We start from the raw sequence: 60,948 nt of genomic DNA on the forward strand, positions 1-60,948 counted from the left end.
GGGTGTGGAGGCGCCGTCATGAACGTTACGCCCAGTGTTGTGTACAGGAAGTTGACAGATTTCGAGGCGGAAGTGTCATGGTGTGGGGTGCTTTCTGTGGCAATGCACGTTCCAGGCTTCTTGTCATCCGTGGCAACCTCAACGCTGCTGCTTACCGCGACCAGGTACTGGCACCAGAACTTCTGCCTTTTATGGCAGCACATGGACCCGGTTTGATCTTCCAACACGACAATGCCAGACCCCACACAGCAATTTTGACAAGGAATTTCCTTTAGGCATATGTGTACAATTGCTGTCGACGGGTGCGATTCACATGCATCATGTGTGTTCAGGGTGTCTAGCCGGGAGAGCCACATTTCAGAAATGGCTATTGCCGGTAGAGCCACATTTTCAGCTGAGTGCATTTCACCTATTCTAGCGGGTAATTAATTAATCCGATTACCGATACCTGTATATGAGTGTCCCACATTTTAATTATACTCCTAATTTAATACTCCCAGACTGAGGGAGGCGACCAGTTCCTACACCGTGTTAGTGACGACATCCTCATCTTCACTACAGACAAGAACATTGAACATCTGTGTACTGCAGACATTGTATTTTGTGATGGTATATTTTATGCCTGTCCCAAGTTGTTTGATCAGATTTATTGTTTACATGCTGAGGTGTTTGGCCATATGTTTCCATTAGTTTACTGTTTGTTGTCCAATCGAACAAAAGAGTGTTAGGTCAACATGTTTCAGTACCTATGCGATTTTGCTAGTAGAGGAGGTCTAGAGTTTGCCCCACTTACAATTCAGTTGGACTTTGAACGTGCAGCTCACAATGCCGTGACTGATGTATTTCCTGGGACATTAGTTAGAGGGTGTTTCTTTCACTTCACCCAATGTATCTGGAGGAGGGTGCAGAAAGAAGGTCTGGTGATGGACTATAAGGAAGATGAGGAGGTGAAGAAGCTGGTGAGAAGAGCTGCTGTCCTCCCTCTAGTACCTCGTGACAAAGTGGATGATATGTAGCTTGATGCCATTGCTGACTCTCCTGCTGGCCCTAAAGTGACTGCCTTCATGGACTACGTGACAACCAGTTGGGTTCGAGGAGGGGCCTTCATGCCAGAGATTTGGAACCATTTCGAAAACCAAGGCCATCGTACCAACAATCCCCTGGAAGGATGGCACAACAAGATAAAGAAACTTGCCAAGAAGTGCCACCCGAACATCTACGAGGTAGTGAAGCTATTTCAGCGAGAACAGTCACTCAAAGAGGTTGCAGTCCTGAGACTCTCTCACCAGCGTGAGAACCTTCACGAAGAAAGAAGTACAAGGCAATCGATGCACGTATTGCAGTAATGCAGTAATGACATTAAATCCATTATGATATTCATATGCTATTCATATTCATCAATGTAAAAGTTTGATGAATATGTTATCCTTGTTGAATAATAAATGAGAAAACAAGACTTGTTTTGTTATATACGGTAACCTGTTAGAATCACAAAGCATGTTTTGACAGCATAGCCGCGAGAGCCACATTATACAATCACGCAACCATAACCATTGCCGCGAGAGCCACATCAATTTGGGCTATCTATTTTCGAAATGTGGCTTTGCCGGCCTGTAACCTTCAGTGTTCAGTAGAGCTACGTGTACGGAGTACTTCATCAGGTAAAGAAAGTAGGAACACTCATATTAACGATACTTCTATTTCTAGGAATTTGAGGGGTTGTGTGGCAGTTGTCAACGCACATGGTGTCCATACACGCTACAAGGTTTCTCCTATATAAATATTTCTCCCCAATATAAATTACATCACAAAGTGAACAGAATAGTTAAAAAAAAATACTTAACAAAATAGAAATGTTACTCAATCAAGTGTCATATTGATAAATATATACATATACATAGACATCGCAAAGTTTTACAGGTAAATTATTATACAGCAATCTATAGATGTCTAACTAGTGTATCATTTGAACATCACTGGAGGTATATTCCAACGCTACCCATTTCATAAGATAAACGTTTCTGGTTTCTGGTCGTAGAATAATATCTTCTGTTAAATTTGTATTTCCATATAAAACCTTTTTAAGATCATACACATTCTAATAGAACTTACCGTTACATCTATTAATCGTCCCTTGAGGGCCAATGAAAAAATAATGTAAAGCATCTTCAATATCCCGAGTCATCTAAAACTCCAGCATATCTATGGCCTTTCAAATCACATTTTTTTTATAGATGCGATAGAGGCAAGCACGAAGAGCAACCTCCAGGTGGTGAGTGCTTGGTAACGCTAATCGCTCTTCCCCCGTGTGGACCGGGGGTAGAATGTGTCCTCAGCACCCTATTGCTTGTCGTAAGAGGCGACTAAATTGGACAGGCCGTTTGACGTTCCTGGAACCTGTGTTCCTTTGCCCAACACACTACTTCGACCCTTACTTCGCCTAGACGGGTGGAAGGATGGGCCCGATCCTATCAATCGGCTGGTCATGCCAAGCCGTGTGCGTAATATTGTATATGCACAAGTGTGTTATATTTTAATGTATATTTTGGTCTTGGTCATGCATAACGTGTATGAATTAACAAATTTGGATGGAATAAGTTGCCTTGAGTCTTATGCCAGGAGGCGGTGGCTCATGGGCCAATCTGGCGACCTCGGTGGGAGGGACCACTTCCCGACTATTCTTAAAACCGTTTACCCTACTGACGATCCACCATCAACTAGATGGCATTTTGGTCATTATATGAATTATTATGTGCTGAAAAAATAAAACCTGACATTTTTCAACATGTTCAAGATCCGATACAGTTATTTTCGGACCTGCTGAATGACATTGCTGATGAATTCCCAAGACCTCTGCAAATCCACATATTCGTAAACCATGGTTTAACAATGACTGCAAACAAGCACGAAAATGTACGAAGAAAGGGGGAAAATATTTAAGGTTAAAATTACAAATGCCAAGGCACGGCATGCTTTTTAACAACATAAGCGTCAGTCATGGAGGGACTATGTCTCCAAAATAAATTCCCGCAAACCCATATCCAAGGTGTGGAATATGGTACAAAAAATAAAAGGCAAGGGTTCAAAATCATCTGTTCACCATCTTAAGGAGGTGACACGTTATCAACGGATAAAACCTATATTGCAAATAAGCTTGGAGAAACGTTAGCAAATCATTCTTCAACGTCTAATTATGTCCCAGAGTTTAAAAAATAAGAAACAGAAAAAGATAAAAGTCAATTTCACTTCTGATAATGGTGAAGACTTTAATGAAGTCTTCTCATTACATGAGCTACATACCGCCCTTGGGCAAGCTCATGACACAGCAACGGGAGCTGACAACATTCACTACTAGCTTTTAAAACATTTACCTGAATCATATCTGGAGACACTTTTAGATATATTTGATCAAATATGGACATCGGGGAATTTTCCTCCTTCATGGCATACTGCCATTGTAGTCCAAATACCAAAGTCTGGCCGGGATCATACAGATCCCTCTAACTATCGACCTATATCCTTATCAAGTTGCGTGTGTAAAACCAATGGTGAATAACAGATTAATTTGGTATCTGAAAACTAATAATCTAATTGTAAATATCCAATGTAGTTGCCGAAAAAATCGATGTACCATCGACCCTTTAGTACGATTAGAATCCTTTGTGAAAAATGCTATTGTAAACAAACAACATATAGTGTCAGTCGTTTTCGATCTTGAGAAAGCCTGTGATACTATTTGGAAGTATGGCATTCTAAAGGATTTACATGATTTGGGTTTGAGAGGCCGTTTTTTTCATTTTGTATCACAGTTTTTGACAGACAGGCAGTTTCAAGTCTGAGTGGGCTCAACCCTGTCTGACAATTATAATCAGGATCAGGGTGTCCCACAAGGCAGTATTGTGTCTGTAACATTATTTAGTATCAAGATAATCAGTCTCTCAAAGGTTTTAAATGATTCAGTTGATGGATATTTATTTGTGGACGTTTTAACATTTCTTGTCGCGGGAAAAACATGCACACTATTGAGAGACAAGCGCAATTGTGTCTCAATAAAATCTACAAATGGTCGCTTGCTAACGGCTTCAAAAACTCTAAAACTAAAAATAATTGTATACACTTATGCATATTTTGCTTGACTGATAGACTTTTCTCTCACAAGGGATACCTATTATCATTCAACTTCTTTAAAGGATTTTTTTTATAAATATCAATGCTCGTTTAATTCTCAAATTTTAAAAAAAAATTGCAATTATTTGATAAATTTTGAATTTTGAATTGTTTTAGATTAGTGTGATGTTATTAACAACTGAGATTGTTGTAGACTGTGCCACTCAGGGGGTTAAGGTAGCGTAATATTACTGTCCCCCTGACAGTGGCACGTGAATCCATGTATGTGGAAGTGTATAATGTCAACTTGTGTTTTAATGTATTGATTGTGCTTCAATTAAGAATTGACCTTCACTTTGTGTGAGTTCATTGGAGTATGAACCTTCATATAGTGAGGGCCAAACTGTATGAACGTCGTCGCAAGCTCCGACGTTCATACAGTTTGGCCCTCACTCTATGAAGGTTCATACTCCAATGAACTCACACAAAGGGAAAGTCAATTCCTATATTTTTTTATTACAATTTCTTACCTCAAAGGATGTAGGCCAAGATCTAAACACAATTTTATTATTTAGGACGTGTGACTTCATGTTTACACTGACAGCCGTACAACAACCAGCTATATCGCGGAATAAAATAGTTCCCCCAAAAGAGAGGTGACATGAGCGTATGGATGCAGAACTTGCTCTTCAGAAACATCTTACGCAGCACATGCGTTCAAATCATATCCTTATTAGATGAGAAAGGTCTGTAAAGAACTACCTCAGTAAGTCAGTCACAATGACAGCGCGTCGTAATACATTTACATCAAGTACAAGACGTCAAAATGGCCGACACGATAAACGTGCACGTGACGGGAGGATTTCCGAAGTTGTTAATGAACCTGTGGCGGTTACATGTGTTAGTCATCATTGATCAACTGACCGATCATTGAAAGGTGATTAAAGATGCGTCAAACAGACACCAAGGTAAATTCGTAGATTGCTGGAGACAATCACTGTCAGCCTAGACACAGATCGAGTCGATACTGGCGATAGTTTAGATGTGCATTTTTTCGTTTGTTCATTAGGATGGGCCGTAGCGAGGAAATTCGTGAACAATCATGCAGTCAAGCTCTCTTACGTTTTTCAGTGTATACTCAAATGCTGAGACCAAGATTAAAGGTTCTAAATGATCAAAAGAAAATGTTTATGTATGTTTTCGTGCTAGGGAATTCCCAGGGGTTTCCAGAGGAATGTGGAAGTAGTCCGTCAGTGTTTACTTCATTTCAAGAACACGGTCTCGCGAAAACCGTATTAACGTTAAATTGTGTCGTTCATACACTTATGAACGTCAATTTCGCGGTCATGTGACCGACCTCTTGTCCAACGGAAAAGCCGTATATCGTGTAAACGTCAAATTAAAAAAATATTTTTATATATTTGTTAGTATTACACACAACCACTGGTGACCAAAATGATGGCATACATCCTGCCGGGAATCATGCAGGAAGCCAAAGCACTGTAAGTCCCCATTATCCCCAGTGAGGTGGTCTAGCTTTGGTTGCTGGTGGTCTATAGCCTGGATTTAATTTATAGGAACTAATCTACTGAAACATTCTTTGTTTCAGTATTTCTTAGGTTTGTTTTATATCTAAACTGTGATATTTATCTTACTGTTTTATTGTCCTTCGTCGACAGGTCTTTTCTAAAAATAAACTACCTTGTTGTCATCGCGATATGGCTGCAATATTGCCGATGCGATGCAAAATTTTAACTCGTTCAGTGATAGAGGTGACAGAGTGATTAAAATTAAAAGTCGCAAATGAACATGAACTGCATTATCAAATGATCCCTTTAAGTTCTCACGGTCGTGGCTTAATCACTGTTAAAGTTTATTTTTTTAATTTCAGATTCATGTACAAGCTCACATCTCATCGCTGCCTCCGATGCAGATGGTTTTCTCAACGACGCTTATAAAATGGCAGATGTTAGTGACGTCACGTCTTCACACCCAATGGAACAACCACATACCCCCAGGGATTGTTTTTACGTTTGATTGGATGTCATTGAAGGTCAAAGTCCCTTAGTATAAACAAGGCACGCAACAACGTGAACATTTGTTTGATCCGATGTTTAACTAGAATGTGGTCATGAATAATTACTTGGCTGTGATCAAGGTGGGAGCAGACATTGATTGATATTCGATCGAATGTTTTTTATTGTGAAACATGACGCTAAACTCACGAGCACTTCGTTTAGTTAATGAGAAGAAAACAACACCATTCAACGATAACACTTTTTTCAAGGTGAAGGTCAGGTCAAAGGTTATTCATACATTGAAATACACGTTACGAGTAGGATTCAGAAGCTGATTAAGTTACTGTATCCCCTCATCTTTTCATCGGTTATCAAAAGCTGTTCTATGTTACTCTCCTGGAGGCTACGTAGAAACCCGTTTGAGTGAGTGAGTGAGTTGGGTTTAAACAGTATTCCAGTTATATCACGGCGTGTCAGCTTAATGTGGGAGGAAAGCCCGAAAGTGATGCAAGTCTCAGACGTTTACCACTTCGATGAAACCCACGAGCACGGATATGGTGCTGACAAAACCTAGGAACATAATCTGGGCGAACCGGGATTCGAACCCACAATCATAGGTTTCTGGGTTACCCAAGGGACGCAACTCTGCAAAGCGATTCGCGGCGCCTTAGACGACTGGGCCACTCGTGCCCCTGACACCCGTCTGAAGAGTCTGCAATATGGGATTTACAGCATACATATAAATCACGGATTTGCCACAAAACATTAAATGTTTTTAAAAAGCTGTATGCCTATCTGTTACTTATTCACTTATAGTCAAATGCAAACATGGTTTCTCATTGAAAATGACCATTGAATAAGCATAGCGGATATCGGTTTCAAGGGGGCTCCTTTTTTTAAAATCAATTTCATAAATCTTGAAACAAATAGAATGTTATTATTGGTGGGAACAAGCCTACGTCTGCAAAGTTTCACCTTCATAAGTCAAGTGGTTAGCAGAAGCGACCTGTGAAGATCCGGGAAGAATAGGTCCTCAGGAACCCATGCTTGCCGTAAAAGGCGACAATACTTGTGGTATGAGGCTACTAATGGGATCGGGTGGTCAGGCTCGCTGACTTTGCTGATACATGTCATCGTATCCCAGTTGCGTGGATCTATGCTCATGATGTCAATCACTGAATTGTCTGAACCAAATTCGATTATTTACAGACCGCCTTCATATAGCTGGAATAGTGCGGCGTTAAACAACAAACAAACAAAAAGTTTGCACACGCCAACAAAGATGACGGACGCGGACCAACCAGACAATGTCATAAGCTCACCTAAGACACTACAATACATAACCATATACTGATAGTTGATATTTAAACATAAATAACTTAAAATAAGTGAGTGAGTATGGTTTTATGCAGCTTTTAGCAATATTCCAGCAATATCACGGCGGGGGACACCAGAAATGGGCTACACACATTGTACCCATATCGGGAATCGAACCCGGGTCTTCGGCGTGACGAGCGAACGCTTTAACTACTAGGCTACCCGACCGCCCCAACTTAAAATAAAATTGATTTGAACAAATTGTAGCAATACCCCAGCTGTATGACGGCAGTCTGTAAATAATCGAGTCTGGACCAGACAATCCAGTGATTGACACCTTCATAAGTACAGAATCATGTGCAAGCCAGCCAAAAGAGTGATTGACAGCATGAGCAATGGTGGAGCCAAAACCACGCACCGGCATGTCAAGCATTTCGACCTCCGGCCCGTTCGTCATTAATCACCCTATAAAGGAACTCTTCCACAAATCGGAGATAACATAAAACACATTGTATCTTTATGAAACAGTACACGATAATCAGAAATAAGCCAGAAAGTAAACTAAAATTTTACTTAATACGGTATAGTTATATTCATGTTGCCAAGTCACGTACCGATTCATCTGATGTTTTTTCGACATGAACTTTACCTTAGACCACGTGATTTGCGTTCTCGCCATTTACATAACGTGTTGACAAATCAATAGAATCATCATCCTGTCTTATAACCCCCCCCCCCCCCCCCCCCCCTTAAATTTCTGGCATCGACCCTGTCGTTACACAAGTCGCGTATTCCCCTACCTCGTTCCACTACCTGAGATTTATATTTAATGAATGTAAAATTAATTCCGCACTCTGCGCACACCGTTCTCATGGCGACGCTTGTCTCCGATACGCTACCATTGTTTCCGCTGTTCCGGATGCAATCGAAGTTGTGCGATCGGTGATGCAAAAGTGACAGAGAGAGTGTGTTGCGAACCACGTGTGTCTGTATGGTTATGTCGGTGTGCGGGACAACCAGGCAACACACAGTCCTGGGGAAAAAGAGCTCAGGTAAACATTTACCTCACTGTTATTGATGAGTGCTGCCGATTATTTCAGACTAGCGCCTTGATATTCATTACTGGTATCGGCTGCGGACAAGGTAAGGCTTCACTCTATATCTGATACACGATGAAACAGATTAGTCCAACTTGAGGTGATAATCACACCCGTCCTAGCACTCGTGGCGTCTTATGCTTTTCGTAAAAGGTCACTGAACTGGATCGGGTGGTTATACTCGGATGACACAAGCCTGGGTTATTTACAGGCTCCGTCATATAGTAGGAATAATGCAGACAGCTTTAAATACGCAAAGCTAAAACGTGTTTTTGTCATTTTATCCTTGAACCTGTTCTTTTAAAATATGTGACTGAGTTAACATGAAAAGATGAGATAATATTTCATTTTTAATAATACTTTATTTTTATATTTATTAACATGTAATTAACATCGGTATTATTTCAGCTACCAGCGTTCTTTTAAAATATTTATTACTGCTTGAATATTGCCTTTCATGATATTGACAAATTCTGCACATTCCTAACCTTTTGTTCCACACAGAATTCCGTACGTTTCTTTAATGCTATTGTTATAGTGCGCAAACTTGCTTAATAGTTCATATCAAAATATAAAAATAATAATCAAAATTTATAAAATTAACTCACGTATCTTTACAGTCAAATCTCACATAAATGGCAGTAATTCACTTACATGCCGCGAGACATAAATTAGACGATAGATGTCCGTTCGCATTACAGTCACCGGCTGCGTGTCAATTCTAGATTGACACGCTGACCAATAACGGTAATCCCCTTGACAGACAGACGGACAGACAATAGTTTATTAACGTCTCACTCCTGTACATACATAAAACAGCTTTATACAACTTGACATAGATAAAATGTACAGAACCATTCAATAGAATTATGAGAGACGAATTATCACAGAATTTATACATAAATGATATAAAGATGATATAGTAAAAAGTTATCCATATAAAAGATGTTTTCTACGATTAAGAATTAAAAAGCAACCTTCGGCAAGTATAAAACACACGCTGGAGTCACTGAAAATAAAACAAAGTTTGTCGACATCAGGCATATCTAAAACATTATAAGATTTAGCAATACATTCATTACAAAGAGTTGCCCTGATATCATCATATAATGCGCAGTGAAACAAAACATGGACCTCGTCTTCTACGCTGTCATTACAGTGAAAACATCTTCTATTATTGACAGGTACACCTTCGTATCGACCGGTTTCCACTCGAATAGGAGCCACACCACATCTAAACTTGGCTAGTGCCGATCTATAGTTTCTGGGCATCTTATTTGAAACATAGTATTCTGTCCCATATACTTGTTTGTAACATCGATATATTCTCAATTTATTAAGCCCATTTCGCCCCTCTTCCTTTCCTAACATATCGCTCCAACGGGTAACATATTCATTTTTACACCATTGTTCCACCTGTGTACAAACAGAAAATTTATCAAAAAAACCTGTAGCGTTTAATAGATGTCCTAAATCCATATTATTAAACTTCTTTCTTACCCTACCATTCCAATTTCTACAACCATTTATAGCGTATCTATCAGCCCAGTTAAACACATGTTTGTTTAACCTACTAGACATATTCTTAAGGCGACACCATTGTCTTGCTACACTTTTCCTCTGTCTGACAACAGGCGGTATCCATCCCATGTCCCCATTTACAGCGACGTTAGGGGCGTATTTGCCGAGTCCCAAATAAAATCTAATGGCTCTATGGTGTACAGCATTTATTGCTGACACATCATAATTACCCCAGATAGCCGCCCCGTAGTCAAGAACAGACCACACCATACTATCGTACAATTTGGAATAGGTTTGGAAATGCATACCGCCTATTGTCTTAACTTTGGATATCAACAGACCCAAAGCCCTATTAGCAGACTTCGCTGCTGCACGTGCCATTGCAGTAAAATCTAAGTGGTCTGTGAACAGTAGGCCAAGATAATTATACTTAGCAGCAATGTCTAAAATCATATTTCCGACATTAAAAACATGCTTCGTCTGTATGACAGACGGATTTCTAAAATGGACAATTTTAGACTTTTCCTTATTGATCTCGATCTTATTTGTGCAACACCAAGAATGTAAAACATCTAACAGTAGACTGAGATCAGCTTCATTCTCAGCTAGCAATGCTAAATCATCTGCATATGCTAATGCTGCAATATTAAAATTGTCTACAGTTACACCAATATTAAGACTGTTGAGAGTATATAATAAATCATTTATGAACAAGTTAAAAAGCAAGGGAGATAACAAACACCCCTGTTTTAAGCCACGGTTTACCGTGAACCAGGAAGTAAAGAAACCATTCACTCGAACACTGCATTTAACACCCTTGTATAATGATTGCAAGGCAGGCAACATTTTGCCTCCAATATCATGGTGAGAAAGTTTATCCCATAAAATGTTTCTATTAACACAGTCGTAAGCCTTCTTAAAATCTATGAATGCAACAAATGTAGATTTCTTTTTTACTTTTCTGTTTTCTATAATTGCTGTTAGCGTTTGGACGTGATCGATAGTAGATCTTTTTTTGTCTGAATCCGTTCTGTGAATCATGGAGTACATCGTTAGCTTCTGCCCACAGTTGTAGTCTTCTGTTAAGGATACTACAATACAGTTTATAAATGGACGTAGTCAGGGTGATACCCCTGTATGAGAGGGGATCTCTAGGGTCCAGGGTTGAGCACTTTGGAATAGGACTAATTATGCCTTTCGACCATATTTGAGGAATCTTTCCTGTATTAAAACAATTATTAAAAATATAGTGGAGCGTTTTAGCGATAGCATCAGACTTCAGCACCTCGACGGGGATTTCGTCAATACCCGTTGCTTTTCCTGTATTAGCCTTATGGATAGCAGTCTTTACTTCAAATAGACTTATGCTGTCGTTGAAAAGAACATGGTCATTGGCGCTCTCACCGTCTCTCCTAGAAGCTAACTTCGTGTCACTGTCTCCATTTAGTAAACCGCTAAAGACATTTTTCCACCTTTCCAACACTATGTCCTTGCCCACACCCACATTCCCATCCTCCATAACTACTGCCATCGGTATTGTCTTGTGCCTCTCCGACCCTACACCTACACGTCCTATCTGTCTCCAGAACTCACTATCACGAGCCGTACATAATTCATCTAGACTGTTCACGGTCTCTTTCACATATGCACGTTTAGCCTGTTGTACACTTTTATCAAACTTCTTACGTAAAGTCACAAAGCAGTGTTTCAGAAACTGTTTATCCGACTTAATCCTGCATTTACACCATTTCTTTTCGGCTTCACACATCTCGTTCCAAAAAGTCGTCAGTGAATCGGACCACCATGGCTTCTTGCTTCTCCGTCGTTTATTAGAAGTCTTGGAGTTCAGCACATAAGGCGGTCATCCTAAAATGCCGACGGCTCAACTAAACGCCAGCCTTTGGTTTTTTTATTACCTTTATCCACTATAGGTAGACATTAGTCAGGTAATCTATGAGAATATTGTATCAACCCGGAACAACACATGAAATAACAGAGGAAGTAATGGTGACAATAAATTAAAATAATGTTTTCAAACTAAACCAATCAGAGTTTGCTATGCATCCCTATAAGTAGGTGCAGTTTGACTACCAAGTCAAACTTTAAGCAACCCCTAACCCTAACCCCCCCCCCCCCCCCCCCCCCCCCTTTGGATTGCACCGACCACTTTCGCCCTTTCGGAAACACATTAAATTGCCTGGCCGGGCCCGTGTGCGAAATACGCATCAGTCGGAAAGCGCACGTTAAATCTCTAAAGTAAGTAAGTAAGACTACCAAATCACACTGCACCTTGATAAATCTTGGAACGCTAGCAGCTCTGATGTCATCATTTATTCTCAATTCTTCCATTCTATTTTAAGGTAAGACATTTTCATGCGTTGTTTCAATGGTTGTGTTCACTCATGTTGAATGTGTATTATGATTATTGTCTCAGATTGTTTTAATTGTTGTTTTCAAATATGTTGAATGTATTTCATGATTATTGTCTTAGATTTCTTGAATGTTGTATATTTTCAACCACATGCGTTGGTTCATTGTTAAGTTATTGTTTAATGTATTTTGAATCTTCAATAACGATTAGGAATGTTTTCAATGCGCACTATGCCACTATAGGTGTCACTTATGAAGGTTGTAATCACTTATGTAAGTTGTAGTAATTTCGATCAACAAAATATGAAATTAATTATTCCTGATCAACATCTTGATAACCGTTTGATAAATAAGAAATCTGGTTCAAGTATCAACAACGTCGTAAAGTAAAATATGTCATGTCGTCAATATGTGTAGATTCATTGCTAGCAGTAATGCTAGACTTAGTTAATAGTCAGTCAGCTTTGTTCTTGATAGGAAATGAAATACCTGTAACTTGATGTTAATAGTTGAATGCACAATGCTCGTATGCGAGCTCTGCATAAAGTAGCTAAATAACACTTGTATTAGAAGAACTACGGTAATGCGCGAAACTGCATTAGTGCTTACTTACTTACTTACTTACTTTGGAGATTTAACGTGCGCTTTCCGACTGATGCGTATTTCGCACACGGGCCCGGTCAGGCCATTTAATGTGTTTCCGAAAGGGGCGAAGGTGGCCTGTGCAACCCTAAGAGGGGGCTTTAGGGGTTGCTTATATAGAATTTGGGAATTTTGAGATTTGGAATAGATGCCGATGGGGTTGGGGAGGAGAACTAAGGGAGCTGGGTATGGTGGATGATTGTTTGTTTTTGTGATTTTGATTTGGTAGGTTATTATGGTTTTAGATGCGTTTTATTAGTTCCGTTTTTATTAAGAATACGCCTAAGGCCTTGAAGTTTTCTAGTTTATTTTGTGGGTTTAGTATTGCTTCTAGAGTGAGAGCCTTGTTTAGATTAGTGCTGAACAACATAGGTATATATACTTATTAACATCAATGTTTATACAGTAAATTGATTGATGGACACAGAGAGCTGATTAAGATGATTGGAAGCCAGTGAATGACTGATGGGACAGGGTAAACAACCACGGAAACTGATTGGGATGATTGGAAGCCAGTGAATTAGAAGCCAGTGAATAGTCTAATGAACACAGAGTCAGCAAGCAGACTAATAGAGATGAGTGGAAGCCAGTGGATTGAGTGGATTGTGGTGTTGAGGTCCCGGCACACACACACACACACACACACACACACACACACACACACACACACACACACACACACACACACACACACACACACACACACACTCTCTCTCTCTCTCTCTCTCTCTCTCTCTCTCTCTCTCTCTCTCTCATACATACATACATACGTACGTACGTTCGAGTCCAGATTCTCCCCCGATCATAATCCTTTCTGACCATACCATTGTTCGTTGGTTTCATTAAGGTAAACTTCTGTGACGTATCTCTAGTTTGACCTTTTGCCACGCTGACACACCACGTCAACACAATACTTTTCAAATCGAACTTAATTATATTTTTACTTAGAATAGACGCGATACGCACAATATGCCACCACCGAATCATTGCAAAGACATGCATGATCCAGAAAGTTCAGATTAAGATTGCTTTTGATGCCAGGATTAGCGTATGGATATAAAATGGCACTCGTGTACTGTTTGCATGTGTTTGTGACGGGTGCCACCCGTGGGACGGGAAACGCCCACCTCTTCGCGAACACCTGTTATCATCACTGTCTGACAGTGATTCATATTCATGATATAGCCTGGATAGTACAATCGACTCTACTGTTTGGCAGAGTTTTCTGGTGAGTGGATGAATGACATTGCTCCCTTGGGAAATTTAAAAAACGTTGTTCCGTATCTCGTTAGATATTCTACCACACACCGAGCTTTGTACAAAGGTGCGAATGCACTGTGTCACGTATAATACATCCTGCTTAGCTTTGATCGATTTTAATCGATTTAGATAAGTATCGTCATTTGAATTTAAATTGTTGATGCAAGAGAATATATTTTCTGCCGAAACAGATACAAATTACACTTGGCGTAAGGGGCAAATAGCTGTGGAAATTATATGAATGGACCACTGAAAAGCAGTGATGACACCAGGTGTTAGCGGAAAGGGCAAGCATGAACTGTCCTACCGTTAGCAACCGCCATTCAAACAATTTGCATTAAAAAAGGTAAGAAAAGACGATGGTGCGTCACGACTTAATTGGGCAACAATATCCCACAATAGAAATATACGCACACTTCCTACGTATGATCGTACCCGATATTATCTCATGTGTCAGAGATGACATTAGGTGTTCTCGAAAAGGGTCAGCATATCCTGTCCTTCCGTTAGAACCCGCCATTTATACAATTTACATAAAAAGTGAGTATTCATTTCCTGACACAGCACAGCAGTACTCCTACCATGCAACGTCAGCCTGTAAACAACCCAGTCAATCAAGTGATCGATGAAGCAGAAAATCCAGTAACATAAGAGTACCATTATTGATTTTGTTGAAACGAATAAAAGCCGTACGTTAATTTTGAATTACGTCTGCTGCGTTCAAGTGCAGGGAGTATGCTGCTTATAAATAACGAAAAACGTTAAAAAATATGTACAAAGAAAAATCTTAAGCACATCCCTATTTCTGAACCATGACATAGCAAAAATCATGGCATGGGATGACTGACCACAGGAGCTAGGCGATATCAATGTCATCGGAAAGAACAAACATTTGACAACAAATAAAGAAGATTTTGGTGAGTTGTGATTGAAATTTACTGACATAAACATCATGGTAACGCAGGTACTGTTTTTGATACTTAAGGTCTTCCGGATCTGTGACGGTCCGGTACATCACCGGTCTGAGCATGTTTCTCGGCTAAATGGCTCACGACAGTGTGATGATACCCCAAATTCCGACAAATGACATTACAAGACATTTCTGCGTTATGCACGCCGATAATTTGCCATCTTCATCTTGATGATCGCCTTCGTGCCATGGTCACACAATGTCATGGAAGAGCTGTTTAAAACCGAGCTTAAGAAAGCAACTTTAACGTTTGGATATTCTGCTTTTAGAGATACTCGAGGATAGCATGCTGCACGGGCATACCATGCATGGCACGTGAGCTTTCGTCACGCATGACTGATTACATCATCTCGAGAAAACATAATTCTTCCCGTAATTATATCTTTCATGACTGTTACAAATATTGGGACCAAACAATAATGAAATATATATAAGGGTGTGCTTAACTTTTTTCTTTGTGTATATATTCGTTTAAAAACACATTGGGGGCATTTTAAAGTCTCCTCCCAATCATTTGATACAACCTACTGAGCTGATGATTTAAATCCACCTACAGAAACATCGACCCAGTTCGAGTAAATGTAAATTGTCAATGCAAGAGAATAACCAGTCTAGATTTTCCACCGAAACTTCACCCTAGAACACCCCGGGTGAAAATATAATTAAGAAAAACAACAAAAACACAAAAACGAATGACCGGAGAGAGGAAGGTAGACGGTTCGATCCCAGCCCACATCATACCAAAATAAGATGGACCGCCTCCGTGGTCTAATGGTATAGCGTCCGCCCGGAGAGGGGAGGTCCGGGGTTCGATCCCCGGCCACGTCATAACAAAAGACGTTAAAATATGGTACTTGTTATTACCCTGTCTGGCGCTCGGCATTAAGGGACTAAAACAAGGACTGGTCTGAGTGGGGGTATTCAGTGGGATATTCATGTTAAACTGCGGCACGGTATCTCAGTGAGCTAGCACTATAACTCGGCATCAGTCCGGACTAGTACAAGCAGCCACACACACACACACATACACGTGCATGCACGTCGCTATGTAAGTGCAAATATCTTGGACGCGACGTTAAACCCCATTTCACCTTCACCAAAATAAGATGACATATGGTAGATGTTACCTTAAGCAGTTCATCCGGTCGTGATATTGATCCGGTATTGATTGCTGCAGCAACTAATACAAAGACTAATATAGTTACGTTGACATTTATATGTGGAGAAAATGAACTAGAAGTTGTAAGCGATCACAATTACCTGGAAATCAAAGCTTTATAGAAACCGGCGTCTACTAAGTGCAATCAAAGGTTTGTCAGAAAATGGTTAAAACGCGATGTTTTCCTTACTCAAACAAGCAAGAAATATAACTCTTCCACTCGACGGTTTGTTTTCAGCCTTCGATGTATTGGTAACACCAATTCTCCTATATGGTTTCGAAATAAGGGAAATGAAAATTTCGAAACAACAGTAAACTACGGTTATAACGAACTCAAATGGACCACTAATTAAAATTCGTTATAACCGCAGTTCGTTATAAGCACGCATACAAATCTATACAGCAAATGACGGGGACAAAAAATTAAGTTCGTAATATCCGTCAGTTCGTTATAAGCGTGTTCGTTATAAACGTATTTTACTGCACTAATTTATTTTCAAATGGCAACAAGGCTCAGGAGCAGTACCTCAAACTTTATGATTTATGGCGAATTTGGAAGTATGACATTTTGTTTTAGGGTATAAAAGAGAAGGATAAACTTCAGGCATAAAACAGCAACTGGTTATGAGAAGGTCTCACGCTTCGTTTATAATTATGTTTATCATGATTAAAAAAGTAATGGACATAATCATAAGTGTTTAGTATGTATAACTAATACAGTAAACTGTTGTGCTTTATGTAGCGTGATTAATAATCTTTATTCAGTTACAACCAAGTGGCTTAGCATTACAAGATAGTTACGACACAAACCGTGTCCAATATACTTTAAAGAACCAGTTTCTTCAAGAATGCCGATGCAATATCATATCTAGGTCTAAAGGCAATCTATGTAAGTATATCAAACTTGCGCTCTCTTTTGAGAAATAGCTCTTACCTAACCTAAACATAACTATCTCTCTATTAACATTTAGAACTTGTAATCAAAGGGTCCCGGTAGAAACCAGTAGATGGGGAAAAAACTTTGCGTCTGAATCTGAGTCTGAGTCTGAGTCTGAGTCTGAATCTGAACCTAAGTCTGAATCTGAATCTGAGTCGGAATCTGAATCTGAATCTGAGTCTGAGTCTGAGTCTGCGTCTGAATCTGAGTCTGTCTGAGTCTGAATCTGAATCTGAGTCTGAATCTGAACCTGAACCTGAACCTGAACCTGAGACTGAATCTGAATCTGAACCTGAACCTGAACCTGAACCTGAGTCTGAATCTGAACCTGAGTCTGAATCTGAATCTGAATCTGAATCTGCGTCTGAATCTGAGTCTGAGTCTGAATATGAATCTGAATCTGAATCTGAGTCTGAATCTGAGTCTGAGTCTGCGTCTGAATCTGCGCCTGAATCTGCGCCTGAATTTGAATCGGTTACAAGAGTGATGATGTTCACCTCAATCGTTTGTGTGTGAGATAGTTCGTTGGCTCGCTCCATCATGTCGTGTCTGGCTCGGGTATTCATGTTCACATTATAAAGAGATCAGTGTTGTCAATTGTATAAATATCATTAATCGATTAATGAAGACAATTGCTGGATAATGCCGAGGACAGATAGGCACTGACCACAGTCTAAATTAATAAATATTTGGTTAGCATAATCTTCTCTCAGTGTTGATGAAAATTGTATTATATATCTAAGCTTGACATTTGTTTGGATTAATTTCAATTCGAGATATAAAAAAAAACATCCTTGCATGTTTGTTACGTAGAGTTTAGTATTTACATGCCAAAGATGGCACCGTTGCTTAGTAGCATGACGTAGAATATTAATATCAATATCAATGTGTCCGCACGACATACAGATCTTCCAAAGGGAAGCACTAACATGCAATAAAAAAGGAAATGGGAATGCTATGTGTTTGCGTGCCAAAAGACCCAAACACTGAACAATACTTCGTGGACATTACTGCTTAATGTATCCATTATCAGATGACGACGAACACGACGGAAAACGTTAAAAGCAGTGCATGTCGTCGTTTTCCGACATAATGCCCTGACGCTATCCGGATTAAGATGATGTCAGTTATTTCAGCTATCACATTAATCATAAACCACCCTTAAAGGGGCAAGTAAACTCAACAAAAAGACTTTTGAGATTTTAAACATTAGGGAATACTGAATCACAATTCTTAACCAAAATTAAATTTGTAAAGGAGAAAAAACGATAACAGACTATAAAAAATGGCAGGCGAAATCGTCCCCGAGCGCAAAAATCTGCCACCGGGATTAAAACAGTTTTCGACGCGCTGTGCAATTTCAACGACCGAGGTCGGATTTTTAAATTGCATTAAGGGGCTTTTCTGTCTGCTCTTCTGTTTGATTTCCGTGTCTGCAACTAATGACAATAATTAGTAAATTCATACACGATACCTTCATTCATCTACTTAATGATTAATCCATGACAGGCATTCATCATGTGGAATCGGTTTATAGTTCCAAACAGGATGCTAGTCACAAAAAAAGCCAGTTACCGACATTAATTGTTATTTGAATTATTCACTAGGTCAGCATCAAAGGTCTTTTCACACCGTTAACAATATATGAAATGTTGTTATATTTGTAGGATTAACAGAAATTGCCACATTTTTTGCGTTGCGAGTGACCGCCTCCCCACGTATCCATACAGCTGCACATTATGACAAGATAATATGGTTGATCGACGCGTCAACCAAGTCCATTTGTCACGCACTGATCGCCGGTGCGCCGAGAGCTTTAGGACACGCCCCAAAATAGGTTTTCTTCAGAAGCCAATTTCGGAGCGTGATTTCGGAACTTTCACACGGAAATTTAAATACTTTCTACGAATGTTAATTTTCTCTTGGAATTTGACTTGATGCCAAAATGATACTCGCAACAAAATCGCATTAATTTTCCCACTACAGCTGACCTTAAGATCTGGACCTTCGTGTCACCTGAGTCTTTGGATGTTGTTTAAGGTGGTATCATCAATGCCCAAGTTATATATGAAGGAGACACTTTTAGAAACAGACATATTATATTTCAGAGTACAGCACTCACTTAACTGTCACTAGAGGTGAGGTGAAATGGGGTTTAACGTCGCGTCCAAGATTAAAACTGTCAATAGAACATACCAGGCGGGTTTGCGGACCGACGAATCATTACGTCAATAATGTACGTCCAGGTACCTTACTTGTGGTTTCCATAAAACAGCAATGGAGGTTACCTCACCTAAACGGTTTATTTACCATGAATAATTCTGTCTAGGAAATGGATGCATGCTAACACAAATATCGATCCTACCTGGTGTTGAAATAATTGATCTTGTATTGATTTCCGAGTATACATTTCACAATGATGCCCTCTACGGGGACCTTCACGGATCTTGTTACTAGCTGTGACTTCTTAACACTTAAGGGGCGGTCGGGTAGCCTAGTGGTGAAAGCGTTCGCTCGTCACGCCGAAGACCCGCGTTCAATTCACCGACATGAGTACAATGTGTGAAGCCCATTTCTGGTGTCCCCAGTCGTGATATTGCTGGAATATTGCTAAAAGCGGCGTACAACCATACTCACTCACTCTTAAAACTTAAGGAAGAGAATATGTGGATGTCAACTTCTTTATTATGAGGAACACAACGTTTCGTAGTATATGCTTACGCCTTCATCAGGTGAATGAATGCCATGAGGCAGAGAGCATATATATATTTGTACATGTAAGGACAACAAAATTAATAAGATAACGAAAGGTGGAAAATAACAAAGAGTACAAGCTGAGTACATGGTTGTTTTCGTTCATATATTTTATGAAGTGTGCTTGCTTATAAGACTTGTACATTTTCTAAATTAAATAAAATAACAATAATTTTGTTCCGAGTCAGATTTGTAAAGGTAGGAATTAATAGCATATAATATTTAAAAAGTGCGTGCCTTAAATCTTCATCAATAGGAAATGATATTAAAAACTGTAATTCATCTTCAATGATTCCGTTATTAAACTGTTTAAAACATTGTGCGCAAATTCTATCTAGAAGATTTCGTCCACGTCCAGCTTCTAGGACAAGGGGTAAGATCCACATCAAAACACAGCTAAAATTCAACGGTGGTCTCTATATTTTTTAATTAAAACATACGATTCAACAACATTTTCGTCTTATATTGCCTGGAAGTTTTAAGCTTATTGTCATTTACATTATTTCGGTCTTCCACAATTCTCTGCTCCATCTTTCATTATCACCTTTGGTGAGAGTATCTCTGATATTTTCATTTTGTCTATTTCTTGTTTGAGACCAGGTTAAAATGTTATTAAGGTTATCACTACAAGCAATTTTTATAATTGTATCTCTCCTCGAATTTCAGTAATGAAATAATTCCAATTAACATTTAAATTGCTCAACACCAAAGTGTTTGCATGAGGTCCAAACGTCAATGCTATTATGTAGCGTAAGATGGACGTGAATATGGAAATGCGTGGTATATGACAGATCCTTTAGGTGACGAATGTAACTACTTCCCATATAGGGGCGGTCGGGTAGCCTAGTGGTTAAAGCGTTCGCTCGTCACGCCGAAGACCCGGGTTCGATTCCCGACATCGGTACAATGTGTGAAGCCGATTTCTGGTGTCCACCGCCATGATATTGTTGGAATATTGCTAAAAGCGACGTAAAACCATATTTACTCTCTCACTTCCCATATACCGTTTGAACTTGTTTCTCCATGAACCAGCAGTAGATGAAATATCTATTTAATGCAGTTAATTCTACATTGTGTTGAAATTGTTGAATACCATGAACACTCGTCATCACTCCAGCCATGTGGCGACGCCTGGGAATATATGCTCACGTGTTTGTCGACAGAACTAACTAAAGAGGATCAGGGGGACAGGTTCTATGACTCATCAGTTGAGGTTGATAGTTGATCATGCTATCAGACACACGTTTGCCTTGTCCAAACTCGATTGTTCACAACCGTCGTGATGTAAAAGATATGTGCTGCCACTTAAATATAGAATGAAAGGTAAGGCTTCTGATCCTCAGGCCTTGCTTTTGTATAAGTTGTTTTGCCAAATTCATCGGTAAAACGGTCGGAGGACAAAACAAATAAATTAAATATCAATTAAATTTTTTTATCATCATTTTGCATCAGGGGGCACGAGTAGCCCAGTCGTCCTAAGGCGCCGCGAATTGCTGTGTAGATTTGCGTCCCTTGGCAAGCCAGAAACCTATGATTGTGGGTTCAAACCGATTATGTTTCTAGGTTCGTCAGCACTATACCCGTGCTCGTGGGTTCCATCGAAGTGGTGAACGTCTGAGACCTGCGTCATTTCGGGCTTTCCTCCCACATTAATCTGACACGCCGCGATATAACTGGAATACTGTTAAAAGCGGCGTTAAACCCAACTCACTCATTCTGCATCGAGGCGGGCTCCGGTCTGCTTGCTTCTGCATTAAGGGCTTTTTCTGTCTGCTCATCTGGTTTCACTTACTTACTTACTTACTTTGGAGATTTAACGTGCGCTTTCCGACTGATGCGTATTTCGCACACGGGCCCGGCCAGGCCATTTAATGTGTTTCCGAAAGGGGCGAGGGTGGTCTGTGCAACCCAAGAGGGGGCTTTAGGGGTTGCTTATATAGAATTTGGGAATTTTGAGATTTGGAATAGATGCCGATGGGGTTGGGGAGGAGAACTAAGGGAGCTGGGTATGGTGGATGATTGTTTGTTTATGTGATTTTGATTTGGTAGGTTATTATGGTTTTAGATGCGTTTTATTAGTTCCGTTTTGATTAAGAATACGCCTAAGGCCTTGAAGTTTTCTAGTTTATTTTGTGGGTTTAGTATTGCTTCTAGAGTGAGAGCCTTGTTTAGATTGAGGGTGGTTTGTAATGCGGTTCGATGTGTTAGGTAGTGTGTGCAGTGGATGAGTGCGTGTTCTGGGGTTTCTGGTTGTTTGCAGTGTGGGCAGTTACCTGTAGTGTGTTTTTTAAATTTTTTTAGGTGGTTATTTAGGTTGGTGTGTCCTGTTTGGAGTTTAGTGATTACTCTGTCGATTTTTTTTGATGGATGGAGAATTTTTGGTTTGGTTAGTGGTTTGCTGAGCACTCTTTTGATTTGGCTATTTGAGTTTAGATATAGGTTATGCCATTTTTTTGTGATTTTTTGTTTGTTTACACTTTTAATTTCTGATTTTGAGATGGGTAAGTTTAAGCTTATATCTGGGATTTTGAGTGATAGTTTAGCTGCTTTATCGGCGTTTTCATTACCGTATATTCCTACGTGGGCGGGTTTCCACAAGAAGGTTATTTGTTTGCCTGCCTAAGTTAGTTCGTTGGAGCTTTTAAGTATTTGATTTATTAATTTAGGTCGGTTTTTGGTATTTTTGTTTTGGAGGGCTTGTAGTCCACTTAGGGAGTCAGTAAGTATTAGGATTTTTTGGTTGTTTTTGGATTCTTGATTGTGGAGGGCTGAGGCCATGCCCATTAGTTCTGCCGTGAATACTGATTGGTTATTTGGGAGTCGGAAGGATTGTGTGGTTTTAGTTGGTTGTGTGGTATGGACTCCGAAACCCGTGTGTTTGGAGGTCGGATCTGAGGATCCGTCAGTGTAAATGTGACACCAATTTGGCCAATTTTTGTGTATGTATGCTAGTGTGGTAGTTTTAGCTATGTTTGGGTCGGTTTGTTTATTTATTTGGCTAGCTAGTGTTGTGTCTATTTTGGGTATTTTAAGTTTAGGGGTGAAGATATTTGATTGTTTGCAGTTTTGTTTAAGATTTTTAATTTGGTGTTCATTTAGGTAGTTTGTTATTCTTTGGGATATTGGGGTAAGTAAGGGGTGTTTACGAGCTAGAGCTTGGTTTTTAAGGCTGATGTTTTGGTTTATTAAGTTTTGGATGAGAGGGTTGGATCTGGTTTCTACTACTTCCGTCAATAAATAGTAAATTCATCGACGATATTCAGTTGTCTACTTGAGGGATTAATCCCCGACAGACATTCATTGTGTACAACAGTAGTTAGTCATGAAAAGCTAGTTACCGACATTAATTGTTGTTTTTATATTCACAATGTCCGCGTCAAAGGTCGTTTCACATCCGTAACAATGTATGCACTGTTGTTCTTTTTGTAGAATTAACAGAAATAACAACAACGCTTGATTGTTGTGTGTGATGCGGGTGTTTGTATCAGTTGTTTTGACAAATTGATCGGTGAAACATGGGTAAAACATGGCGGTAGGATAAAGAAAATAGATCAATTAAAATTATATATTTATCATTTTGCATTTGAGTAAACCAATAACAACAAAAAATTGCTGGGGTTTGTCCACTTTATCGATTAGGTTTGTGTGTTTCCAATTATCCAATTATTTCCCCCGCAGTTACTGTAAAGATACAACATGCATAGAGCATTGGTTGTCAACAAGAACATAATACAGTAAACTACGGTTATAACGAACACGCTTATAACGAACTGACGGATATAACGAACTTACTTTTTTGGTCCCGACTATTTGCTGTTATTATGCTGTATATATGCTTATAACGAACTACGGTTATAACGAACTAAAATTAGTAGTCCCCTTGAGTTCGTTATAACCGTACTTTACTGTATGTTAAATGTTGGCTGGTGGTATTGGAATATTGTTCGACATAAAGATATAATTATTTAAAGCGACAAAAACCTTTCTATATCCAAAAGAAATCTCTGCATTAAGCAGAGTCGATAATACGATTCCGACTATGTCATAAACATGTGTTTATGAATCACTTTCAAACAGCGATCGTGTTTGCGAAAAGGTGAGCTTATCCTGCCCCAACGGTGGCACTTGACACAAACACATGCAAAGGCAAGTCAATTGTTCACCCGACAAAACACGGAAACATATGGTACAAGTCAAAATAGGGAATTGCATTGGACATTATGAGGATATTAAGCCCATTATGAGGGTTCGATACGGTAAATAACCGTTAGAACTATTCTCGCAATATGTGTAGCTTTCGTCAAATATTTCATGTTTGTGTGCATTATACTAACATCAGATAAATTGGTAGCAGCGTGACTGGCAAACACTAAGCACCCCTACCTTGATCTCTGCCGGCATACACGTGAACCTTGACCTTGACGTGTGAACACGGACCAATCACGCGAGAATCTGGATCAATAACGCGAGAACCCGGAGCTATTAAAGTGATTTACATCAATGTTTTAACTGTCCTTGTTCCAGTTGGTACAAAAAACATGACAATAACATGTTCAGTTAATTATTATCTTGATTGAGACTTGCATTCCCCTGTATTAGAACGACGTAATCAGTGTTTCAAATTAACAAATAAACAATAATCAATTTGATTTACACAAAATATCAATGGAAATAAGGAATTTAAGTGCCATAAACTATATTGATAATTAAAAACAATGCAATCTACGCTCTTTCCCCGTTTACCCCAACGTTTTGGTTACCTTTCCATACAATTATTTCCTGTTTGAATGAGTGAGTGAGTGAGTTGGGTTTAACGCCGCTTTTAACAGTATTCCAGTTATATCGTGGCGTGTCAGCTTAATGTGGGAGGAAAGCCAGAAGTGATGCAGGTCTCAGACGTTTACCAACGAACACGGGTATGGTTCTGACGAACCTAGAAACATAATCGGGTCGAACAGGGATTCGAACCCACAATCATAGGTTTCTGGCGTGCCCAAGGGACGCAACTCTGCACAGTGAATCGCGGCGCCTTCCTGTTTGAACAGATTATGACTGTTTGGAATGGCAGGGCCGTACGTCCACGATGGGATAAGTTTGGGAATTTGGGAATTTAAGTGGGTTTTTTTCCTGCACGATGAGACCACTGCAGTTCCAGATCAAACCGGATGCTTTCATTTCAGGTACTTTGGACCCAGCGTCTACGAAATCTATCTCTGATTACGTAGGCATCAACTTGAATCATGGGAGACAACACCGCCCCTAACACAAACGGAGTGACGTTAGAGGAGGGCGTTGGGGGGGACACAGATATCAACGGCAAGAGGATGGGTGGCCAGGGGGAACACCAACAGAGCGATGCCACGTCACAGAAGGAACTGAAACCGGTGAAGACAACAGCATTTTGCAGGTTTATTGTCAGAAGACACAAGCTTGCGTTCGGTAAGTGAAAAACTATGCCCGCAACTATGGCGTCAGTTAAATACTCTTTCTATGAGACCAATATAACACAGCAACACCTGTTAACTCGAACTTTCGATGACCATTGTAAATAGGTCGAGTTACTCGTAGTTCGAGACAAGTAGATGGATGCAGAGACCATGGTCATGGCAACCAAATACCCCTTGACAAACGTCGAGTTACCCGTAGTTCGAGTCAAGGAGATTGGTGCAGAGACCATAGTGATGGCAGCCAAATACCTCTTGACAAACGTCAGATTACCCGTAGTTCGAGACAAACAGATGGGTGCAGAGACCATAGTGATGGCAGCCAAATACCTCTTGACAAACGTCGAATTACCCGTAGTTCGAGTCAAGGAGATTGGTGCAGAGACCATAGTGATGGCAGCCAAATACCCCTTGACAAACGTCGAGTCACCCACAGTTCGAGACAGGCAGATTGGTGCAGAGACCATTTATGGCAGACAAATACCCCTTGACAAACGTCGAGTCTCTCACAGTTCGAGACAGGCAGATTGGTGCAGAGACCATTTATGGCAGACAAATACCCCTTGACAAACGTCGGGTTACCCGTAGTTCGAGACAAACAGATGGGTGAAGAGACCATAGTGATGGCAGCCAAATACCCCTTGACAAAAGCGAGTTGTCCGGCACGCTGTCTTAACAGGCATTGTTTGCGGGTCCCCAGATGTGTGTTAAATCCACTCTGCATCATTTAATCGAGATAATGATGTTGGAGTTGAAGACGTTTCACTGTATTCTGAAACATAATAATCGATCGGTTTATGGCACATTAGGTTTTGTTAAATTGCAGTGTACCTTAAGACAAACGGAATGCCCGCGCCACGACAATATCGATTATTACAGTCTTCTTTAAGTATTGCGTGTAAATAATATATTTCTAATGATTTTATTAATGATTGATTTTGTTCCCACCACAATCACTGTAATACTGGCTCTTTGCAATTTCAAACATGAACGCCCATTTATGATTGACTGTTGGATGTAGCAATGCATTATTGTTTCGTTCATTTCAGAAAGCCATTGTGTGAAATGGGTTACATTGTTTTTGAGCAAAAAACAAATCCCTTTCAAAAAGAATAATGTGTGGCTTTTAAGCCTGATAAAGAAGAGCATGAGATGGATTGACTAAGTTGGGTTTGACGTCGCTTTTTACAGTATTCCAGTTATATAACGGCGTGTCAGCTTAATGTGGGAGGAAAGCCAGAAGTGATGCAAGTCTCAGACCTTTACCACTTCGGTGAAACCCACGAGCACGGGTATGGTGCTGACAAACCTAGAAACATAATCGGGGTGAACCGGGATTCGAACCCACAATCATAGGTTTCTGGTGTCCTCCACACACAGTTAGTTATGTAAAATTACAACAATTTAAAATAAAAGATAAAAGTTTCATAGTTCTGCAATGTTATATGTGCATTATGCATGGATTGATATTTAATATGAGAAAACTTATAGAGATAAGATTTCATATCTACTATGCAGCTCATTCCTATACCACGTTGATAAGTGACAAGACTGTGTGAATTTTCAATCAAAAATGTTAACGGTGAAGGAAAACAACTATATTTAACTATAGCTGTATCATTTACAGTTAGTTTCTCCCACATTACAACCATAATAGTATGATAAAGTTAAGTCACTCATGTAAATAAGACTGTTTGCATCAGACGCAGTTAATAATCGAATTTGCCCTAATATGGTGGCCATCTTGATTTCTTGACATATTGTGTCTTAACGTGTGGTTTCAATGGATTCCTTGTACATGAAAACGTACAGAGAAATGTTTTATTTGCGGACCTTCCCATGTTTAGTACCAAAGATATGACAAAAATTATGTTTTTAAAGTTTCGTTGGCGGCCATTTTCAATTTATCAAATTTGTGGGTTAACTGTTGAAAATGCAGCCGGGCAACACGGGCAACACGGTCTAGGGACCCCAGGTCCCACTCTTAGGTCGACGCCTTCCAGTGTCCGGTAATAAAGACACCTATCGCCAGTTAGGAGGTGATTGTCACTCACTTAACAGCTATGTATAACGTTCCCCATGTAACAATTAGGTGGTGACTGTACAAATAGGTATTATACCCCGGTGACGCACCAAGAAGCAATTAACACCAGTAAGTCATGTAATGATCTGATCCAGTCCTTGCGTTCATCTAGAGGAGTGAGTGAGTGAATGAATATGGTTTTACGCCGCTTTTAGCAATATTCCAGCAATATCACAACTGGGGACACCAGAAATGGGCTTCACACATTGTACCCATGTCGGGAATCGAACCCGGGTCGGCGTGACGAGCGAACGCTTTAACCACTAGGCTACCCGACCGCCCTCATCTAGAGGAACACAGTGTCTTATACCCGCTTTGCAACAGGGATCGGTGGCATCCAAGCGCATCACAGGGACATATGTCCATAACGTATATGGACGTTAGGGACAGCTGAAACTAAAGATGAGGTGGTGCTTAACAGTTTACAGGTGTATACATTGTAGATCCCGTAATTTGTATTTTATTTTGAATTAGAAAGATGTACTATTGAAACCTTGTAAGTCTCGATTGACAGCAGGCATAGATTTATGATTGACAAGGGAACGATCTATCAGAACTTTGTCACTTAGGCATGTCAAAAAATGATAATAGATGAGGATGCTTACACAATTATTGATTTGCCAAGGTAACCCACATGTGTAAGATAACATGACGGATGAAAAATCATTAAGTTGTCCTTCCGTGGTCCATGCATCAATTTTCATCGACCCATATGAAGTCGGAAATATTCTATGAACCGGTGTAAAAGTACTTTTGGTCTTATAGAAACTGGTCCGTAGGATCGTTTACTAACCCAAGAACATTAAATGCTCCTCCCTAAACCGGGACACCGATTCCTGATAAATAACAATTCGGACTGATTCCTGGGCTTGGGGGTCTATTTTCTCCACTATATAATATCCGGGGTGTGCTATCTTTGTAGGACTATGGCAAGTATGACACCGGCACCCCAATCCAGATTCTGTGTAGTCAAAATGCACGCTTATATCGTGCGTACCATTTAACTACAACCCTTTGCGAGATACCCTTGGTGCAAGGAGACTTGCAGGCTGATGTACCTTCAACCCATGCCATGACAATCACCTAGAAACCCCTTCAACACCTTCTCTCACTGACAAAAGGACTCTAAAACCGTTATATGTACGGGTTTCCGTTCTTGTATTTTCTAGTTGATAACATTTGTTTTAAAGGAGATATAAGCCCGGGTCAATTTGGCACTCCCGGCACATGTGATTCAAGTCATAAGAAATAAGCTATATTTCAATTTAAACTCCAATTTTAAAATGTACATGTTTACCCATGTGTTGAGACAGACCTATGAGGATCCCGGGTAGGAATATAGCTCCCAGCAATCTGTGCTTGTCGTAAGAGGCGAGGAAAAGGATCTTGTCGTCAGACTCGATGACTTGATTGATTTCCTGCTCCTGCCCCAGCTGAAACAGGCTACAGACCTTAGAGAGTAGTTCCCATTAAAAGCATTTCAGTGTCGCAATCGTTTCTTTTGACAAATATAACCAATAACCTGACTATACACCTTGGTGAGTGAGTTGGGTTAACGCCACTAATAATATTCCAGTTGCATGCATATATATGTCAAAACATATCACGGGATGGGAAAGGAAAACATGCTGTGACGTAGGACTTTGTTTATCACTTTGGCCAAATCTTCGAGCACAGGTGGGATGTTGACAAACCAAAAATTTAATCAGGCGAATCTGGAATTTTTTAAAATTGCAATAAAACGCCTACACAATTGCAACAATGCACACCGAATTAACAACCTTTTCTACCCTCCCACCCCTGCTTCAATGACGTACTATCAGAATACCTGAAGTGTCAGAATAGAAATAGAAAAGCTGGACCATGTGTTTGGAAAGGTGCAGGTGAACTTAATCAATAAGCCTTGACAAGAACGATAACTGATTGTGTTCCTGGCAATGCAAACGTCAACATCACACAGTTCTACGGAGGTTCTTCTGCGCCATCTAACGGCCTAATAAACTGTCGCGAAACGAACTGTCATTCGGTGAATTAGCGTGTGGTCTTATTGTTATAACGAGGCGTTGTCATGAAGTTGTGGTGTTTTAGAGGCGCTGTCTCCTTGGAAACATGTACAAAGCACACATTCAATTGTCCATGCTGTCTAAAGAATCCATTGTACTCCATTGTGTATAGTAGCGCTTTCAACACCAACAACATATCTCATTCCATCCTGTCGTTGTTTGGAGCAAACCAGTAAATATTAGGTGGTGGTCGGTGGATGGGATGGTGTTGTTTGTAGGGGCGGTCGGGTAGCCTAGGGTGCGTTGCAAAGCGCCAATCGCTTGCAAGCGATGTACAGCGATTCGCCTTACAACAGTGCGCTAACTTTCAGCCGCTTGCAAGCGAAACAATCGCTGACTGGGGTCGCTTCGTTCTCAAACCAAAATGGCGGCTTACTTTGACAGCGGAACAAGAATTTCTTGACTGGATCAACGAGGAAATCAGCAAAGGCAGCGAAGACCCCATCATCCTCAGCCTGCTCTACATCTTCAAAGTAGTCATAAGTTCCATCAGCTCATCATCGAGTTTCTTCTATTACGTTCTTCATTACGTCAAGGCAACCAAGCGCTAGTTGCGCCGCCATTTTGGAAGAGTGGGCAAGCGCTTCGAACTGTTGCAGACACCAGGATGAGCGATTAATTTGCTTTCTCTGAGCGATTTGTGGCTTGCAACGCGCCCCTAGTATTTAAAGCGTTCGCTCGTCATGCCGGAGACCTGGGTTCGATTCCCGACATGGTACAATGTGTGGAGCACATTTCAGCTGTCCCCCGCTGTGATATTGCTGGAATATTGCTAAAGGCGGCGTAAAACCACACTCACTCACCCACCCACCGAGGTTGTTTGTGTGTGAATGTCCCTAACTGACTGAACTGGCTGAATCGTCAGCTAATCTATGCTCATGATGTCAATCACTGTTGTCTGGTCCAGACTTGATTATTTAGAGACCGCTGTCATATAGCTGGAATAATTTTATTCAGTATTCAGTGAGAGAGAGAGAAAGAGAGAGAGAGAGAGAGACACACACACACACACACACACACACACACACACACACACACACACATACCGTATGTAGCATTCTTGGAAAATAGGTATATTAAGTGGTATTGAACATAGTTCTTATTTTTTGCACATTGAATAGGTAGAAACAGAGATCACTTATTGTTTGTGTATTTTGAGTCTTCATAATATTTATGAATATATTTCTGATGTATTTACTAATATACTTTTTTCTAAAAGAGGTACATGCATCACATACAAGTAAAACATGAATCTCGTCTTCCAAGGACATTTTGTCATTTAGCCAAATTTGCAGAATGCGGCGTTAAGGAAAAAACAAACAAACAAAGCATATTCAGTAACAACGACTTGCGAATAACCTGAGGAAAGTTCGTTTCAAGGTGTATTCGACGTGTTGTGTCTCAGTCATTTCTATGCTTTTCTCCCTTCGGGATTACGTTGGGGAATCTGTCTCCAATGTGTCTGAGGCACTTGTGTGAAATGGATAGTTGTGTGTCGCCCAACCTCGACTGTATGTAACTTTCCTACTGCTAAGAACCAAATAGTTTGTCTAAACCAGATTGGATTAGGGGTCCACAGGTGGCTCTGTCGTCTAAGGTGCCGCGATTCGCTGTCGCTTGGGCACGTCAGGAACCTATGATTGTGGGTTCGAATCCCTGTTCGCCTCGATTATGTTTCTAGGTTTGTCAGCACCATACCTGTGCTCGTGGGTTTCACCGAAGTGGAAAACGTCTGAGACCTGCATCACTTCGGGCTTTCGGGCTTTCCTCCCACATTAATACTGTTAAAGGCGGCGTTAAACCCAACTCACTCACTCACAGATTGGATTATTTACAGGCCAACGTGATAGAGAATAGCGGTGATTGGGGCGTTAAACAACATTCACTCTCTTCCCTATGATAGATGCAGCGTCCCAAGTAAACAGGTGGCGTCTTCTACTATGACAAAATACATTCTGTTATTGTCCAGGCTTTAAACAACAGCTAAGGTTGAACTACACAAACGCTAACCAATTAAGTGTAATGCTATTTATATATGTGACTTAACCTACCTAGTTCGTATATCAACAGTGGGTGGATGAATGTTGTTTAATGTTGTGAATGTTGTTTTATGCTGTGAATGTTGCTTAATGTTGTTGTTTGATGTTGTTTAATTGTGTTTAATGTTGTGAATGTTGTAAATGTTGTTTAATGTTGTGAATGCTGATTTATGTTGTGAATGCTGTTTAATGTTGTAATTGTTGTTCAATGTTGTGAATGTTGTTTTATGATGTGAATGTTTCTTAATGTTGTTGTTTAATGTTTTTTTATGTTGTGAATGTTAACTGTTGTTGTTTGATGTTGTGAATGTTGTTTATGCTGTGAATGTTGCTTAATGTTGTTGTTTAATGTTGTAAATGTTGTTCAATGTTGTTTTATGCTGTGAATGTTGCTTAATGTTATTGTTTAATGTCGTTTAATGTTGTGAATGTTGCTAAATGTTGTAAATGTTGTTTTATTGTGAATGTTGTGAATGCTGTTAAATGTTGTAAATGTTGTTTAATGGTGTGAATGTTGTTTACTGTAGTGAATGTTGTTTAATGTTGTTTTATGCTGTGAATGTTGCTTAATGTTGTTGTTTAATGTTGTCATATTTTGTGAATGCTGCTGAATGTTGTTTAATGGTTTTTAATGTTGTTAATTTTGTTAAATGTTGTGAATGTTGCTTGATATCGTTGTTCTGATTTTGTGAATTTTGTTTAATGTTGTGAATGTTGTTTAATGCAGCCGTCAGTCATGTTCAAACTATATCAGGGCCCCTGTAAATACCCAAGTCTTGATTACACAAACCAGTGGTTGAAAGCATGAGCAACTAACCTCGTCATCGGTGTTCGATGACACACAATCAGACAAGTCTCCGAGTGTGGCAACAAGGCCCTCTCCAGCGTTAGATACAGGGAACCTATTCTACCCTATTTCCAAAGGGGTTCCTGTATCTACAAAGTATCCTAAAAAATGCATTACCCATATTTCATTTATTTGTCTGATTAGAAAGCCAAAATCATCGTCTTTTCTTACGTTTTTTATGCAACGTGTATGAATGACGGGTGCTACCGGTAGAGCAGGACATGCTTACCCTTTTCGCGAACTCCTGGTGTCATCATGTCCACATTTCCCCTTGACGCCAAATTTAATCTGTTTCGGCAGAAAATCTAGGCTGGTTATTCTCTTGCATTGACAATTTATATTTACTACGATACGACATGGCACTGACGAGCCACCGTACTTTTTCGGCAGAAAATCTAGGCTGGTTATTCTCTTGCATTGACAATTTATATTTACTACGATACGACATGGCACTGACGAGCCACCATACTTTTTCGAGCACTTGCTGACTCTGTACACAACGATTCCAATCAATTCTGCAACAAAGGATCCATAAATATAGGCAGAATGAAAAGATTTCTTCTCGAGACAACATGTTTAAGTATAACCTCCACAATTAAATTCTTTCGTAAATAGATCATGTTGCATCTGAAAATGTTCAACGGTATAAACCTCACATTCTAATCTTTTGTAATTTGTTGAAATCTCGAAAACGTGTGGCTTGTCGTGCGTGCGGCATGGCAACAAAGACGCGAACTTCTTTAATTCCAACAGAGATCGAAAGTCCATATTTGTCCTTGTGCTGTATACCTGGAAACAACAAACACATGCGCTGAAAGGTCAAAGGAAACAATTGCATGCAACAAAAGCAAATACTTCATACAATGTTTGGGCGTAGTGTGCTGTTCTCAACGTAAAACGTAGTTTGAAAATCAAATATTAACGAGCGCCAAAGTTCTATTACTTGACGGAGCACCGGCTATGACACGTATTGGTAATATATATATATATATATATATATATATATATATATATATATATATATATATATATATATATATATTTATATATATATATATATATATTACCAATACGTGTGTGTGCGTGTGTGTGTGTGTGTGTGTGTGTGTGTGTGTATATATATATATATATATATATATATATATAATTCAAAAGTCCAAAGATGAGCTGTATAATTTTCTCAACCGGTTTCACGCATGTGATTTTCAAGAGTACAGTTATACCGTTACGCTGTTTTGACGTCACAGTGCACTCTAACACAGTATGACGTCATAGTGCAATCTAACTTTGTGACGTCACAATAAGACAGGCGTAAGACGATAGGGCAGGCGTACAACATACAGAAATAAGTATTGTAATGGCAGTAAAATGTAAAATGTAATGTAGTGGCAGTATATATATATATATATATGACACTGATATATATATATTTACACTTCAGCATGAAAGACTAAGCTTTCTGAAGTTGAGAAGACTTGATATTTCATTGCAGTGAACATAACACTTGATATTTCACCGCAGTGAACATAACACTTTGACGGAACGATTTTCTTACAAGAGTTACCTCCCCGCAAATGATCTCCCCGTACGCAAGCTGTTAATTTCCCTTATACGTTAGTTCCATATTGTCAAGGCAAAAAATTGATAGATAGTCATTTAAGGGCATAATGTCGCTTCTTGTCGTTTTTTATTCTCTTGAAAATGTTTTGTAATGAACTGTAAATTTCTCATTTAACCTGGCAAAGCGCCATTTTTGTTACTTGACCAGCGTGTATTCTTTCGCTTCCGACGGCGGTCTCGTAGATTTCAAGAATATGTTTTCTTGAAGTAGATTTTGTTTACAATCATATCCAAATGAAAGGAATGAAGATATTCCCGAGCCTTAAACACAACTCTACTTAACCCTTTGATAAAACAAGATCTTGTTGAAAATATTTGAAAATATACCAGAACTCTGTTTTGACTGTATTCATACTCGACCTTGCGTGAAGCACGTGGAATACTTTCTCTGCCGCTGTTGCACGTGCACCAAACACCGCCGCGAGCTGATGTTTACAATGCATGGTACACTGCCCTTCTTAATTTCGTAGGGTCCTCAACTAGTATTGTATCAATCGCTTGCACGTTGTAAATACATACTGACGGGGATTATAGGATAAAAACAGCCCCGAACAAGGATATATAATTATGTTTACCTGATTTCTTTTTCAAAGATTTATCAAATTACTTTAAATACGACCACTGTTGAAGGTAACCTACTATAACACATTACACACGTATTATTTTCTTAGCTTTTAAGGATTATGCAAATATTTGAAAATATTTAATAGTTAATTTCAAACCGTATCGTCATGTGTCACCGTGGCTGAGGTCGACCATTAAACGTCCAGAAATCAAACGATGCGGGTTCAAAACCCGCCGGCAAAATAAAGAATAATTTACGAGTAAAAAAAATACAAAAAAATAGTTCCGTCTATTCCAAGTGTAAATTCATTGAAATGTTGGTTCAACGTTATATATAATTGACAAGGTTTAACTGTCCATTCCTGAAAAATAACGCAGCGTCAAACAATGGAATGACGTCACAGATGTGTTTTAAAACAAACATATTGCGCTAATGTTAGTATTTTCACCGTCAGTTATTAGGCAACTCTCGAAATATCTATCTGGGTTTTCTTCGTAGTGCAAAATTTATCGACGTCGGGTACGTGGTCGATTGACATGGCGGTATGACGTCATGCTACTGCAGTTCAGTGACTCGTGCTTGCCATCGATCCGTCTTTTGTGTTTGATAAAGAATAAGAGAGGTGGTGAATTATCAGATCGGCTTACAAAACTGGTATCTAAGGGCGACGAGTTACCTGCGTACTCATTCCGGATCATATCATGTATAATTGATCAGACCATTATCAGTTTGTTAATCTGGGGACGAGGAAATACGTTCAATGAGATAAGATGAAATGGGGTATAACGTCGTGTTAAAGATTATCGTGCCTGCACGTGTGTGTATGTGTGTGTGTGTGTGTGTGTGTGTGTGTGTGTGTGTGTGTGTGTTTGTGAGTGTGTGTGTCTGCTGGTACTAGTCCGGACTATTGCCGATTTCATAGAGCTAGCACACTGAGATACCATGCTGCAGTTTAACATGAATACCCCACTCAGACACAGTATACTGACTCCGTGCCGACCTGTCCTTGTTCTAGCCCCTTAATGCTAAGCGCCAGGCAGGGTAACAACAAGTACCATCTTTTAACGTCTTTTGAACGCCGCCGGGGATCGACCCCCAGACTTCCGCTCTCCGGCCGGACGTTCTACCACTAGACCACGGTGACGGTCAAAAGCTAACAGCATACAATTATAAACTTATTCAATAACCATTACGATAATAAGTCATTCCCTCACATAAATCGTCATTTTAGAGTAAATTCGTGAAATGAATCTGTTTTTGCCAACGTTTAAAAGACGAGAGTGTATTGTAATTTGATATTCCAATGTAAAAACAAATACAGTAAACTACGGTTATAACGAACTCAAAGGGACTACTAATTTTAGTTCGTTATAACCGTAGTTCGTTATAAGTACATATACAGCATGACTACAGCAAGTAGTCGGGACCAAAAATAAGTTCATTATATCCGTCAGTTCGTTATAAGCGTGTTCGTTATAACCGTAGTTTACTGTAACCTGATTCTGACTCTGATATCTCGACAGTCATTATGAAAAACCTTAATCATGAAATTATCTTTATACAAATATTGATTAAACTATTGAATATTAAAAATGGTGACTCCTTCAACCTGTTTTTTTTGCATCGATTTTTTCTTTAGATTCACACCGCTTTGAAAGGATCAGTGCGAGAGGAAATCCAATTGCGACCTAGTGTTTAACAGATGTATTTTTATCCCCTGGAGATGATCAGCATCCCCCGCCCACATACACGTCATCATGTTTCCTAAACGTCAGCTAGTTACAGGGCAGTGAGGGGGCACGGGTGGCTCAGTCGTCTAAGGCGCCGCGATTCGCTGTGCAGAGTTGCGTCCCTTGCGCACGCCAGAAACCTATGATTGTGGGTTCGAATCCCGGTTCGCCCCGATTATGTTTTTAGGTTTGTCAGCACCATACCCGTCCTCGTGGGTTTCACCGAAGTGGTAAAAGTCTGAGACCTGCATCACTTGGGGTTTCCTCCCACATTAAGCTGACACGCCGCGATATAACTGGAATACTGTTAAAAGCGGCGTTAAACCCAACTCACTCACTCACTACAAGGCAGTGTGTGGAAGCAGGAATATCAACGACTGCTGCGGCGTAAAACAACAAAGAAAACAATTCCACAATTCAACTTCAAATATCTAAAAACTTTCCAAACTTGTTCCATTATCGTAAAACATCTCGATCTCTAAAGTAAGAAGGGCTTTGCTTAATGCGACTCATAGCCGTTGAGGATGTTCCGTGAAGGCAGTACATCACTCGAATAAACAAGTCATTGCTTCAGCGAAAGATTGATGACAGTTGACAGTTGACAGTTGTTAATAATGGATGTCATTATAAACCAACGATCTATAAATCACTTCATATTGTCGAAGCAAGTGTACACATAAGGAAAATGATTGAACTATGAATATCATGTTCAATAAAACTGTACCAGAAAACCCTGTTGCCAGGGAAAAACGATTATCAAGCAAACTATTATTATCTAAATTGGAAAAGGATTAAGAAGAACCCAGCAAGAACTAAACGCATTTTTATATTACCATGCTTGATATTACATTGACAATTGTCACGTTGTTGGCATGTCCGAGGATAATAGCAATGTCTCGTGTTACCATATTTTTGCATGTGTTTGTGACGGATGGGGCAGGATACGCTCACACGGTTGGCCCAGTCGTCTAAGGCGCCGCGATTCGCTGTACAGAGTTGCGTTCCTTGGGCACGCCAGAAACCTATGATTGTGGGTTCGAATCCCGGTTCTCCCCGATTGTGTTTCTAGGGTTGTCAGTACCATACCCGTGCTCGTGGGTTTCACCGAAGTGGTAAACGTCTGAGACCACATCGGGCTTTCCTCCCACATTAAGCTGACACGCCGCGATATGACTGGAATACTGTTAAAAGTGGCGTTAAACCAAACGCACTCACTCTCACTCAAAACGAAATGAGTGAAAGGTGAGATTACCCCATATTCAGCAACATAAACGTTTCACCACAGCGGTCAGCGAGCTATAAAATCAGAGGTCAGAAGAAAAGTGTTCCGTTGGGGTACGATGACACACCTCATCAGCCAGGTTGCACGGCCTAAACATAAGGGTAATTGTGACCCTCCTAAAGATGCTGATGAAGATCGATATTCGTGGATATTAACTGACGTGGGACAAAAATTTCTCCGCGCAGAGTTGCGTCCCTTAGACGTGCCAGAATCCTGTGGTATCAGGTTCGAATCACAGAGTCACCCTGGTCATGGTTATGTGTTTGTCATCACCAAAGCCGCTAACGTCTCAGACTTAGACAACTCGGACATTCCTCACACTAAGCTGATATACTGTTTCATTCTAAAACTTAGACGGTACTGCCTAAAAACCTGTAATACAACAACTGTGGCAAGGTAACCAATATGGTCTTTATATTGTATGAAATTTCATTAAAATAAGACCTAAGTTCATTCGTGCCCAAATCGTGTTATTCCGGGACAAGCCAAATAGCGACGGAAAGGGGCGCGTAGTGACGAATGACCTAAGTTGTCGCTTCCGCTAAACAAAGATCTGAGGACAACCCATTACGGGTCACGTGAGAATGACCTTTCGCGAACATTGACTGACCACTGAAATGACTAACACGAAGTCGACATCAGCCAATTAGAAAGCAGCTTTCTCGAGCTTTACGGCACTCGTTTCAACCCAGCGACTTCCATTTCAGACTACGATTGAAAAATATGTTAACACAGTTCTCGGTTAAAATTTTGAAAACTGAACAAACTAACATTCATATAACGAATGTCTAATATATGTTTGAGATTGTATGGCAGTACTTCCCACGTACCGTGCAACGCCTCTTCCGTTCAAATGTTCATCCGATGGAAGCGAGAGATAGACGACTTTGACAGAATCAGTCGTAAGGACTGTAACTGTCGTTTGGAATACCCCGTGTTAACGTTTTCGAGGTTGCATGATTAGAAAACTCATTCCGACTGTCATCTTCCTGATCTGGTAATCGACGCTTTGATTGGACGGATGAAAGGTCGTTCTGACGTGACCGGTAATGGAATGTCCTCAGATCATTGTTTAGAGATATTGAGAACTAAGATCTGATTTATTGAGATTATATTGTATATTTCGTTATTGTTTTGCAGGTCTCACTCTTGGTGGACATATTCTTCTCATAGTAGTGTCGGCAATTCTAGTACAGAGCGGATACAACCTGTTCCCACTGAGCTTTACCGGGGTCCCTCTAACGCTGACAGAAGATGAGACTTACCTCAGAGGAGAGGCGTTCTCCATGGCGGACGACAGTGGAGTAATCATAGAGAATAGCCTAAGCTCGGACTTGGGAGAGAGAACAAAGACAACGGAAACACTGTACTTGTACTACGAAGCTGGTAACGTTTTCACTAAAGATAATCTCAAAGCAATTGCTGCCTTTGAAAATGAGTTGGTCGGTGACGCAAAGTATGGAAACTTCTGCAAACTTACCACCGCTGGACAGTGTGAAAAACCTTTCTCAATTATCAGGCTCTTTGACGGAAGTTTGCCAGCTCTAACGAAAGATGAGAACTATGATGATATTGTTGGAACCCTATCTGCTGCAATGAGCAATCCGGGAATTGCACAGTTGCTGCAGTTCCATCTGGGAAAAGATGCAGTGATAAATGCAACTCTGAATATAGCTTCCACATCAATAACACGGACCATTATCTACCTTGGACACACAGACCAAAGTCAAAGAGAAACGTTCTTGGTTGAAAATTTTCGCGACAAGCTGCTCAGCAAGTCGGACACGGGTATAGGAGGAATGACATTCATCTACACGTCAAGAAGTCTTTTCAGTTACGACATTCAGCGGCAAGTCATATTCGATTTGCTTCTCGCTGGGGGAAGCTTTGGATTCATTTTCCTCTTTATGCTCATCCAGACTCAATCCTTGCTCATCACGGGTTTAGCTGTCTTCAGTGTCTTAACAAGTTTTCTTGGAGCCAATATGGTATACAGAATTGTGCTTGATTACCAGTACTTTGGTATATTCCATGTCCTCTCTATCTTCATCATTCTGGGTATAGGTGCAGATGATGTGTTCGTTTACTTTGATACATGGAGAGCAACGGCCCACGAGAACCATCCAACGCTGGAAGAGCGTGTCTCCGCCTGCTACAAACGAGCGTCCAAAGCCATGTTCGCGACGTCGCTGACCACTATGATTGCATTCTTTGTAAATGCCCTATCTCCCCTGTTGGCTGTGTCCTCCTTTGGCCTCTTCTCCGGGATCCTGGTCCTCGTCAACTACATTTCCGTCATCGTCTTCTTCCCGACCGTTGTTGTAGTCCACCACAAGCACTGGGAGAACTGGACTTGGCCTTGTTTCCGCTGCTGCAAAAAGAAGACGCCCGAAATCTCGCCGAGCCATGATCTGAAGGACGGAGAACGGAAACACCCGATCGTCCGTTTTTTCCGTGACCCCTTCTTTGCCTTCGTTAGCCATAAGATAATCAAATGGGTCCTCTTCGTAGTGTGCCTAATCGTATTGAGTGTCTTCATATACTTTGCGACGACTCTGAAACCCGAAGAGGAAGCTGTAAGTACCTGAGCTGAATGTTTCTCTTATTTTGTATTTAAGTGAGTGAGTAGTGTTTTATGCCGCTTTTAGCAATATTCCAGCTTTATCACGGCGGAGAACACCAGAAATAGCCTTTACACATTATACCCATGAAGGAATCGAACCTTGGTCTTTGGCTAGACGAGCGAACGCCTTAACCACCTGGCTACCCCACCGCACCTTGTAGTTAAGGAGTGGTGAGGTAGCCTAAGTTGTGAGGCGTTCGCTCGTCACCTCGTAGGGCGGGTTCGATTCCTCACCTGGGTACAATGTCTGGTGGCAGCGATTGCCCTCTTGATCACTCTATGTGTATAAATATATTGCAGTATCTCGGTTGACCATGTCTGCATTATGGATCTATTTCTCCAATACCAGATCAAGATATACAAGGATACACACAATTATGGCAAGGCGATTGATCGTAATCTCAACTCGTTCAAGCCTAGTGTCAAGGACGAAGTGATAAAGGTCTACCTGGTGTGGGGTTTGAAGGAGCAGGATCGTGCGTCGTGTCACAAGACGGACTACGAATGCTTTGGGAGGACAGTGTGGGATGATGGATTTGATCTCAACCCTAAACCAGCACAGAATGCCCTCTTCGTGAGTATCAGTTTAGAACCATGCTTGCCGTAAAAGGCGACTATACTTGTCGTAAGAGGCGACTAACGGGATCGGGTGGTCAGGCTCGCTGACTCGGTTGATGCATGTCATCGTATCCCAATTACGTGGATCGATGCTCGTGACGCCAATCACTGGATTGTCTGGTCCAATTTATTTACAGACCGTATAGCTGTTATATTGGTGAGTGCGGTGTTAAACAACAAACAAACAAACGAAACGCTTATCCAAACCTCCAAAAAAATTGTTTCCATTACCTGTCGTGTTTTCGCACCCCAGGACCTGTGTACCAGGATCCGCAACATGAGCGACGCGGAGAGTGCAAGGTTGTTGATACGTCGTGACAGCATCAGCGGCTTCCTCGACGTCGACTGCTTCATCACAAACTTCGACACTGACATGGCTGTATGTATTTAGCTTCCTACTCGACATATCAATGAACTAATGCCAGTGTTGACCAACTTGTAATCTGTAACAATCTTCGGTTGTTCGTACTGATATTTAGTAGTTAGATATTACATCTTCAGCATCGTGGCTCTTTCACTATCGTTTCTCAACATCTTTTTTTAAATTTTCATTTTATGATGTAAAAAAAATAATAATTATTTAACATTAGGTGCCACGATTTGCTGAGTTCAAGCACATGTAGTGTCGTAATTTCCGGCAAATCTTTTTCTTGTTTACCTCGGCAGAGAAGCTTAAGGTTGTGATCTGATTGTTGTTTTAAGATAAATACGAGGCAAGGTGACCACAAATGGACACGATTGTGTAGCCTATGGTTTGTTTAGCAAGTACCAATAGGTTGAAATAATTGACACTTTTATAGCATGCAGTATCGAGCTGTGGCTCGAACCGAGTGCGTATCTTGATAAGGACCAAGGTGGCGGGTGTTACCCCTAGTTTATATGTATAGAGGGTTTGTTTTTGTTATTCTATACGAATATATTATGCTATACACGCGGTTTTCGAGCTCCTGGGGTGTAGGCCGACATTATGTCGCTGAGTGTTTCTGGTATAATACAGAATTCATCCACTCAATCTCCGCTCATTCAATTATCTTGTATATGACATGGGGACCTTCCTGTTAAAGGACCGCCTCCGTGGTCTAGTGGTAGAGCGTCTACCCGGAGTGAGAAAGGTCCGGGGTTCGATCCCCAGCCGCGTCATACCAAAAGACCTTAAAGATGGTACATGTTGTTACCCTGTCTGGCGCTCGGCATAAAGGGGCTAAAACAAGGACTGGTCGGCTCGGAGTCAGTATACTGTGTCTGAGTTGGGTATTCATGTTAAACTGCGGCATGGTATCTCAGTGTGCTAGCACTATATATAAGCATCAGTCCTGACTAGTACCAGCAGCCACACACACGTACATGCACGTCGCTATATAAGTACAATAATTTTGGAAGCGACGTTAAACCCAATTCCACCTCACCTCCTGTTTAAGTCACGGTCAAATGCAAAAAACAAAATTATGCTCTGCTTAACCATCACCTTTTAAATAACTGAAGTTATATAAAAAAATGTAGTGATTGTTGCGACGTCGAAATGAATTCTTGGTTTCAATATTAGTATTACCGGTTTCATTTTCTATTATAGGCACTTAACAGCAGTCTGCCCGTCTCTGAGACCAATATGCTGGCCTTCATGGTGGCGAACCCCCAGCTGTACGACACATCTCAGAACATGCAGAACTTCTACAGGTACTTCGAGGTAAGCGTGATGTGAACGGTTTGAGGGGTCCTTAGCGAGAATCACTGTCGCGTGTATCCTGTACGTTCCATGGATAATACAAACGTCAATAAGAGATTGTAGCAGGTTGGGGTCTTCCTAGGAACATACCTTCTGGTTTCCGTTTTGTTTATTGTTTATTTGTTGTTTAACGCCGCACACAGCAATATACCAGCTTCATGACGGCGGTCTGTAAATAATCGAGTCTGGACCAGACAATCCCGTGATTGACACCTTGAGCATCGAACCATGCAATTGGGATACGATGACTGTATCCACCACGTCAGCGAGCCTGACCACCCGATCCCGTTAGTCGCCTCTTACGACAAGCAGAATCGTCTTTGACGACAAGCATAGATTACTGAAGACCTATTCTACCCCGGATCTTCACGGGTCTGGTTTCAGGTAACATGAGTCGATAGGGCGTACGTATCTATACGTCTTTACTTCTTCCGTTAATGAAAACATGTATACGTTTCTTTCTTGGCACGACATGCAGATGGAAAAATATTTCAGGGTCGGAAATAAATATTTGGGAGACCAGAAAGAAGCTATTGTTTATATTGTGATAATTTAATCAATGTGCGATAATTTTTATGAACAAGAGTGCATAAAGTTACTTCAAGCGCACATGGCTGATGTCACGAGTTGGATTGGACACGATCTAGAACTAGTATAGATATATCTTTTGTAAGAACTGGCGTTTCAATCGATGTTTTTAGATAAGGAAGCAAAATATTTCCAAGTATTAAGCGTGATGTGGACGGCTTTTCTGTAGAGGGGAATGTCCGAGTAACTCTCCATTCCTTAAAAATAATGGAGCAGAGGCCCCGGAGAGTTACGAGGATATTCCCCTACTTAAAACTCATCCCTACTTTTACACTTTGACAAAATATTCTGTAGTTGAAAATTATTGAAAAATTCAATGCTGCTTCAAGATAATGTACAGTTGACAAGCAACTCTCCATTCCTGAAAAATAATGGAGCGTTCAATTAATAGAATGACGTCACAAATGTGTTTTAAACAAGATTAAAAGTCTTGCTAAATGTATGGTTGTTCCAGACTGGACTATCGTACTGGTTGTATGACGGCTACAGTGGCACAAGTTCAACGCAGTTCATCAATTTCGCTGACCACCTGGGATTTTCTATGGATGTCTCGGACACGAAAAATATCATCAACAAAACAGGTGGGATATATTCACCCTGGAAACGAAGTGATGTATAATATTTGTTTCGGGGTAACACTGACTGTCGCGTGTCATTATATCATAGCAATGGGGAGAGTGAGATGGGTATGCCGCCGTCATTAGCTCCACAGAATTATGTCCCTTGGGTGTGCCAGGATCCGCTGATCGAGTTCGAATATGAGATAACGTTTGTTATCGTGAGCTTCTCCTTCAAGGCAGAAGTCCAAGAGCCACGTTATTTCACATTTCTCATATGATGGTTTTTTTACTGACACCGAAATTGAAAATGTTCCAGCTATATAACGTCTGTAAATGATCTTAAATAGTCTTTAACAGCCAATCCAATGATTGATATTGTGAACAAGGATCCACACCGATGGGGTAAGTCATCACGCCATCAACCAAGTCCCCGAGCCTATCCACCTTATACACTGAGTCCCACCTTACGACCAGCATAGGTTGGGACACCTATCCCACGGTGTCCCAGCGTGGTCCCCATACGCCTTCCTAACGCGACCCGCTAAAAAAATCGAAACGAGGCTCACGCGTAACTGAAGCACTGAAACAACGTTAAAACACACATGCTCGCTTAATACAAATTGAATGTGTATTCCTAATACAGGATTTTTTATCACCCCTAACACATTCGCGTGATGACCTCTTTATACGTTGCAATAATTGTACGATAACCTTAAATCAACCAGACTGTTTCTTCTTGCAAGACAAAACGCGACATTATAATGGCTTTCAGTGTATTTCTATGTAATTAAAAACATGATTTTTTCCTTTAATATTTGTTCCGTAAATGTGTCTAGCTTTTGGCTTATATTAAAAATATAATATAGTAAAAGACAAGTGGTATTTGTTATGAAATCATTCTGATTGCACATTTCAGTTCAGGATCAATTTACAAGCACGAAAAACAAACATGTTACATCATATCATCCAAATAGTAATTTCTAATGTTTCAAAGCATACCTTTGAAACATTTTCTTTTTATGTGTAATACCCTGATGGACGAATTTGTCAGCTGAGAATAGCGTAAAATAATGCGGTAGTCGGGTGAAGAAACAATGTTTGTAAAGAACTATTTCCGGTGAGGTACATCTTAATAAACTGCATTATTAAGCCAGTAAGAGAGGGACAGGTAAATAAATCGTAATTAATCATCCAAAACATATCTACATTGAAGATATTGCTGCAATAAAATTGCATCAGAATGCTTTTCAGACCATTGTGAGATCATTGTTACCATGACGTCACAAACAAATGACATCACTTATGGCTCTGCTGCTGAAGCTGTCAGCAGTACTTTTTACACTTAAGACACTGCTTATTACCGTCTACAAACTGAAAAACTTGGAAGAATTATGTTGGCTGATAAATAGAATCTCACCCACGTGTCTTTTGATATAAAATTTATCAACACTCGTTGATATATTTGATATCAAAAGACACTCAGGTGAGATTCTCTTTGTGTATAGCCCTCCCTCTTACAGACAAATTATAAACGCTTTGTGACTGACACAACAGTGATTGGAGGTCATTCAATGACGCTATATACATACAAAACAATAGTCGTAAGTCCCCCAAGGTTTCTAGCGTGTATTCACGTGTTGATTGCCACATGTTTGTACTGAGATAGGAATTTACAGGGGTTTATTGTAAATTCTGAGGCTCACATAGAATGAATTGCGTAAAATTGAAATATTTTCTTGTGGACATTACATAGCGCCATAGAGTGAGTGAGTGAGTATGGTTTTACGCCGCTTTTAGCAATATTCCAGCAATATCACGGCGTGGGACACCAGAAATGGGCTTCACACATTGTACCCATGTCGGAAGTCGAACCCGAGTCTTCGGCGTGACGAGCGAACGTTTTAACCACTAGGCTACCCGACCGCCCCTAGCGCCATAGAGGTATATCCATTACAACTTCAGTCAGTTGATAAAAAATATTTTGGTGTGACGAGTCGGTGAAATCAGCCAAAAAATGGTCACTTTTGAGGAACATGGAGTGATCAAGTACTAGCAGAAAAAGTGCTTAACACCAAAAAAACATTCATGAAGATAAGAGTACAAAACCTTGAAAAGATGCAGATGCGGCAGCAGGGGTCGTGTGTTCTATTCGGGTGGCTATGGGGCCTCTATCCAAAGTCTCCGCCTAAAGCACACATCCTCAGGGATAGATGGGTCGTTTATTGTAGGCGTATGGGATGCTCCGGGGTGAAGGTCACACACGCTTCCTCCTCTATTTAGCCAAGTGCATATGTCCGTATCTCACGACTGAAACAAAGCAATAGTGTTTATCCTATTGTAGGAAATATTGCTCTTGATTATATCCGATCTCCTAGTTTGCCTTTCTATTTTTGTACAAATGGACTCCGTTGGGTTTTCGATTACGACCTAAGAGCACGGGAGAAGAATTGATTAGCGTCCGTTGTAAAAAATAAGGTCGGAGAATATTTATGTCTATTGATTCAGACGTTGCATACACGTAGCTATCTCATTAACCGTTATTGGACACATGCATCTTGGAGAGGGACGTCGTGTTACTGAATCTGTGACATGATATCGAGCAGAACAAGAAAGCTCTCGTGAGGGGCTGTAATAAGAGCCGACTAATGAGGCCTGGATGCTCGCTATGCGTGTCCACAATGTACTCGTGACGTCATTCGAACAGCCTCATATAGCTGGGTTATTGCTGACTGACGCGAAAACCAATATTCACTCACTCACGTACTCACATCAGAAATGGGTTTCACAAATCGTGGGGAATCAAACATGGGCCTTCGGCATGATGAGCGAACGCTTTTACCACTAGCCTAACTCTCATACACATGAACAGATGTGGACACTGAAATACTTGAGGCATTGTCTAGTCATTTTTTTATCAGATGTTTATTCGGCGAGTGTTTATTGCTATTTAAAACATCATGGTTAATCGGGACAAAGCCTTGCTTTAACTGTTGTAAACAGTTTGTTTGCTTTTGACAAAGAGCATTATTTAAAAATGGATAATTCCTTGTAGAATTCATATACTTTGTTAGGCGGCATGGGCGGCCAAGTCGTCTCCAGTGCCGCAATTCGCTGTTCAGAGTTGCCTCCCTTTGGCAGGCCAGAAACCTATGCTAAATTATGGGTTAGAATTCACCCATGAAGATCCGGGTTAGAGGCTGCCAACGGGATCGGGTGGTCAGGCTCGCTGACTTGGTTGATGCATGTCATTGTATCCCAACTGCGTGGATCGTTGTTCATGATGTCAAACACTTGATTGTCTGAGTGCGGCATTAAACAACAAACAAACAAACAAAACTTGTCAAAAAGTACCTGGGCTAACTTTCAGTTCCAGGGTGGATCCATTTTTGTCTGGGGGCACGGGTGGCCCAGTCGTGTAAGACGCCGCAATTCGCTGTGCAGAGTTGCGTCCCTTGGGCAAACCAGAAACCTATTATTGTGGGTTCGAATCCCGGTTCGCCCCGATTATGATTCTAGGTTTGTCAGCACCATACCCGTGCTCGTGGGTTTCACCGAAATGATAAACGTCTGAGACCTGCATCACTTCGGGCTTTCCTCCCACATTAATTTGACACGCCGTGATATAACTGGAATAATGTTAAAAGCAGCGTTAAAATCCAACTCACTCACTCACTTTTCGGTCTATGTTATGATCTGACCCAAATCTTCAACTTTTTAAGCAATCAGTGTCATTTATATATTTCGTCCTGCAAGGTTTACATCCGTGGGTCAATCTAGGGCAGATCATTGATAGTATTTTACTGTATCTTCCCCTTGAAGCGTGCTGTCAGTCTTGGGGCAGAGTGAATCCCTATATCTTAAACCTTCGTGTTGTTTTCATAATGAGAAATGTTTTAAAATATTAAAATATACGAATGTCGCTATGTAGATGATTAAATCGTTTGTTAAAAATATTTTTTAGGTATTGTAGATAAATATTTACCAATCACGACATGAATAGCGAACACAATAGTGCCTAATATCTGAACGACATAATGATCTATCAAATGTTTTTTAGCTTGTGGTTAACGATTCATATTCGATGCGAAAACTTACTTATAAGGGACAGTTTCACTATGACGTCAAAGGCGATAGAGGTCTACGTACGTGCCAAGCTCCTCACAGCGATAGCCCGTTCGCGGAGCTCTCTATACTATCGCTGCCACCAGTCAAAACTCCTCACTGTGAATAGGTGGCCACAACCATGCTTGTAGTTGGGACTCGCAACCGAATGACCGTTATGTTTACAAACAAGTGACGACTGTCGTGACGCCGAATACACTTATCGCTGCTAAATTACTTTCTTCGTTTGTCAATTTGAATTTCTGTTTCATTAAAACTATCGTGCTATTGATATAGTAAGAATGTAAGGGAGAAGTTGGTTGATTTTTCGTTAGTCTGCAATCTCGAACCAATCAGATTATCAAAACAACAAAGTAAATTCATCTGAAAAACATGGTCAGTTGTAAACCTTTTCAAATTGAAATATGATGGCATTCCCAAAGACATAAACAAAAGTATAAACGTTACTACATATGGGGGTCAAGATTCTTGTAATGGCCGCGCCCACACTAGTGGCAGCGATGTTACCGAGAGTGTAACGAAGGTGTCACGCGCTGGGAAGGAGCTTGCATACGTGCAAGGAAAGGGGAATAACTCCACTGTACACGATCGAGGTCACTGCAACTCAGTTGTCCGTGTGAGAATTTGCTATGCAACACGACATCTTTTCGTGTCGTTGTGTTCACGAATAACCAAACTGTTCCAGCACAAATATAAACACGGAAACCGCAGACATGTTGGTTTCATGCCAACTCATATACAGATAGGATGACATCGTACTACATCAACAATAAATAGAAATAGATGGCCCTATCTAAGACTAAACTTAGTCTTGAGATACTGCACTGTTCATTGTATGAAATATTTCGATTGTCAAACATAATTTTGAAGCTTTTAAGACAGAATAAAAATAAGTGTTTATGCCATGTAAATAATGTCTTGAAAAAAGATAAACATTATATAGGTTGACTGTGTGTCTTAATTAGGCAAGACTTACTTAAAACAATACTCTAAAGAATATTTTAAAACAGTCATAAATACCTTTTATATTGGACATGTATTTGTATGGAAATATCACGATAATCATATATTGTTCGACCAACGGGGTACACGCCGTTTTGTTTTACCACATCGTGACACTTAAATGGTAATAATTATTACAGCAAGAATGATACACGTGTGTTGATCATCCTGCGATAAAGGGTGATTAAATAAGAAAACGTACAATTTTATGGATGCAAACTTCTGGTGTATTGCACATAGCGGGGTTTAGTTAATGAAAATACTCGAAATAATATTTCAAAACAAACATATATTTCTTATATTGGACATGTATTTGTATGGGAATATCACGATAATCGTATATGGTTAGATTACAGAAACAAAGTAAGCGATTTAATATTATGTGATTAAAATATTTAAAAAGGATGAGGTGAAATGGGGTTCAACGTCGGGTTCAAGGTAATTCACTTATATAAAGACGTGCATACATGTGTATTATAAGTGCGTGGCTGCTTGTGCTAACCCCGGTTAAATAGTGCTAATGCCACTGAGATACAATGCTGCAGTTTAACAGGAATATCCGATTGGGTAGACGCTCTTTTCACTAGATCACGGAAGCGATAAAAACATATTAAAGAATTCACTGACGCTTTGGACATTATTTCAGATAGACAGACAGACAAATATATTCGGTACTTCAGGCCACCGGCCCATAATACACTGGAAATATACTGTATATATATTTGAATGCTGAGTAGATTTAATAATGATTTACCGTTCAACAATGTGTTTACGTTCATGACTTGGGAGAGAAATATACCAAAGCTTTTTATAATTTGTTCATTTTCAGCTGACATAAGTCTTATACAAATCTCAATAGAGGGAGGGGTAACGAGACGCTTGGGAAAAGAGTTTCTTCTTGCTCTAGAATACTGGTCACAAATCATAAGAACATGGAATTCATCTTCAACATGGTTATGTCCCTTCGAAAAACGGAAAGTGCAGACACGTTCATTGTATGGGATGTTGTTCTATGGGACATTATTTCAGTTGATATGGGTTGCCATATCATAAGGGGGTAGCCCAAAGTGATACAGTGCCTAATGTTTACCAGTGTGGTTTGGTCCTGAAAATCAAGTATCATAGTCAGGGCGAATCTGAGATTCGAACCCATGGTCAGCATATCCTGGCATGGCCAAGGGACGCAACTCTGCAAAGCGAATTACGCCGCCTTGTACATCCTGACCACCCGTATTCCTCATTATATAGAAATATGAAAACCACAGAAACAATATCCACAAACAACGCTATACAAACAACTATATAATACTAAATACTATATTAAAACTAAATTGAAGCAATATCACTTTGCATTGTTTACAACGGGTACGACCGCGTCCGTGGTCTAGTGGTAGAGCGTCCGCCCGGAGAGTGGAAGGTCCGGGGTTCGATGCCCGGCCGCGTCATACCAAAAGACCTTAAAAAATGGTATTTGTTGTTACCCTGCCTGGCACACGGCATTAAGGGGCTTAAACAAGGACTGGTCGGCTCGGAGTCAGTATACTGTGTCTGAGTGGGGTATTCATGTTAAACTGCAGCATGGTATCTCAGTGAGCTAGTACTATAAATCGGCATCAGTCCAGATTAGTACAAGCAGCCACACACACACACAGACACACATGCACGTCGCTATATAAGTGCAATAATCTTGGACTTGACGTTAAATCCCATTTCACCTCACCTTATAACGGGTGCGTGGCATGTACCATACTAGAATGGAAAAATGATGACGTAGTATGATTTTGAATAGAGTTCCGTTGCTTTCTAGATCGCTACTACGGAACAAGACTGAGGTATGCCGCCATTGTTGTGCACACGACACTACGGAATGGGAAAGTGGGCTACGTGGATGGGATTCCTGTCGTCGATGCATGGGAAACATTTGCCAGATCAGCGGTAATAAGTTCAGAAATCATGTTAATAAACTAGAAACAAGTCAGTATATTCGTCTCCCAAAACAAGAAGCGGATTAGGGTTTAAACGTAACAACTTACACTCAAGAATCACAGGTTAGTGATGACACCGGATGTCCGTGAAACGGGTGAGCACGTCGCCCTGCCCTACCTGCGCAAGAATATAGTTCCCTCACAAGGACTTCAGACTGAAGTCATTTTCGGAATATATTTAGATTAAATTGAAATGAGTGTCCTTCCGGAGGCAAGAGAGTTAACTGACTTTAAAGGTCCAGTTTCAACTTTTATAGTCAGTTAACTCTCTTGCCTCGGGAATATGCCTTAAGCATACGACAGACAAGGAAAATAGCTCTTTTGGCCAGCAGGTTGTCGTAGATAACGTTGACACAAAGCAGGTATGTATGGTTGCAACAGTTAATACAGAAAGTAGGTTGTCAACTGCATCCTCATCTCATGAAGGAACTTTGGAACGTACGCTCCTAGGGTAAGAAATATTTGGAATATTTAGAAAATTAACGTGGCAACGTCAAAGAAAATACGTTCCGAGGGTCATTCATTAAAGAGACCTATCAGATGGAGTCTTTCCCTAATAGTTTACTGTTAATATATTTGCACCGTTTAATTATAACGAACTCCATATAATAATTAAAACATACTCGTCATATAATAACTATTATGGTTTCAGAAAGATGGTTTCTTTATATGTGATTAAAAAGTAAAATACGTAAAACCTTATGAAAATTGTATAGCAAGACGTTGACATCGATAATTATTGACCTAAATGTCGCTGTAGTAAAATATGCACTTGGCGCCTTGGTTATAATAACTGTACAGTTACTCACATAAGTTTGTATTCGAGCTAAAGCTGTATGCTATAAGTCTTTTAAAAATAGATGTCTTGGAAGAAATTAAACGTGTTTTACCCTTTTCGCGAACACCTGGTGTCATCACTGATTTTCAATGATTCATTTATATAATTTTCATCACTTTCACCTTTTACACCCATGGAATCTGTTTCGGTTGAAAACCGAAAGTGATTATTTTCTGTGTTGATGTTTTGGAATTTACTTATCTCAACAGACATCCCCATTGATAAGTGCATGTCTCCCGGTGTGTTGCGGAAGTTATCTTTCAAAACATATATGCAATAACACTATATACATGTAGCTATAACCAGATCACGAGATATAGTTATGTGTGTATTTATGAGAAAATATTAAAATATAAACTAACAGAACGCCTTAATAATTAAGTCTTTGAAAGGCATTCAGAAGTGATGCACATAAGGAAGAGAATTTATGGATGTCAACTTCTGTATAATGAGGGCGCAACGCTTCGGAGTATATGCTTACTCCTTCATCAAGTGAATGAATGATATGAGGCAGAGAGCATATATATGTACATGTAAGAACAACAAAAGTAATAAGATAACAAAAGGTGGAAACTTAACAAGGGAAGCCAACAGACAGACGCTGATAGGTGATTAGCTATAGACAATGGAAGCCAACACTTAACAGTTATTAGCGCTGATAGTTATGGTGAGTGAGTGAGTGAGTGAGTGAGTTTGGTTTAACGCCGCTTTTAACAGTATTCCAGTTATATCACGGCGTGTCAGCTTAATGTGGGAGGAAAGCCTGAAGTGATGCAGGTCTAAGACGTTTACCACTTCGGTGAAACCCACGAGCACGGGTATGGTGCTGACAAACCTAGAAACATAATCGGGGCGAACCGGGATTCGAACCCACAATCATAGGTTTCTGGCATGCCCAAGGGACGCAATTCTGCACAGCGAATCGCGGCGCCTTAGACGACTGGGCCACCCGTGCCCCCGGATAGTTATGGACAACAGGAAGCCAGGACTAAAGTATCACTGATTGGTAAAGGAATAGGAATAGCAATGGGCAAATGGAAGCCATCTAGATAATATGCACCGACAAAGATCAAAAGTCCCAAGCACTTATCATATCAAGGTACCGAGAGGCATTAGACTTTTGTGTTTCGGTGGTACTGAATTTGGAAGTATATTGGAAGTACTGTATATGCTTACTCCTTCATCAGATGTTACTCATAATAAAAACACGTTTACATCCTTAAATTCTCTGCCTTATATAATTGTTTAATACGGAATTTACATGTTTGCCCAGCGTGAAAGAACATCAACTAACGATGTTATTGTCCGTTTCATTTATGTAGATAGCGAAGCTGCCGCCATCCCTGAGTGGAGGATTTCAGTGCACACCCGAAGGCAACAACGCTTGGCACTGGCTTCGAGTCCAAAAGGTATCATCTTGCCACATCGTGAAACTCAATTAAATGGTTATACTTAGTATAGTCAAGTCAAAGTTTATTTATAGGCCTCAGACCAGATTGCCAAACAACTTTTTCCCCTTTTGGGAAACACATTAAATGGCCTGGCCGGGCCCGTGAGCGAAATACGCTGCAGTCGGAAAGCGCACGTAAAATCTCAAATATAAGTAAGTAAGTAAGTAAGTAATACAAAGGGTAACACGGTATACGTCCAAGCGCACAATGCGCGGCTCAACATTTCAGATGAAACAAGACTGGAGACTTGCTTCCCTATCAATCCCGACCCACCCACCCCACTACTTGCCTAAGTGTATACATAATTCCAAAAATCTTCATATCTTGACCATAATGCAGTCTTTCTTTCATTCATAATGTGGTATACACACTTTGCCAATCGAAAAGGGACATTTCTGCGATAGTCTTGTATCAACTGGACAAACTTGAAAACACTAGGGTGTATATATGAGTACTGTGGCAAACACAGCGGTCTTAACTCCATGTATTTTGGACACATTATTTAAACATGGTATTCGTTGATCATCCTGGGATAAAGGGTGATGATTCTAATATAAGAAAACGTGAAAATGTATGGATAACAACTTCTGGTTTAATGCATATAGTGACGTTTCGATGTAGATTCTTTCACTGTTATCCAGCTGGAGTGAGTCTTTAAGAATCTGCATCCTAACGTCTCTATATGCAATAAACCAGAAGTTGTTATCCATAAACTTGTTCGTTTTCTTATTTACACACCAACTTCTAGAATGCCAATCAAAGAGATCAGTCGAATATTTACTACTACCGTAAACTACGGTTATAACGAAAACGGTTATAACGAACTAACGGATATAACGAACTAACTTTTTAGTCCCGACTATATGCTGTAGTTCTGCTGTATATATGCTTATAACGAATTACGGTTATAACGAACTAAAATAAGTAGTCCCTTTGAGTTCGTTTTAACCGTAGTTTACTGTAAAAGGAAGTGAAAGATCACCCGATTTTTTCATTTGACTCGTTCATCTGTCATGGCTTGGGGTATTCCAACACGCAACCTTCCATTAGGGCTGTTCTTAATTTGTTTTGATTGGTATATAACTTGGTCCATGGTGATGCAGACTCTTGCTGACTCCGCCGTCAAGGGCATCATCATCGGTATCTGTCTCGCCTTCGTCATCCTCACCTTCGCAACACAGAACGTCGTCCTCGGGTTCCTCGCCACCGCCACCATCAGCTGTGTGACCGTCACCATCGTCGGCATCATCCCACTGGCGGGCTGGAAACTGGGGGTGAGACGGAAACACGTCATATATGACACTTAGACTTGCGCTCAATCATTGGTAGGGACATTAGCGAGACAGAAACACGTCATATATGACACTTAGACTTGCGCTCAGTCATTGGTAGGGTCATTAGCAAGACAAACACGTCATATATGACACTTAGACCTGCGCTCAGTCATTTGTAGGGTCATTAGCGAGACAGAAACATGTCATATATGACACTTAGACTTGCGCTCAGTCATTGGTAGGGTCATTAGCGAGACAGAAACACGTCATATATGACACTTAGACTTGCGCTCAATCATTGGTAGGGTCATTAGCGAGACAGAAACACGTCATATATGACACTTAGACTTGCGCTCAGTCATTGGTAGGGTCATTAGCGAGACAGAAACACGTCATATATGACACAGACTTGCGCTCAGTCATTGGTAGGGACATTAGCGAGACAGAAACACGTCATATATGACACTTAGACTTGCACTCAATCATTGGTAGGGTCATTAGCGAGACATAAACACGTCATATATGACACTTAGACTTGCGATCAATCATTGGTAGGGTCATTAGCGAGACAGAAACACGTCATATGTGACACTAAAACTTGCTATCAATCATTGGTAGGTTCATTAGCGAGACAAACACGTCCCGTGAAGATTCCGGGGTAGAATAGGTCTTCAGCAACCCATGCTTGCCGTAAAAAGCGACTATGCTTGTCGTAACAGGCGACTAACGGGATCGGGTGGTTGATGCATGTCATCGATCCCAATTACGTTGATCAATGCTTATGATGTCAATCACTGGATTGTCTGGTCCAGACTCGATTATTTACAGACCGCCGTCATATAGCTGTAATATTGCTGAGTGCGGCGTTAAACAACAAACCAACCAACCAACAACAAACACGTCATATATGACACTTAGTATTGCGCTCCATCATTGGTAGGGTCATTAGCAAGACAAACACGTCATATATGACACTTAGTATTGCGCTCCATCATTGGTAGGGACATTAGCAAGACAAACACGTCATATATGACACTTAGACATGCGCTCGATCATTGGTAGGGTCATTAGCGAGACAGACACACGTCATATATGACACTTAGACTTGCGATCAATCAAAACAATTACCGCATCAGTCACAGAATGATGCGTGAGAGGCGACTAACGGGATCGGGTGGTCAGGCTCGCTGACTTGGTTGATGCATGTCATCGTATCCCAATTGCGTGGATCAGTGATGTCAATCACGGGATTGTCTGGTCCAGAATCGATTATTTACAAACCGCCGTCATATAGCTGGAATATTGTTGAGTGTGGCGTTAAACAACAAACAAACACTTTGCGCAAAATGCAGAAACACCTTTCTTGTCAGCATTATAACAGTACAATTAAAATGTTATGAACGACACACACAACTTACAGAACGACGGCAGGGGATATCTGGCCACAAGGTTGCAGTAGAAGAAAGGCTTAGGCGCATGATCTTTCTCGTCAGTGGTGTCATCTATTTCGTCATCGTAGTTTGGTGTCCACATAAATCCGTTATGGAAGGTGCCGTTGATGCTCATGATGTCAGTCACTCGATTATTTACAGACCGCCGTCATATATCTTAAATATTGCTAAGTGCGGTGCGGTACGCTCACCTTTTTGGAAACACTTCATATCATCACTATTTGGAATTTGTTCATAAACAAATACGTATGAGACATTTGAAATCCTACAATGAACGATTCTTGACAATGGAAATGTTTTGGTTGATTAGTTTTGTCTCTATCACAGTGCCATCAATAAGCAGCTGGAGTGAGTGGATTACAGCAAACCGCAAGCTTTATGCGGCGGATAATAAACCTTTTGCGATGATAGTATCTGTGGCATTTCTGGTGTCCTACACCGTGATATTGTTGGAATATTGCGTAAAGCGGCAGAAAACAATACTCACTCACTGATTCTTTTCAGGTACTGGAGTCCCTGAATCTCTCGCTGGTTGTGGGACTTGCCGTTGACTACGTCGTCCACCTGGCGGAAGGATACCATCTGTCACGTCACGAACACAGACTCGGCCGACTACGGGATATGTTGGAAACCGTAGGAATATCCGTCCTCTCTGGAGCATGCACTACTTTGGGAGCCTCCCTTTTCATGTTATTTGCGGTCATTTTGTTCTTTATGCAATTTGGTATTTTCATGTTCTGCACCATTGGGTTCTCTCTGTTCTACTCGCTGCTTCTGTTCGCCCCGTTGTTGGCTATCTGTGGCCCCCAGGGGAACTTTGGCTCCCTTGCCCCCGTGTATGCGTGGATCAAGGACCGATTTAGGGGCAAGAAGAAAACCGACGTCGACTGCAACAAATGCTCAGGTCAAGGTTTTCATCCTTTGGGAGGAATGGAGAAGTTCTGATCAGAATATATACTTCAATTATACGTATTTATGGTGGGCAGATGAAGCCGCGGTTTAATTCCCAGTAAAGGTATGATGAAACGTTGATATTCAGTAAACGAAAATAACCCCATTCAAATTAAAAAAATTGGGGCGTGTCGACATTGTACGTTTCTTTGATATGAACGTATATTCCTCTAATTGGCAGACTGAAAATTAATGTGAATCATTACTGTAAATATGCTTGTTTACCAAAGTGGGCCTACATTTAAAGGCCCGGGTCAATCCGAGTGAAATTTGATTCAGGTCGTTCAAACAGTTCACGATCAGTCAATGGCGCAGTTCCTCAAACGGGAGCAGCGTCCAGATGCAAAAATGAGATCCAGGCGGGAGAGCGATCGTTGTCAAATTAGGAAATAAACTTTGTGTTTTTTCAGATTTACGGGTGCTATTGAGTATTCAAAACCCGGCAGTTTCTTTTGGTACCAGATTATTGCATGTCTGAAAGTGTTTTTCAACAATGTGAAATGGCGAAGTATTCAGTTATGTTTTGTAGCACCTTCTCTTTACGTTAACTTTCGACAGCTGGGACAGGCGTGACGTCACTCTAAATGATATGACGTCATGATACAATGGATGAGTCCACAAATAAACCCGCATAAATATCGCTCATCCTAAGTATACAATTGATGAGGTATCCAAATTTTTACCACCTGTTTCCTGAAATGTTGGTATTTTAACCTGATTAAAAAAAATCCGGTAAATCATTTAAAACTAATGAAAAGTAGTATCGCCGCTTGCGTCTGCTTGCTACTCCCTTTCCAGACAGCCATTGTTGTTTGCAAAACTTAGCATTGTAAGAAAGGCATTATGTTTTTAATGACACATCAGCGACTGTTTAAGACACATTGACTTGGCACGTTGTGCTTTTTAATTGGAATCTATCGATATTCGAGTTTTTTGTCGCACAAGCTTTTCCGAAGGTAACTGTCGGTAAGTGAATTTCGCAATCGGCTGATACACACTTATTTTATCTAACAGTTGTAATATACGCAATCGTTTTATCTAACAGTTGTAAGATACGCAATCGTTTTATCTAACAGTTGTAATATACGCAATCGTTTTATCTAGTATGTGTAACATACGCATTAGTGTTATTTCAATAGCGTATCTTTGTTGCGTATTTGATACGCTAGGATGTGATTTGTCTGCGTATTTCAGTCTGTTTAATACGTATTTGACGCATATACGCAGCTTATCTCGAGCTCCGTTCAAAGGCATGAAAACAAAAAATGAAGAGAATAACTCATTAAAGAGGTTGCATACAAAAGACAAAAAATTCAAGAAATGGGTATATTTGGTATCATCTTGTAGGAAAATATGTCCTGAATCAAATTACGCAATAAAAAAACCAAGTTACCACGACATAAGTGGCGCCATCTAGAGGCACCGGATGATAAAATCATTTTGCCAATAAAATGGTCATTTTAAAGTTTGATTATTAAATGAGTGTTTTTAAATGGACATATTACAGTATTGATATGACACAAAACAGAAAAATGAAAATTCAAGTCAAAACATTTTTAATTTCACTTTAAAAATAGCACGTTTTCCAAAATATTGATTCATCAGTCAAAAAAGCATTTTACAAAATAAAGATATTTTTCAAACTTGCTTATTTCTAATGTTTATTCATTGTAAAATAAAGTTATAAAATAAAAACAACATGTTACCAGAGGATATTCAAATTATTTTCAAACAACACAGCATACCCCTAAAATAATTAATCCGGGGAGGTAACTCTTGCCCAAATTTACATTTCTATGAGTTCAAGTGTAATTAGCCGCGAGTCAAAGGGACGTAACCGCATTACAAATACAAGCCGTTACATGCGCGTCCGCTATGCGCATGAACAATGGTATCCAACGTCTTTAACAACCTACTCTCTCACGTTCACTGACAATGACGACACGGGTACATGTCCTGTCCCAAGGGTAAAGCCCGTCGTGGCTGAAAGTTGTCACCCGAGGCACTTGTAGGTGTTTCATCCTTGAGGTACCAATAATGCCTGTTCAAATGTGTCTATAGTTTATATGATTGTTATTGTTATATATTTATTATTGTACAGTATTTACTGTTGATGTTTCTATTTTTACAACATGTTCAATGCTACATGTACATGTGATTTTATTTGAAAACATGGTGATTGATAATTGATTCTCAAACTTAATTAAAACAACAATCGCCTTATTCTCCTTTCAAAACATACTTAAATCCTTGCCCACATAATTCTACTTAAGAATGGTCGTCAATCAACCCCCATTCATATATACAATGCACAATGTGTTTGAGGGGAAATAATTAAACTAATTTATTTGTAAATGTACTTTATATTTAACTGACTGTCCATTTCAAAGTTTCTTAACTCATCGCCAAGCCCAGCTATATGACGGCGGCCACTATATAATCCAATCTGCCACAGAAAAATCCAGTGATTAATATTGTGAGCAACGTTCCACCCATTAGGTTGCGTTGCACGTCAAGCATTACTTGCTGGGATAATTCTGAACCCACGTGGTGAAACATAATCAAAACAGCAGTTAGGACTAAACACATATATTTGTTGAAAACTTGATATTGATATATTTGACAATATGTAATATAATTATTTCATGATCTGTGTTCATGTACGTACCAAAGGGGGCACGGGTGGCCCAGTCGTCTAAGGCGCCGCGATTTGCTGTGCAGAGTTGCGGCCCTTGGGCACGCCAGAAACCTATGATTGTGGTTTCAAATCCGGGTTATGTTTCTAGGTTTGTCAGCACCATACCCTTGCTCGTAGGTTTCACCGAAGTGGTAAACGTCTGGGACCTGAATCACTTCGGGCTTTCCTCCCACATTAAGCTGACACGCCGCGATATAACTGGAATACTGTTAAAAGCGGCGTTGAATCAAACTCACTCACTCACGTACAAAGATGGATGTTAATGTACAATTATTCCTTGGTGTGCTATTTTAAGCCATGTTTGTAGTCATACAATTTTTGAAGTCATTCAATACGGAGATAGTCCCATGTTTTAACTTTCATATCGTGAAACACTTGATGATCCGTCCAACAGTTAGTGGTTATAAAATGACAGTTTTCATATCAAACCCCTTATCAACCCGAGAGGTCGAGGGGTGATATGGGGTATAATATGAAAACTGCCGTATGATAACCTTTTTATCATTTACCATATCATCAAACTGTAAAATGTATCTATTTGGAAATGAATGCATAACATGTTTACCTTGTTTGGAAGTCATTGTCACGGGAAGGCTGGCTGAGCAGGCGAGCAGTCGACGCACTAAGGGACGTAACTCTAATTTCTTACAACATGGCTGATATCGATCGCCAGTTCAAAAACAAGCCATATCATTCTGACATGGATGTAGTACGGGTTTGGTTATTACGCCCCATGTGATATGACCGTATCCATGTTAGCTTTATCGCACATGCAGAATGCCTCATATCATTGATATGTAGGTATATGATTATTTCGATCGTTATATCAATTGAAGTGATGTGACGTCACAATACAAACAATACGAAAGTAAAAGACAATTACGTCATCTGAACAATAGGTTGTGTTTCTCTGGATGGTCCGTAATTCCTCGTAGGTCGTTGGTTATTATCCCCCGTCACGAAGTGGAAGGAGGATCTAGGAATGGGTGCTGTCCGTCCGTCCGTCTGTCACGTTACGTTTCCGGATCAGAACTGAAAAACCCTGAGCGATATCTTAACCAAACTTGGCACATAGATAGGTCTAGTGGTGAACTCCAGCCTTTAGAAAGTTTGGGATTTTTGAAAAAAATGTTTTTCGAGTTTCCATGGCAACGACTTTGACTTAGACCGGAAATGTCATATTGGCGAGGATATGAGTATATCATGCGTGTTCAGTCTAAAATTAACAGCATCAAACCC

At 40.3% G+C, this 60,948-nt stretch overlaps 1 protein-coding gene across 2 annotated transcripts; it reads left to right on the top strand.

Annotated features, from left to right (window-relative positions):
• The first annotated feature begins 8,411 nt into the window (after positions 1-8,411).
• On the top strand, positions 8,412-59,452 carry LOC139443049 (protein dispatched homolog 1-like). Of its 2 annotated transcripts, none has more exons than XM_071223969.1 (11): positions 8,412-8,494; positions 25,333-25,591; positions 38,966-40,401; positions 40,798-41,022; positions 41,320-41,445; positions 42,637-42,750; positions 43,832-43,958; positions 50,869-50,996; positions 53,207-53,293; positions 54,439-54,609; positions 56,565-59,452. In XM_071223969.1, the coding sequence occupies exons 2-11, from the start codon at positions 25,393-25,395 to the stop codon at positions 57,003-57,005; spliced, it is 3,054 nt and encodes a 1,017-aa protein (XP_071080070.1). In that variant the 5' UTR covers positions 8,412-8,494; positions 25,333-25,392; the 3' UTR covers positions 57,006-59,452. The 2 variants fall into 2 exon arrangements, with proteins under 2 accessions (XP_071080070.1, XP_071080071.1); XM_071223970.1 differs by lacking the exon at positions 8,412-8,494 and adding an exon at positions 8,529-8,585.
• Positions 59,453-60,948: the final 1,496 nt, after the last annotated feature.

This window comes from Haliotis cracherodii, unplaced genomic scaffold, assembly GCF_022045235.1.
Source record: "Haliotis cracherodii isolate W230 unplaced genomic scaffold, xgHalCrac1.p SCAF_5, whole genome shotgun sequence".
Taxonomy (NCBI): Eukaryota; Metazoa; Mollusca; class Gastropoda; order Lepetellida; family Haliotidae; genus Haliotis; species Haliotis cracherodii.

Bases quoted from the DNA above. Each gene is read 5' to 3' on its own strand.
- LOC139443049 (XM_071223969.1), top strand. From the start codon at position 25,393: ATGGGAGACAACACCGCCCCTAACACAAACGGAGTGACGTTAGAGGAG. The intron at 41,446-42,636 runs GTATGTATTTAG...TTTCTATTATAG, and splicing joins ACTTCGACACTGACATGGCT to GCACTTAACAGCAGTCTGCC. The intron at 53,294-54,438 runs GTATCATCTTGC...ATGGTGATGCAG, and splicing joins ACTGGCTTCGAGTCCAAAAG to ACTCTTGCTGACTCCGCCGT.